Consider the following 72089-nt stretch of genomic DNA (forward strand, 5'->3'; position numbering starts at 1 on the left):
TGTTGTTGTTACATAGCGAATCTTACGTCTGGAGCAATAACGAAATGTGTTGTTATTACATAGCGAATCTTACGTCTGGATCAATATCGAAATGTGTTGTTATTACATAGTGAGTTTTACGTCTGGAGCAATATCGAAATGTGTTGTTATTACATAGCGAATCTTACGTCTGGAGCACTATCGAAATGTGTTGTTATAACAGAGCGAATCTTACGTCTGGAACAATATCGAAATGTGTTGTTATTACATAGTGAGTTTTACGTCTGGAGCAATATCGAAATGTGTTGTTATTACACAGCGAATCTTACGTCTGGAGCAATATCGAAATGTGTTGTTATTACATAGCGAGTCTTACGTCTGGAGCAATATCGAAATGTGTTGTTATTACATAGCGAATCTTACGTCTGGAGCAATATCGAAATGTGTTGTTATAACAGAGCGAATCTTACGTCTGGAACAATATCGAAATGTGTTGTTATTACATAGTGAGTTTTACGTCTGGAGCAATATCGAAATGTGTTGTTATTACACAGCGAATCTTACGTCTGGAGCAATATCGAAATGTGTTGTTATTACATAGTGAGTCTTACGTCTGGAGCAATATCGAAATGTGTTGTTATTACATAGCGAGTCTTACGTCTGGAGCAACATAGAAATGTGTTGTTATTACATAGCGAGTCTTACGTCTGGAGCAATATCGAAATGTGTTGTTATTACATAGCGAGTCTTACGTCTGGAGCAATATCGAAATGTGTTGTTATTACATAGCGAGTCTTATGAATGGAGCAATATCGAAATGTGTTGTTATTACATAGCGAGTCTTACGTCTGGAGCAATATCGAAATGTGTTGTTATTACATAGCGAATCTTACGTCTGGAGCAATATCGAAATGTGTTGTTATTACATAGTGAGTTTTACGTCTGGAGCAATATCGAAATGTGTTGTTATTACATAGCGAATCTTACGTCTGGAGCACTATCGAAATGTGTTGTTATAACAGAGCGAATCTTACGTCTGGAACAATATCGAAATGTGTTGTTATTACATAGTGAGTTTTACGTCTGGAGCAATATCGAAATGTGTTGTTATTACACAGCGAATCTTACGTCTGGAGCAATATCGAAATGTGTTGTTATTACATAGCGAGTCTTACGTCTGGAGCAATATCGAAATGTGTTGTTATTACATAGCGAATCTTACGTCTGGAGCAATATCGAAATGTGTTGTTATAACAGAGCGAATCTTACGTCTGGAACAATATCGAAATGTGTTGTTATTACATAGTGAGTTTTACGTCTGGAGCAATATCGAAATGTGTTGTTATTACACAGCGAATCTTACGTCTGGAGCAATATCGAAATGTGTTGTTATTACATAGTGAGTCTTACGTCTGGAGCAATATCGAAATGTGTTGTTATTACATAGCGAGTCTTACGTCTGGAGCAACATAGAAATGTGTTGTTATTACATAGCGAGTCTTACGTCTGGAGCAATATCGAAATGTGTTGTTATTACATAGCGAGTCTTACGTCTGGAGCAATATCGAAATGTGTTGTTATTACATAGCGAGTCTTATGAATGGAGCAATATCGAAATGTGTTGTTATTACATAGCGAGTCTTACGTCTGGAGCAATATCGAAATGTGTTGTTATTACATAGCGAATCTTACGTCTGGAGCAATATCGAAATGTGTTGTTATTACATAGCGAATCTTACGTCTGGAGCAATATCGAAATGTGTTGTTATTACTATTCCTGTCTTTGTTGTTTTTTTTAAATAAAACCTCCTTACGTAATTTTATAGGTGAATTTTAAAAAATAACAGTTTGTTTATACTAGTGTTCAACTAACCACAATGGTATCTTATTGCTGAGTGCTTTCAATGCCTGCTTTTAGTCTTGTTCTATGTGTATTTTCGTGTTCCTTAATCACACGTTTATGATATAGTAATTCCTTAACAACTTTACTAGCTAGGAGTTAAAATACAGTAAGCCAGATAGACGATTATTATCACAGAATCGCGTATCCCAAACTGTTTACGGTACAGAACGCTAAATCAAAAGTTCAATAAATAATGCTCTATTTTTCAGCTTTATGGTTTTTATGTGTATGTATATATCTGTTTGTTATAGGGAGACTAAAATATCTGACGCTACGTATTTCTGTATAATAAACAAAAACAAACTCTACTTCACGTATTAGCAACTGAGCCAAACCTTAATATTAAATTCATCGAATCAATAACAGTAAAAGTTTGGTTTTGAATTTCGCGCAAAGCTACACGAGGACTATCTGCGCTAGCCGTCCTTAATTTAGCAGGGTAAGTCAGCACTGCCTACTTCTAACTCTAGGGTTACTCTTTTACCAACGAATAAGGTGATTGACCGTCACATCATAACGTCCCCACGGCTGAAAGGGCGAGCATGTTTGGTGTGGCGGGGATTCGAATCCGCGACCCTCATATTACGAGTCGAGCGCCTTAACCCACCTGGCCAGAAACACGTAAAATAATCTGACAAACACTGCAGTATTCATTTATTTAGCTCTGTTCCTGGCTTCACAGAAATGTTTGCACATACACTTACTAAGACAGCGGTGAATATAAGACTTGCAAGCTAAAATCCGGGATTTCATTCCCCGCACTGGACACACCGCATAGTCTATATGACTTTACTAATACAAAAAAACAAGAATAACTAAGCAGGAACATGAATTATGAAATTGTTACCATGAAGAGATTGTTTTTTAAATGCCAGTTGGTCCTTCAGTGGCACAATCTCATGTCTTCGTACTTAAACATTAGAAACCGGGTTTCAGTACTCATGATAAGCAGAGCACAAACAGCTCATTATGTAGCTTTATGCTTAGCTTCGTATTGTAACATAGTCAAACACTGGTGGATATCCTCAAGTGTTGTAGCGTACGTTTAGCTGGATTTACACTTAAACAGGTTGAAATATATTTTCTCTGCTTTTGTATTATACAACAGTTTTTCAGAATAAAACAAATAATAACGGTAGATTGTCCACACAGTTGATGTTGATGAAGTATTGTTTTATTTTGTTGGTTTCATCGTTAATTTTATCAGACAAACATTATTGTGGCTGTGTTTATTTGGTTTCTTAATATGTTGAGTTTTTGTTTAGTCTCATGTGCTGAGTCCCAGGGAATGTATAGTCCAGTAGTCCAGTACGGGTGATTTACACTTTCATCACTATCACGTGTCCGGCAACAGTCAGTTGCAATCTCTCTTTGCTAACCTGAAGATGACCTAAGAAGTTTGAAACGTTGTTCTCTGCTTTGTCAGTAAAAGTGTCAATACCAATACCAGCCGTCCTGAGATACATTTTTATTTCTAGTGGGTTTCTCGTCATCACAAATAGCGGTAGATTTGTTGAACATGACTCCTGGATAATAACGGTAGATTTATTGAACATGACTCCCGGATAATAACGGTAGATTTGTTGAACATGACTCCCGGATAATAACGGTAGATTTGTTGCACGTGACTCCTGGATAATAACGGTAGATTTGTTGAACGTGACTCCCAGATAATAACGGTAGATTTGTTGAACATGATTCTCGGATAATAAGGATAGATTTGTTGAGCATGGCTCCAGTATAATAACGTTAGATTTGTTGAACATGGCTCCAGTATAATAACGTTAGATTTGTTGAACTTGACTCCAGTATAATAACGTTAGATTTGTTGAACATGACTCCAGTATAATAACGTTAGATTTGTTGAACATGACTCCAGTGTAATAACGTTAGATTTGTTGAACATGACTCCAGTATAATAACGTTAGATTTGTTGAACATGGCTCCAGTATAATAACGTTAGATTTGTTGAACTTGACTCCAGTATAATAACGTTAGATTTGTTGAACATGACTCCAGTATAATAACGTTAGATTTGTTGAACATGACCCAGTATAATAACGTTAGATTTGTTGAACTTGACTCCAGTATAATAACGTTAGATTTGTTGAACATGGCTCCAGTATAATAACGTTAGATTTGTTGAACATGGCTCCAGTATAATAACGTTAGATTTGTTGAACTTGACTCCAGTATAATAACGTTAGATTTGTTGAACATGGCTCCAGTATAATAACGTTAGATTTGTTGAACATGGCTCCAGTATAATAACGTTAGATTTGTTGAACTTGACTCCAGTATAATAACGTTAGATTTGTTGAACATGACTCCAGTATAATAACGTTAGATTTGTTGAACATGACTCCAGTATAATAACGTTAGATTTGTTGAACATGGCTCCAGTATAATAACGTTAGATTTGTTGAACTTGACTCCAGTATAATAACGTTAGATTTGTTGAACATGGCTCCAGTATAATAACGTTAGATTTGTTGAACATGGCTCCAGTATAATAACGTTAGATTTGTTGAACTTGACTCCAGTATAATAACGTTAGATTTGTTGAACTTGACTCCAGTATAATAACGTTAGATTTGTTGAACATGACTCCAGTATAATAACGTTAGATTTGTTGAACATGGCTCCTGGATAATAACGTTAGATTTGTTGAACATGGCTCCTGGATAATAACGGTAGATTTGTTGAACGTGACTCCCAGATAATAATGGTAGATTTGTTGAACATGATTCTCGGATAATAAGGGTAGATTTGTTGAGCATGGCTCCAGTATAATAACGTTAGATTTGTTGAACATGGCTCCAGTATAATAACGTTAGATTTGTTGAACTTGACTCCAGTATAATAACGTTAGATTTGTTGAACATGACTCCAGTATAATAACGTTAGATTTGTTGAACATGACTCCAGTGAAATAGCGTTAGATTTGTTGAACATGACTCCAGTATAATAACGTTAGATTTGTTGAACATGGCTCCAGTATAATAACGTTAGATTTGTTGAACATGGCTCCAGTATAATAACGTTAGATTTGTTGAACATGGCTCCAGTATAATAACGTTAGATTTGTTGAACTTGACTCCAGTATAATAACGTTAGATTTGTTGAACATGACCCAGTGTAATAACGTTAGATTTGTTGAACATGACCCAGTATAATAACGTTAGATTTGTTGAACATGACCCAGTATAATAACGTTAGATTTGTTGAACATGGCTCCTGGATAATAACGTTAGATTTGTTGAACATGGCTCCTGGATAATAACGTTAGATTTGTTGAACATGACTCCAGTATAATAACGTTAGATTTGTTGAACATGGCTCCAGTATAATAACGTTAGATTTGTTGAACATGGCTCCAGTATAATAACGTTAGATTTGTTGAACATGGCTCCAGTATAATAACGTTAGATTTGTTGAACTTGACTCCAGTATAATAACGTTAGATTTGTTGAACATGGCTCCAGTATAATAACGTTAGATTTGTTGAACATGGCTCCAGTATAATAACGTTAGATTTGTTGAACTTGACTCCAGTATAATAACGTTAGATTTGTTGAACATGACTCCAGTATAATAACGTTAGATTTGTTGAACATGACTCCAGTGTAATAACGTTAGATTTGTTGAACATGACTCCAGTGTAATAACGTTAGATTTGTTGAACATGACTCCAGTATAATAACGTTAGATTTGTTGAACATGACTCCAGGATAATAACGTTAGATTTGTTGAACATGACTCCAGTATAATAACGTTAGATTTGTTGAACATGGCTCCTGGATAATAACGTTAGATTTGTTGAACATGACTCCAGTATAATAACGTTAGATTTGTTGAACATGGCTCCAGTATAATAACGTTAGATTTGTTGAACATGACTCCTGGAGAATAACGGTAGATTTATTGAACGTGACTCCCGGATAATAACGGTAGATTTGTTGAACGGGTAGTTAGGGCGTTTGACTCATAATCTGAGTGTTGCAGGTTCGAATCTTCGTCACAGCAAACATGCTCGCCCTTTCAGCCATGGGGGCGTTATAATGTTACTGTCAATCCCACTATTTGTTGGTAAAAGAGTAGCCCAAGCGTTGGCGGTGGGTGGTGATGACTAGCTGCCTTACATCTAGTCTTACACTGCTAAATTAAGGACGGCTAGCGTAGGTAACTATCGTGTAGCTTTGCTCGAAATTAGAAAACAAAGAAAACACAAAAGCATATCCTCCAGTTTATCGTTTCAAAACTAGGAACGATTAGCGCAGATATTCTCTTGTAGCCTTGTGCTATTATCCGAATGGTATGGATAACTAAGAACGAGCTGTTAATACCTGAAGGTAATATCTAATAATCTATTATCATTAAACAATGTTTCTTTTCTCAGCAATTATTTTACTGCATTTTTAACAATAACATTTGTAATAATATGAATGCTTTTATAGTTGGTCAAAAATTGTTTTTTCTCGCGTTTTAAACATTATTTGTGACTTTTGTTCCTGTTTTGCTGTTTTTCACTGACGAGTGTTGATTTTTTTTATTCTTCTTTTGTGGGAAAACTTAAAGCACTATTTTAATAGATCAAACAATTATTCAACAATCATACGTTACACATAGTATACAAACGTGGATCAATTTAGAGTACCAGAACCACCAAAAGAAATATCTACAACAAGTCGTACAACTGCCATGGTAAGTACTGTATAATCTCGTAACAAATGAGAATCCTTGAACATAAAGATTAGTGGCGAAAGCCATGCACGTACCTAGGAATCCGTACATAAAATGATCGAGAAATATCGCAATCTGAAATAAAAGCGCCACAAATTGCGTGCACACACGCTGCTTCTACAACATATCCATTTAACCGTGACGTATCTCAAGCAGCTGGAGAATGAAATGGACTAAGCCAGATAAACCATGAAAAACATCAAGAAGGAGGAGTTGGACTCTACATATAACAGTGCTATGACAGAGCATCTGGCAATGTAATCAGCACTATAGTGCTGTTGTTAGGATACACTGTCGTCAGTAGAGTGCAACCGGACGATGCACTGTGGCAATGTGATGAGGCTCTAGATTCGTTTTAATATAATGAACTCAGACACTGTAAATAAGTCATCAGATGAAATTAGAAACACCTATAAAATATTCAAAGTAAATAAGTCATCCCGACGCTAGATTTGAAACGGCAATTCTACTAAATATATATTATTAACGAGACGAGATGTGAAAATTTTATGCAAGAGTAAGATTAAATACGTAATCAGTATTCAAAACGTTCATACAACAGTCATAATAAGTAATCAATTACGAAACGAGGTTTAAAATAGTTGTTTAACAGTCATGCTAAAGGGGTCATCACGAGACCGCTTAAAATGGTTATGGAACAACATTTGTTAAATGAGTCATCAAGAGACGATACTTAAAATGATTATGCAACAACATTTGTTAAATGAGTCATCAAGAGACGATACTTAAAATGATTATGCAACAACCTTTGTTAAATGAGTCATTAAGAGACGACACTTGAAACGGTTATGCAACAACATTTGTTAAATGAGTCATCAAGAGACGATGCTTAAAACGGTTATGCAACAACATTTGTTAAGTGAGTTATCAAGAGACGATGCTTAAAACGGTTATGCAACAACATTTGTTAAATGAGTCATCAAGAGACTATACTTAAAATGGTTATGCACCAATGTTGCTAATTGAGTCATCATGCGATGAGGTATTTAAAGCAGCTATACAAAAGTCTTACAAGATATGAAATCAAAAGATAATATTTTAGACAGCTACGCATTAATCAAGATAAATGAGTCACCAAGAGACAATATTAAAACATTTGCGCATTAATCAAGATAAATGAGTCAACAAGAGACAATGTTTAAAACATCTATGCACTGATCAGGATAAATCATTCAACTTGTTTAAAATTAAATACAAACCTACACAGTGGGCTTTCTGTGTTCTGCCCACCACAAGTACCGAAACCCGCTTTCTAGCGGTGGGAGTCCTCAGACATGCCGCTGTGCCACTGGGGGGTATAAAAGAATTATCAAGAGACTAAGTTTAAAACAGACTATAATGCCAAAACAAAAATAAAACCGCTGAATATAGCACTTAAATCATTTAAACGTTAACATACTGCTCAGTAAAACGTAACTATCTCGTCAGAAAACAAATCTGACCAAAAGATAACAATTTATTTGGACAGTTTTATATAATGTTTTTATGTTAACGCGTCACAAGTTTCTATATTATTTTATCGACGTAGTAGATATTTAGGAGTTGGGCTCATCCGGTCAGCTCGGAGATGAAAGAACTAGAAAACGAAACGTCACGCTAATGTTCATGCTTGACATGATCAGGCAGTCAGGGCGCTCGACTCATAACCTGAGGTTCGCGGGTTCGAATCTCCACACCAAACATGCTCGCTCTTTCATCCGTGGGAGAGTTATAAAGTTATGGTTAATCCCACTATTCGTTGGTAAAAGAGTAGCCCAAGAATTGGTGGTGGGTGATGATGACTAGTTGCCTTCCCTCTAGTCTTACACTGCTGAATTAGGGATGGCTAGCACAGATAGCCCTCGAGTAGCTTTGTGCGAAGTTGAAAAAGAAACAAACAATAACAGTCGTAACTTAAGAAAATTTGAAACGTGACTTTCATATGTAAATTTGTTTAACATAAAACAAAGAAACGTTAATTATTTACGTCTGTTCTAGCGCAAAGTTATATAACAGGCTATCTGCGTTTTATCTACCGCAGATTATTAAACCCCAGATTTTAGCGTTTGAAGTACGTCGACCCACTTGTGACCTATTCACTAAGGGACGATTATATAATAGTCTTAACGTCCTATTCCAACACGTTTTATATTTCAGGTCAATAATAAAACGCATTGTATAATCTCAAGAATTAATATTATAATTAATATTAAAATTAATATTAAATTAGTATTAAAATTAATATTAAATTAGTATTAAAATTAATATTAAAAATTAATATTAAATTAGTATTAAAATTAATATTAAAAATTAATATTAAATTAGTATTAAAATCCAGTCAGATAAAAAAAATTAAAAAAATTGCACATCTTGCGCTCGAGAAATAATTTAAAAAATAACGAATAATTTGTACTTAGGATTTTTTGTTTGTCTGTAGTTAAACGTAAAGCTACACAATAAGCTACCTGTGTTCTATCCACCACGGGTATCGAAACCCGGTTTCTTGTGCTATAATCCCGCAGATATACCGCTGTGCCACAAGGGGGTTGCACGTGGGATATAAATATGTTTCGCTAAAACATTCTTTTCACTATCACGTGACGTCATGCCTGTTCAAACTAACCAAACTTTGACGCCGTTTTAATAAACGTATTTACTAGAATAAAATATCCGCGCTCCTTTGCAGGGCTCAGGGTCCTCAATGTATCGATTATGCTTCTAATTATTCCTTCTTACTTCCATACCTAACCCTAGAAAAACATTTCGTCTTGAAATTCGTCTCTGGTGCTTAAACGCACGTGGCAGTGTGTGTTGAAGAAATATAAACAATTGTTTACAATTTCAATATCCCACAAACGTATGTTGATTTCGACTCAGACGCCTGAAGCCAAATTTATCGAACACGTTTTACGTTTCGGTTGAGATACAAACAACTTCTAGGCAGTTTTTAGATAAGAAGATACTGTGATTATTTGTTCTGTTAGCTCGTTTTGCTCCTAGTTGCACAGCTAAGAACGCTAGAATCCGTGTTTCGATACTCGTGGTAGGCAGAGCATCGTGTTGTTTTGTGCTTAGCTTGAAACAAACAAACTATTAGCTCGCTAGAAAGAAAAAACAACAGATCGTATTCCTGCTTAATGACTCGATAAAGTGAACTAGGTTCTATAGATGTATTTAGTCGTGGTAGATTAAAAAACAGGCAGCAAACTTATGAGCTACTCTGATCGAAGAGTGAAATTAACAATTAGAATACAACGCCCTCTACGGCTGAAAGGACGAGCACACTAACTACTAGATTTTCTCGCTGAGCCACAAGAAGCGAAATAATAAGTTTGCTAATAAACGAAAAGACTCGTGAGTTTAACCATCTTTGTGTTATTTGGGTAAACATAAATAGGGAGGGAGGCTTCGATGCTGTGTCACCAAATACTATTATCAGAGTATTAAGTTACGTAAAAATATACGAGATACGCAGAGGAAGGTGTGAAAATAAACCAGTCATAAAATATTAAAATTATTTTTAAGTCAGTTGTTCAGAAGAAGAGAACAAATGAATGACACACCAGTCATTTTCGACCACACTGAACTTAAATTCATGCACGAGGTTAAAAATTGTTACAAAATGTATCAGCGAAACAAATCTATATTTACATTTTATATCCGTCTCTATTTCAGACAAAAAATATTCCTCCAAAAGGCCATTTCTTGGCGGATTTATGTTTCACAGTTGAGATGTAATGCGGCTCACCTTTCACGCCGAATGATTTGGTAACTCGACTGATCTCCTCTCTGGTTCGTACCTCTGGGAAACGCGGAAGAGACAATGAAATTAAAGATTGATTTAATATACCATGTCGCTGTAGCTGGTAGTTCTCTTTAAGCGAAAGTTTCATTCACCAAGAGCCTAAATAAAACCTGCTATAGTGAGTAGCCTAACGTATCCGACAGAATTATTCCAACTTTCTGCAACGTATCAAATTTCACTTTCTTCTGATTTTTTTTATTTTGTTTGTTTTCAAAGAATTCCTAGTTTCACAAAATAATTGTAAAAAGAAAATTGTGATGATGTAAAAGCATAGCTATTATTATCACATATTTTACTGACAATTAGTACTTATGGTGTACTAGTCAAACATGTTACTTCTGAGATGATTTATGGACTTGTTAGGAAAATGTTTATGGAATGTAGGGCTGCTTATTTAACGTACATAATGGACTGTGGATTCCAGCATAAATAAAGAATGGAGAGTATATATTTTCTGGGTAATAAAGACTGGGAACGGTATGTTTTCTATACAATAACGACTTGGAATGGTATATTTTCTGTACGATTAAGACTGGGAAGGGTATTTTTTCTGTACAATAAAGACTAGAGAGAGTATATTTTTTGTATGACTAATACTGGGAAGGGTATATTTCCTGTACAATAAAGACTAGAGAGGGTATATTTTCTATATGATAAAGACTGGGAAGGGTATATTTTCTGTATGGTAAAGACTGGGAAGGGTATATTTTCTGTACAATAAAGACTAGAGAGGGTATATTTTCTGTGTGATAAAGACTGGGAACGGTATATTTTTTATATGATGAAGACTGGGAAGGGTACATTTTCTATATGATAAAGACTGGGAAGGGTACATTTTCTGTACAATAAAGACTAGAGAGGGTATATTTTCTGTACAATAAAGGCTAGAGAGAGTATTTTTTCTGTACAATAAAGACTAGAGAGAGTATATTTTTTGTATGACTAATACTGGGAAGGGTATATTTCCTGTACAATAAAGACTAGAGAGGGTATATTTTCTATATGATAAAGACTGGGAAGGGTATATTTTCTGTATGGTAAAGACTGGGAAGGGTATATTTTCTGTACAATAAAGACTAGAGAGGGTATATTTTCTGTGTGATAAAGACTGGGAACGGTATATTTTTTATATGATGAAGACTGGGAAGGGTACATTTTCTATATGATAAAGACTGGGAAGGGTATATTTTCTGTATGATAAAGACTGGGAAGGGTATATTTTCTGTATGATAAAGACTGGGAAGGGTATATTTTCTGTATGATAAAGACTGGGAAGAGTATATTTTCTGTATGATAAAGACTGGGAAAAGTATATTTTCTGTATGATAAAGACTGGGAAAAGTATATTTTCTGTATGATAAAGACTGGGAAAAGTATATTTTCTGTATGATAAAGACTGGGAAGAGTATATTTTCTGTATGATAAAGACTGGGAAGGGTTTATTTTCTGTATGATAAAGACTGGGAAGAGTATATTTTCTGTATGATAAAGACCAGAGAGATTATATACTCTTCAAAAAAAGAAACGCTAAGGGGATATTTTTGTTATTTTAAAGAGAAGTATATGTAATAACGTTACAAGCTCAGAGTATGTGATGTTACACGTGTTAAGGCACTGACTGTCAGACCAAAATGACAATAAAAGTTGTGCACTTTGAAAACGGAGGAAAACATCGGATTTTTCGCCAAAACGCATTCGTGTCCAATAAATTTGTTTGAGAGATCTGTATGTTCTGCAAGTGCAACATGTGCAAAATCTCTATAGAAGTGACGGGTTCTCGGTTTCCATAGCTCAGTGTTAAACCACCGACACGCAATACAGTTACGCCAAGACTGACTGAAGCACAACGCTACAACGCCATTAGGCGCTGGAAGTAGGCGAATCTCGATCAGATGTTGCCAGAGCTGTGAATGTCCACCAAAACACCATCACAAGGCTATGGAATCGTCACCAACAACATGGATCAACTTGTGACCGTCCACGATCTGGCAGACCTCGTGTAACCACGTCCGCAAAAGATCGCTACATCCGGTTACGTCACCTTTGGGATAGGACCACCACTGCGACGTCTACTGCCTCAACCATACCAAGACTGCGTAAGATTTTCGATCAGACCGTACCAACCGTCGACGAGATTCTTAGGCCCCATGTGCAACTCATCATGGTGAACGTCAACGACGTTTTTCAACATGACAACGCCCGTCCTCACACAGTCCGACTCACCACTGTCTTCTTGAGACACCACAACATCAACGTTCTTCCCTGGCTCTCCAGTTCACCAGATTAAAACCCCATCGATCATCTTTGGGATGAGTTGGACCGACGTCTGCGACGGCGACAACCTCAACCGCAGACTCTACCTCAGCTTGCAGCAGCTTTGCAGACTGAGTGGACAGCCATTCCACAGGAAGTAATTCGTCATCTCATCGCTTCCATGGGCAGGAGATGCCAAGCAGTTATTGATGCTCACGTGGGGCATACTCGTTATTGACGTTAAACGTCAACTGGTGAGCGTGGACTTCGCCTTTGGAGACATTCGATGTTCAGCAGTGAATGTGCAAAGTTTCACACATGTCATACAGAACTACCCGGAATAAACTTGTTAACAATATGTCTCAAATTTTGCCTTTTGAGTTTCTTTTTGTGAGGAATATATTTTCTGTAGAAGAAAGACAAGAGAGAGTATATTTTCTGTACAATAAAGACTAGAGAGGTTATATTTTCTGTACAATAAAGACTAGAGAGAGTATATTTTCTGTATGATTAAGACTGAGAGGGGTATATTTTCTGTACAATAAAAACTAGAGAGGGAATATTTTCTGTATGATAAAGACTAGAGAGAGTATATTTTCTGTACAATAAAGACTAGAGAGAGTATATTTTCTGTATGATTAAGACTGGGAAGGTTATATTTTCTGTAGAAGAAAAACTAGAGAGAGTATATTTTCTGTATGATAAAGACTAGAGAGAGTATATTTTCTGTAGAAGAAAGACTAGAGAGGTTATATTTTCTGCAGAAGAAAGACTAGAGAGGTTATATTTTCTGGAGAAGAAAGACTAGAGAGGTTATATTTTCTGAACAATAAAGACAAGAGAAAGTATATTTTCTGTATGATAAAGACTGGGAAGGGTATCTTTTCTGTAGAAGAAAGACCAGAGAGAGTATATTTTCTGTATGGTTAAGACTGGAAAGGTTATATTTTCTGCAGAAGAAAGACTAGAGAGGTTATATTTTCTGTACAATAAAGACTAGAGAAAGTATATTTTCTGTATGATAAAGACTGGGAAGGGTATATTTTCTGTAGAAGAAAGACAAGAGAGAGTATATTTTCTGTACAATAAAGACTAGAGAGAGTATATTTTCTGTACAATAAAGACTAGAGAGAGTATATTTTCTGTACAATAAAGACTAGAGAGAGTATATTTTCTGTACAATAAAGACTAGAGAGAGTATATTTTCTGTATGATTAAGACTGGGAAGGGTATATTTTCTGTATGATAAAGACTGGGGAGGGTATATTTTCTGTACAATAAAGACTAGAGAGAGTATATTTTCTGTATGATTAAGACTGGGAAGGTTATATTTCCTGCAGAAGAAAGACTAGAGAGGTTATATTTCATGCACAATAAAGACTAGAGAGAGTATATTTTCTGTATGATTAAGACTGGGAAGGTTATATTTTCTGCAGAAGAAAGACTAGAGAGGTTATATTTTCTGTACAATAAAGACTAGAGAAAGTATATTTTCTGTATGATAAAGACTGGGGAGGGTATATTTTCTGTAGAAGAAAGACAAGAGAGAGTATATTTTCTGTATGATTAAGACTGGGAAGGTTATATTTTCTGCAGAAGAAAGACTAGAGAGGTTATATTTTCTGTACAATAAAGACTAGAGAGAGTATATTTTCTGTACAATAAAGACTAGAGAGAGTATATTTTCTGTATGATTAAGACTGGGAAGGGTATATTTTCTGTAGAAGAAAGACTAGAGAGGTTATATTTTCTGTACAATAAAAACTAGAGAGGGTATATTTTCTGTATGATAAAGACTGGGGAGGGTATATTTTCTGTACAATAAAGACTAGAGAGAGTATATTTTCTGTATGATTAAGACTGGGAAGGTTATATTTCCTGCAGAAGAAAGACTAGAGAGGTTATATTTTATGTACAATAAAGACTAGAGAGAGTATATTTTCTGTATGATTAAGACTGGGAAGGTTATATTTTCTGCAGAAGAAAGACTAGAGAGGTTATATTTTCTGTACAATAAAGACTAGAGAAAGTATATTTTCTGTATGATAAAGACTGGGGAGGGTATATTTTCTGTAGAAGAAAGACAAGAGAGAGTATATTTTCTGTATGATTAAGACTGGGAAGGTTATATTTTCTGTAGAAGAAAGACAAGAGAGAGTATATTTTCTGTACAATAAAGACTAGAGAGAGTATATTTTCTGTACAATAAAGACTAGAGAGAGTATATTTTCTGTATGATTAAGACTGGGAAGGGTATATTTTCTGTAGAAGAAAGACTAGAGAGGTTATATTTTCTGTACAATAAAAACTAGAGAGGGTATATTTTCTGTATGATAAAGACTGGGGAGGGTATATTTTCTGTACAATAAAGACTAGAGAGAGTATATTTTCTGTATGATTAAGACTGGGAAGGTTATATTTTCTGCAGAAGAAAGACTAGAGAGGTTATATTTTATGTACAATAAAGACTAGAGAGAGTATATTTTCTGTATGATTAAGACTGGGAAGGTTATATTTTCTGCAGAAGAAAGACTAGAGAGGTTATATTTTCTGTACAATAAAGACTAGAGAGAGTATATTTTCTGTACAATAAAGACTAGAGAGAGTATATTTTCTGTATGATTAAGACTGGGAAGGGTATATTTTCTGTAGAAGAAAGACTAGAGAGGTTATATTTTCTGTACAATAAAAACTAGAGAGGGTATATTTTCTGTATGATAAAGACTGGGAAGGGTATATTTTCTGTACAATAAAGACTAGAGAGAGTATATTTTCTGTATGATTAAGACTGGGAAGGTTATATTTCCTGCAGAAGAAAGACTAGAGAGGTTATATTTTATGTACAATAAAGACTAGAGAGAGTATATTTTCTGTATGATTAAGACTGGGAAGGTTATATTTTCTGCAGAAGAAAGACTAGAGAGGTTATATTTTCTGTACAATAAAGACTAGAGAAAGTATATTTTCTGTATGATAAAGACTGGGGAGGGTATATTTTCTGTAGAAGAAAGACAAGAGAGAGTATATTTTCTGTATGATTAAGACTGGGAAGGTTATATGTTCTGTGCAATAAAAACTGGGTTGGGTATATTTTTTCTATGATTGTTATGTGTATAATAAAGTCTTGGGAGTGTATATTATATATATAATAAAGCCTGGGAAATGCATATTTTCTGTATGAGACTAGAGAGTGTTTTTTTACAACGTACATACATATAGAGGAATGATAATAGTAGAGTTGATTATAGAATATGTTAAGTTTGTTTGTGCTGTGTTTTTATTGTGTCGTTGCCTGTCACTATTTGTGAACAAAAAAAGAAGTTCCGAATTATCTCAAGATTGATAAACATTATATTTTAAGTGATAAAATAAACAAAACTACACTAACGTTTCTTCCATATTATGGTGCATTAATACAATCCTTCAACGCCAGTGCTAGGGTGTCACCATTAATCACAATTTAGTTCGCATAGGCTTAACTAGCGTATTTTTATCATTGAACAAATATAAGTTGATAAGTCGTGCGATCTAGTTTGCTTAAGAAATTACATTACAATCATTTAATTGTGTGAAAATAGTAAGAATACATAGAACGAAAGAAAATAAAATAATTTTCAAAAGGCAGAGACCTCCAAAAGTAAAAGATTATGTAACCCCCCCTCATTCATTGTCTAAATGTATTAAATACAATATTACAAAAACCAAAATACTTCCGCACAAAATATATCAATATATTTCTTTAAAGTTTTTTTCTACTCAGAAAGCGAAATATTACTGCGACGGTCACGTTCTTAAATCACGCATACTGTGCGTGTACTAGTCTCAGCAACCAATCAGCGTACGCGCAACACACGTGCGCTCGACTGAAAAGTGTTTTGATTCTGTGATTTTTTACGCCCATTTCTTACTGAGCAATGTTTTTTTATCGCTCATGTTAACAACACTTTTTTTTATTAATTAGTATGAAGTAATAAAACAAACAAAAGCCAAAATTCTGCTAAAGGAAAAAGAAACGTACCTGGGACTTGCGTAATTGCTGGCGTGCGACTCGTAATTCGAGGGTCGCGGGTTCGCGCCCGTGTCGCGCTAAACATGCTCGCCCTCCCAGCCGTGGGGGTGTATAATGTGACGGTCAATCCCACTATTCGTTGGTAAAAGAGTAGCCCAAGAGTTGGCGGTGGGTGGTGATGACTAGCTGCCTTCCCTCTAGTCTTACACTGCTAAATTAGGGACGGCTAGCACAGATAGCCCTCGAGTAGCTTTGTGCGAAATTCAAAACAAACAAACAAACAAAGCGTAATTGCCGAGTATGTGAATTCCAAGTACCACAACTGGAAACACCTTTCAAACATATAATATCAACTCACGTCGGTAGAGGTCGCTTGCTTTCTAAAATACAATGTTTAAAACATTTACGTTTAATGTCATAGAACGCAGTGCTTGGTTGGATTGAGTTTATCTCGGCCTAGACGAGAAGAAGTTCATTTGTTAACGGTTTTTTTTTTTTTTTTTAACGGGATCTAAGGTTTGATACAATATTTACGGCTTACGGTAAGTTAATAATTCTATCATCTGCGAGATTGGTTTGCTTTGTTTCGAATTTCGAGCAAACCTATCCTAGGGCTACCTGCGTTAGCCGTCCCTAATCTAATAGCAGAAGACTAAAGGGAAAGCAGCTAGTCATCACCACTCACCGCCAACTCTTGGGATACTCTTTTACCGACGAAAAACGTGATTAGCCGTAACATATAACGCTCCCATGGCTTAAAAGGCAAGGATATTTGATGTGACGAGGATTCGAACCCGCGACTAGCAGAATACGAGTCGAGCGCCTTAACCACGTAGCCATGCCGGGGCCTCCCCACGTTAATTACGAGTATAAAAGCATCTATGTTGTTACAGAGTAATGACTTGTGTGCGGTGCTTGTTACACCAGTGGAATTTACTTAACGTGCTGCATACGATTACTACGATAGGTTATATGTAGTGTTTTATTACATCTCGCACTAAGAACATAGGCTTAAAAACTTGGTAGTATTATGCGAACAAAATGTAACATATGTAAAGGACTCGTGTTTATGATGTAGAAATGATGTTTACATGCGGTAATAAAACATATTTGGTACATAAAGGAGAGAATATTTTCGTTATTTCTCAGCGCAATATTACACAGGGAATCGAACCTTGGACTTGAGGGAGTAAGTCCGTAAACTTCCTACTAACCCATTTGGGATCTATAAGAGAGAACTTAAGACACAGCTAATTGAGAAGAAACATCCATTTGAACGTCAGTTGTGCCATGAAGAAACGAAGATGAAATGGAAACTAGATTCAAATAACACAAAAAACACCTTCACACGTTTTTCAACACTGCAAATCAAATAAACACAACATAACAATAAAAAACACCCAGATACTAAGTAGGGAAACAAATATAAACAACCACAAAATCAAAGAAGCCCTACTTGTACAGCAACTAAAACCAAAATTAAACCAATATAGAGGAATACCTTTATACCTATACTAATTAATAACTTAACATCCACCTGCAGCGCCCCCTACAATCCGGTACCCGTTTATACTCTCGTTCCAAAGACGTGTCCATCAACGGTCATATTCAAACACCCTCTCTTTCTTAACCTGAAGATGACCTAGGAAAGTCGAAACGTTGTTCTCTGCTTATCAATAAAAGTGTTAATACCCATACCAACCGTTCTGAGATAGTTTTTTTTTTCAAGGGGGTTCTCGTCATCAAGAGATACATTAATAAGAGGATATTTCCAGATAACTTGAACTAATTACACTATTTAATGTCAGTTTTTTATTGTTAAATACGTACACTGCAACTCTTTTGAAGAGAAAATTTATGTTTTTTATTGTTTTTTTTTAAAGGGAAGGCAGCTAGTCATCATCACCCACCGCCAACTCTTGGGCTACTCTTTTACCAACGAATAGTGAGATTGACCGAAACATTATAACATCCCACGGATGAAAGAGCAAGCATGTTTGATGTGACGGGAATTCGAACCCGCGACTCTCAGATTACGAATCAGCAGCTCAACCAGCTGACCATGCCAGGCCGATAATGGATGTGGTTGTTAAGGCAGCATAAGACAATCCTCTGTAACCATCTCCGGTTTCCTTTGGCGTTTCTGAAAGAGAGTCAGGGTTATGACGTCACCTCCGGTTTCGATGAACATTTTAAAACGCGAGTCCGAGTTAAGATGTTATCCTCTGGTCTTGAAGAGTATTTTTATTTCTTACTTATTATGACTTACTCCGGCTTAGATTACCTTTCTCTGATGCGAATTCGAACTATGACTTCATCTCTAGCCCTAAGGAACATTTCTAATTTCTCCCTATTATGACTCTTTCCAGTATTTCGAGCATTTCCTGCTATAACATTACCTTAAACATTCCCACTATGTCTTGTTGATTTCGGTGGACATTAAACATTACCAGAATCTTTCGAAACGTGAAGGATGAAAGTGGTACGTCTGTGTGTATTCAATGATTGACTTTGTAACCATCTTGGCTCTTCGAACAAATAAGTTACTTTGAGGTAAATGTTTATGTAATAACGCGACAGTTAATGTAGTTTACAAAACTTGGCAATATTGATTTTATGAAGTTTCTGGTTTATGAACTTCGCTTTCAGTTCAAACAGTTGATTAAAACTTGTTTTGTTGTTCAATTATGTTGTTATGCACAGAATATATCCATTCTAGGTAAATCTATTGTATTATAATATTTGTTAACATAAACGTTGTCAACCAGAACACAGTATTTGCGACCAAAACAAGTTTCGTTTTATTTAAAACAAAGCCACACGAAGCTTATCTGGTGTGTTTAACTAAGGGAATCGAACCGCGAATTTTAGCATTTTAGGCCTACAAGCTTACCACTGTCTTCTCCGTGTACTAATAGAAAACCTGTCAAACATACTAAGTATAGTTTCAGATATGTAATGTTTACTTTTCAGTACAAACTGTTACTGATGAGAATTTCGATTGAAATTAGTTTTCAGTTTTATTTGGAACTTAAATGAAATCTTACTTATAAGAAGAACAGACAAAACGGCGTTGTTGTCGTTAAGTAAAAATACTGAAACATTTATTACAAACTTAAAAATGTAACCAGGTATGAAAACGGAAACCTACAGAAGTGTACAACGTTTTTAGGAACCACCAAGTACAATTTAATATGGATAGATAAGTGCATGGCGGGAAAATATACACAATTTATTTTAACGTGCCATTTCGAAAACAAGCACTCAACCTATTATTACGATATTGCACACATGTTAAAAAAAAACTACGTATCTATGCCCACAAGCAAACTTCTACAACTATGTTTGTACAAACCACACACACTATAATAATAATATTAACAACAACAGTAATTTCTTGTAATTAAATTTATCATTGGCAATCGACATATTTATAAAAAGGAAACATCACATATGGGTTTTCAAGTAGAAAATATAAAACACCTTTAAAATACCCAAACATTATTTAGAAAGAATACTTAAATATAGTATAACTCTCTTAACGTGTTTATACTGTACACACAGGGGTAACTCGTACAGAATTGAAATTACTAGATAGTAAGAAAATATACCCGCTACTCAAACTGACGTAACAGGTGATGATAATATGTTGAACATAAAATTCGAACGTGCATTCGGTCAGTACACGCAAGGAATTTGAATTACTACGTACACAGTATTGTACAGCTAAGCCTAGATTATAGGCTGAACTAGAGGTTTTGAAAATTGAACATCTACCTTCTAACCCATCGGTCTCTGTTCGATTATATTGTCTAATATTGTAACGTCGGTTCTTCACACTTGTACCACAATTCAACACTGTTGTTGTCTTACCCTTTGCATAATTATTATTGAAACAATTAAAAGTACAACATTAATATTTAAATTACTGTTAGGTAAAACCTGTCACGCTCGTTGTTTCAATCCGCCATCCGTGTCAGTGGCACTACTTTTCACTGCGTAAACATTACACTAAAACTGGGTGATTTACTTGTCCTACCAATCTCTGTAGAAAATTATAATATGCCCCGTAGACTCTCTTGTTTTAAACAACTTAGCACCAAAAAGAAACGAAAAAAGAAAAGTCAAACGATGATTGCATATTAGTCTTAATTTGTCGTCCAATCACCGTAGGTTATTTAATATTCACAATTTCCATGAGCTAGCAAAATAAAACGTTATATTTTGAATAATTTAACTTTTCCTTTACATAAATCTAAACTAAGAAACAATAACAACAAAAAAAACTATTCAGTTTATCACTATTTTTTTTTCTTACAGAAATTCTCATGCCAAAGCCATTCTGCGCTCTTCAAAATTACAAGTTTTTCTACTAAAATGTCTTTGCACTCGTACGGAGGCCACACTTGAAACCCTAAACGAAATCCGCAACCTTCAAACTAAGAATATATCAATGGTTCCATTATCACATCACATACTGATTCAAAGGACGCCAGAAACTGAAATTATTTTCACACTCGTCGTGTTTCTTGTCTACCGACAACTTACTAAGTTGTAAGTGTCAATTCGAAAGATGATTTCTTTAATTAGCCACCAACAAGTGCTGATACTGGTTGGCATAAGACATCCCACCCAGATTGAGGTTGGCAGGGTCCACCCGAATGTCGATGTAGTGGAATCCCCAGAAGGTAAGTTTAAATTCAAACCTACAGCCGAGTTGCCATTGTTACCAAAAGGCTTATCAAAGAAAGAAAACTTGTTAACTCCTGTCATGTTTGTTGGACTCGCTAATGATTGGCTGTTAATCTTAGTGGAGGCAGATGCGTTAATGTTCGATGACCCGAAAAGTTCATTTGTGTAACCATTCATGTTAACATCGAACACTCCAGAGTGGGCAAACGTGCCTGATGTGGGTGATGGAAATTGCGTCGTATTAGGAGTAAACCGTGACTGTTGAAGAGAGGCCATGAGGAGGAAGTTTGCATCAACTTGTGGATTCGGTGACAAAGATCTTGGCCTCTGGGGGGCGTTGATTCCAACATTTCCTCCTGCAGCAAGAATAGCTGCTGCCAAAGCCGTTTTCTGAGGATGAGTAGGAAATTGTTGTTGTGCCAACTGTTGAACCTGTTGCATCATAACTCGTTGCTTGATTGAACTCCCAAACTCTGTAGGGGACAGACGATGAGATTTTTTACTGTTACTTTTTAGCTTAGTTGAACCAAACTTGGTCTGAGCAAAAGTGGCTGTGGTAAACGTGAGAGGAGCTGCCGTCTTTTGGATGAAACCATTCACAGGGCTATTTGACTTGTAGACAGGAGAGGGTGTGCTGCCATAGGAGCTAACTGCTGCAGTTGAAGTACATTTCAAAGACAGACCCCCTAACTGGGATGCCACACTGTCGATTGGCTTAAAACACTGGGCTTCAGGGTTGAAAGTATGTTCACTGTTCTCTTCAGAGCTATCAGGTTCGCTGTAAAGTCCCTTAACAGTTCCTTTTTCTCCCAGACGATAGGACACCTCTCCAGGGTCGATCCAAATGCTGAGTTCCTTTGGTAAGTTTTCCTGTATGTCCCTTACGTCTACACCACTTTCTAAGGATGCTTCTTCAAACACTGGGTCCAGGGGAAGTGTTGTCTTCAAGCATCGATAAGCGGATCCTTTCATTGGTTTATCAGGGTACCAGTGTCCCTTGAACTTCTGACGAAGAGCTTTCTCCAGTTCTTCTCCAAACTGATTCACTCGTCTTCTTGGCAATTTGTTGTAGAGAAAAGAGATGAGAAAATTTAATGCAACTTGGACTTCGACGTGCATTTTCGGGCCGTTTAGTCGTTTCAATTCCAGTACGATTCCAAAGCTGTCAGTTCTATTACTTGCGTTGCTGTACCTTTATAAGGTTCACCACTCAAGCTTCATTCGATTTCGGAGACCCGTTCGAATTGACGTGTGTTTAAGTCGAGACAATTCTGCGAGAGACAAGATAGAAAGTGTTTAAATAAGGTTATTTTTTTTTATCACATATACAATGTTACTGTTTAAAAGAGCAAGATTAATTTAACGTCATGACATAATGTTATCATCAAACACGTAGGAATACAGTATGAAAAGAATTTGTTCACGAAAACTTCGGTGTGGGAATCTTATTGTGACAACTTTGCAACACACCAGAATACCATCATTTGTGGACAAAGTATATTTTTGTCTCATAAACAAAAGAATAACAACAATCAATAAAAACAAACTTGCTCTGTTATCCATTAAAATACTAGAAAAATACATCTCTGACAGCTATTAGGCGAATAAAAAGTCTATTTAAGATCATGTTTCTTTCTAACAAACTGATGGCTCCATCCGGAGTGACACAACGCTGAGGTTCGCATCCCCGTCGCGCCAAACATGCTCGCCCTTTTAGCCGTGGGGGGCGTTATAAAGTGACGGTCAATCTCACTATTCGTTGGTAAAGAGTAGCCCAAGAGTTGGCGGTGGGTGGTGATGACTAGCTGACTTCCCTCTAGTCTTACACTGCTAAATTAGGGATGGCTAGCGCAGATAGCCCTCGAGAAGCTTTGTGCGAAATTCAAAAACAAACAAACAGACACAACGCTGAGAACCGAATTTCGATATAACCGTTGTAAAGCACAGCACAATCAAACCAAACTGATGATCAAGGCATTAAAACCTACAACTATAATGCGGCGTTGCGTTATTCGGAGTAACTTGACAATTGTGATTTAATAAACCTTCGTTATAATAGCTAGGGGTGTTCGTAAGACCAACAAAAGCGATCATTATTATTACAGACTTTATTGAAAACGGGTGTGGTCCCCCCCACAAAAAACTTCTTGAGAATGTTAAAACACTTTAAAATAAGGTCGAAATTGTCTCAATAAATAAATACATTAAGAGCGAATTGATTTCTTAATATGCCATCCAATCAGCTTTTAATATAACAGCACCTTCACCAATCAGTGCAGCAGGCTTCAGAACTGTTTAATATATAACACACTCTAGTCTCCAAAGTATGGCACCATTTCAAGATTTCGCTGGGCGCGTCTTGTTTACACAAGTCAGGGCAGAATCGATGCCCTAATTATTTTGTGTGGCAGTGATCCAACAACGCGCAATGAGGGGCCGTCTTTTCAGTTAACGTACGAAAAATGATTATAAACCAAGATATCGCAGTTTTTTTTCTTCTTTAGCCGCAAGAAGTGCCTATGGATTTATGTTTACACAAAGTTACACGATGCTCTATCTGTTCTCTGCCCGTCATGGGTGTCGAAACCCGAATTCTAGCGTTGTATGTCCGCAGGCGTACCGTTGTGCCGCTGGGAGGGGCATGGATTTGTGATGGTAAAAATTGGGATTCGACATTCACTGATCACAGAACAGAACATTATTTAGCTTTGCGCGTGACTATAAAGAAACAATTATTTGTTTTTATTGTTGTTGTTTTTTTAAATTTCGCGCAAAGCTACACGAGGTTCTTTCTATCTGTGCTAGCCGTCCCTAATTTAGCAATGTAAGACTAGAGGAAAGGCAGGTAGTTATTACCACCTACCACCAACAGTTGGGCTACTACTTTACCAACGAATAATGGGATTGACCGTGTTTCGTGCGACGGGCATTCGAACCCGCAACCTTCAGATTACGAGTCGAACGCTTTAACTCACCTGGCCATGCCGGGCCACAAAGAACCGAAGAAACAGATTATTAAATGAGAGTTTTATGGTGCTTTAGTGTAAATAAAACAGTAATTAAATGCTTTCTTAATACATTGCTGGAACACTGCCCGTAAATCTGAAGATCAAATTGTGATGCAGGTACTCAAATATACAGTGTTTTAATGCTGCCACACATTGTTTTTACATTGTAACCACGTGATACAGTCAAGGTCAGAACTGCGTGAGATCTACTGAGTATGTGTGTGTTTTCTTATAGCAAAGTCACATCGAGCTGAGCCCACCGAGGGGAGTCGAACCCCTAATTTTGCGTTGTAAATCTACAGACATACTGCTGTACAAGCGGGGGGGGCGATCTACTGAGTAACTGCACCCCCGATAGTACAGCGGTAAGTCTATGAATTTACAACGCTAAAATCAGGGGTTCGATTCCCCTCGGTGGGCTAAGCCCGATGTGGCTTTGCAATTAGAAAACACACACTGAGTAACCGACCGCGAAATGTAGGACAAAAAATAAACACTTTTTGCTTTATCATAGGGAATTATTACGTTTCAGTTGATAAATATCATAATATACCGATTATTATTATTTTAAAAGTTTCCTTTGTCTTTTTATTACATTAAGTATTCTCTGATTTTTTTTTTTAATTACGGAGAAATAATTTTAAAAATCTGAAAAACAATAACATTGAGTCTATTTATTCAACTAAAATTGCCATAATTATTATAAACTAACTAAGAGGAAATTCACGCTGGGATATCTGCGGAGAATCGAGCCCCGGTCTTTAATGTTTTTAGTCCGTAGACTTACCGCTGTCTCATCGGGAAGCGTCTAATTTGTGTTGCTGTGGGTTAAGTAAGTTTAACCTACATGGAATAGAGGAAAGCTTTTTATGTTAAAATTTAACACCTGCGGTGGGCACAAAATGAAAACAAACAAACATTGGCTGAACAACCTATAGTTACAAAGCTACAATTATACAGAGTACTTATATTTCTAGGTTGTTAGGGAACTGGGCTCGTAATCTAAGGGTCGCGGGTTCGAATTTCCGTCACACCAAACATGTGACGGTCAATCCTACTATTCCTTGGTAAAAGAGTAGCTCAACAGTTGGCAGTGAGTTGTGATGACTAGCTACCTTCCCTCTAGTCTTACTCTGCTAAATTAAGAACGGTTGGCGCAGATAGCCCTCACGTAGCTTTGCGCGAAATTCACATCAAAGTTTCAAATACTCACACGGGTCTGTCTAGTTCTGATATGAACTTTTGATTTCTTTTTCCAGCGTGACACATGATTAAATCTTTTGTTTCAACGTTACCTCTGTTTTGTAGCGCAAAGCTATACATATACCTATCTGTGCTCTAACCATCGTGGGTTATCGAACCATGGATCTTAGGTTTCGTATTAATATCTCTTTTTACCAGTAGCGTCTTTTGCTTCAATACTGCTGTATAAATTAAACGACTTTGTCACACAACGTTGTGGCAACTTATTTTACTAAGAGCTCTTATTTTGCTTTACTTTCGTTGTACAGTTTCTTCAAGAAGCTGTATCTAGTTAGATTGAACGACAAATACACCTTTGCTCTTTGCGAAAAATCAGAAAATTGAAATAAGTGGATTATATATAAATACTTAAAGCAGTACAATAAACTAATAATTACAGACTAGCATGCTGCTTAAAGTACACAACTCGTGGCGATTACTTACAACATTGGCGCTTCAAGCTTCTCTTGAGTAATATACAGAAAAAAAGGACAACGAAAGCCACTCTCAAGTCATTCAATAAATTCATAGATTAATCAATGTGGCGTAAAACACATAAAATATTAAAATAGGGTTTTCCTTCTAAGGTAATAACATATTTTAATAAATAAAATATTCTGACGTATCTCTTTTACTGTATTAATAACTGTTCCAAATCTTCAGTGTTTATGTGCGAGTCAGAATCTTTTTTTTTTTTTTTAATAACACATTGGGTGCATTGCTGTTTACCGTAAGATATTACACACCAAAGGTAATCTCTTGACGAGCCTTGTTGACTAGTGATAAACGGTAACCATAGAATCACCCGTTAACCAAAACGTTTCTGGTAGGCAATGTTCAATGTCGATTTTCGGTGAAGTAGACTGAAAGGCTTCCACATACTATAGACGGTACACATTAGTTGGATGAGATAACACTAGGATGTTTCTAGTAGAGAAAGACATCAGAATTAGTCTCCTGTTATTAACTTTTTTCTGAAAAGTACTCAACGCTGTAGCAAATTGTTAAATTGTGCACCAACAGCTTCCTTCTGGTTCATCGCAGTTGTTAAATTCTGTACCAACAGCTCTTCCTTCTAGCTCATCGCTGTTGTTCAATTCTGTACTAACAGCTCTTCCTTCTAGTTCATCGCTGTTGTTTAATTCTGTACCAACAGCTCTTCCTTCTAGCTCATCGCTGTTGTTCAATTCTGTACTAACAGCTCTTCCTTCTAGTTCATCGCTGTTGTTAAATTCTGTACTAACAGCTCTTCCTTCTAGTTCATCGCTGTTGTTCAATTCTGTACCAACAGCTTCCTTCTGGTTCATTGCTGTTGTTCAATTCTGTACCAACAGCTTCCTTCTGTTTCATCGCAGTTGTTTAATTCTGTACCAACAGCTTCATTCTGGTTCATCGCTGTTTTTTAATTATATACTAACAGCTCTTCCTTCTGGTTCATCGCTGTTGTTCAATTCTGTACCAACAGCTTCCTTCTGGTTCATCGCTGTTGTTTAATTCTGTACTAACAGCTTCCTTCTGGTTCATCGCAGTTGTTTAACTGTGTACTGACAGCTCTTCCTTCTGGTTCATCGCTGTTGTTTAATTCTGTACCAACAGCTTCCTTCTGGTTCATCGCAGTTGTTTAATTCTGTACTAACAGCTCTTCCTTCTGGTTCATCGCTGTTGTTTAATTCTGTACTAACAGCTCTTCCTTCTGGTTCATCGCTGTTGTTTAATTCTGTACTAACAGCTCTTCCTTCTGGTTCATCGCTGTTGTTTAATTCTGTACTAACAGCTTCCTTCTGGTTCATCGCAGTTGTTTAATTCTGTACTAACAGCCCTTCCTTCTGGTTCATCGCTGTTGTTTAATTCTGTACCAACAGCTTCCTTCTGGTTCATCGCAGTTGTTTAATTCTGTACTGACAGCTCTTCCTTCTGGTACATCGTTATTGTTTAATTCTGTACCAGCAGCTTCCTTCTGGTACATCGCTGTTGTTTTGAATACACAGGTATTTTATTCTTACTTCATGTATTGAACTATGAAACGTTTAAGATATAATTTCTAATTTAAATCACACAAACTTTACCAAAACTACTTCCATAAATAAACAAAACGAAATCAAAATATTCATTTGCTAAACAAACGTCAATGTTGAGAAATCCAACTCGGTATCAGTATGAACTTTCATATTTATAAAACTGTTGTCTATGAACACTACAGAAAGACAAAAATGGAGCAATCTTAAGTAATGATGGTTTGATAGCAAACGATTGAATGTTTTATCTATTTTGTCGTTACCATGGTAATCAGATGCTATGGTTCACAATGAAAGCACCACAGAAATCATCTCTACCGTAATGCGGAAACTTAATGAGTACGTGTAATCGTAACCATCGTGACGACAACTCGTTTCTCGTCGTATTATGTGTAATTCTCTTTGGAGTCTAGAGTGAAATTACGTTTTTTAATAGTATATAAAACACGTTGAACAAAATGACATATTTTTACCTCCACGATTTACTTCCACATGATACCATAATCGAATCATCTGATTTGTTTGATCAAGCCAACGATAATCGAACCGCCCCGCGTAACCAGTCATAATGTGATTTTGTTTTGATTAAGACAGTTCAAGACGCAAAACAATAACAAATAAAAGCAAACAACTTTTTTGTTTTGAATTTCGCGCAAAACTACTCGAGGGCTATCTGCGCTAGCCGTCCCTAATTTAGTAGTGTACGACTAGAGGGAAAGCAGCTAGTCATCATCGCCCACCGCCAACTCGTAGGCTACTCTTTTGCCAACGAATAGTGAGATTGACCGTCACATAATAACGTCCACACGACTGAAAGGGCGAGCATGTTTGGTGCGACCGGGATTCGAACCCGTGACCCTTGGATTACGAGTCGAACGCCTTAACACGCCTGGCCATGCCGGGCCTACAAACAACTTAATTTTATTTGACGAAGTGTAGAAATAATCTAGTTCCAGACCTGGTTATTTTGAATGTCAATTCTGTTTAAACAACCAGAGTATGTCGGTACACGCCAGGTTTATCCGCTATAATTCAGGACCTTATTTATACATAATATTTATTCTTAAAGCTTTTAACTTCGCTTACATTCCGTAAAACCAAACTACCGTACTCTAAATGAACTTTATTAATTAAAAACAATGTTCCTGTCTTCAATCGCTTATCGTTGGCTTATTAGGATATAAATTTCAATTTCTCGTGAATCGCGTGCCATGTTGCTGTATGAAAACATGTAGTAATTTCTCTCCCGACGTTTCTTTTGTTTGTGATACTTTAATGGAAACTCCTAAACTTATTTTCACGTAGTCGTAAATAAGAACCTCTAGGTAAGTGAGCAGTTAACCTATTGTAAACCAATGTGCACCTATCGCAATAATTGTATATAACAAACTCAAAACTAAGGTATGTTTCAGAGGAATACTTTCCTAACAAATAATTTAAATTGTATAAAATACATCATCAGATTTAGGTTAAACAGTGAATACAAAAAGAGCACTGCCTTTCACTGGACGATTTAAAAACTTAAATACGATAAAACCAATAAAAAAAAAAACACTTCAGAACTATACAGAGGCTGTGGCCAGCAAGAGAAGTGTTAGCGTATTTTACGTTGTCAGGTGAATTAATTCATTGTAGAGGTATTGTATTTCACTCGGTTGTTGCTATGAAGAATGATCACGTGGTTTTTTTACCTGTGTATAATATATTAGTTTCCACTCGAGAGTCACGAGGCTTAGGAAGATACACTAGATGTAAGATAAAAGGTCAAACCCGCCTTTCTGAGCAGCCACGCACACGAATCCTTTCCGTGTAGTATGAAATAGGCATATGTACTCTGTACGTTCACTCCAACACATTTGTTTAACACAACACTTGTTTACTGCGTCCATTCACAGTACATGTCAATCCACATTTCATTTTTTTTCAGGTACAAAATCCAAGTCTGGGTTACTTACAACTACCTTATAATTGATCGATATTCATCAACTGTGAGGTTTTTAACTGTGTATGTTTGCACGTAACTCTGTTATCAGAATAATTGTGGTGTCTCAATATTCGCTCAAGTTTTATTAGACACTTATTTAAACGGTGATGAATTATTCATTTCCATTAAACAACTGACATATAATCTTATCAACAATTTAAAAAAAAATTGGGGGGTTGGTTTTTTTTAATTTCGTGCAAAGCTACACGAGGGCTATCTGTGCTAGTAGTCCCTAATTTATCAGTGTAAGACGAGAGGGAAGGTCATTACCACTCAAAGCCAATTCTTGGGCTACTGTTTTACCAATGAATAGTGGGATTGATCGTCACATTATAATCCATGGCTGATAGGGCAAGCATGTTTGGTGTGACGGGGATTCGAACCCACGACCCTTATGTTACGAGTCGATTTCCCTATCCACCTGGCCATGCTGGGCCTGGGGAGGGTATTTTCCAATCACCAAGTGACCAAATTCACCCTTCAGGGCTGAAATACACAAGACGTGTAGTGACGTCCAGTGGCAACTTTTGATACTATTAAGTGTTCGTTGAGTTTTACATAAAAATTGTATACTGAATTCACATGATCTCATTACATGTGTAATAAGTGTACTAAAAGTGTGGAGAGAAAGGGCGGCGGGGGTTTCGTAGGAACTCCGACTGATCGCCTATTTATCAGACAACAAAATTTCAGCAATAATACACGTTCATAAGCAGCTTCTACTGCGCAAGTCATGTTAAATTTAGAAAATTAAACTTTTTTTTATGGTTCTTTATAGTTATATACCTGTAGAAATGACTTTGAAGCTGGTAAAAGCAAACATAGATAACACGCAGCAAAGCGTTGGTTCTCGAGACATAATGTAAAATTAGTTGGCTCAATGCCTAATGCCTACTCAAAGGGTTTCTTGGCTAACTGCACAGTTTATAACTTTAAAAAAAAAAAATGATGGAATATTATTCAATCGACGTATTTTTGTTAGTTGTTCAAATAATAAAAAAAATCGGATTAGCTGAAGTGATTATATTGATAAACATTAAGTTACACTGCTGCTTCCAATATCCCGAAGTTTGGGGATTTTCAAACCTTTGTCTCTTTTGGTACAGACCATGAAAAAGACAGGGTGTTTGAAAGTATCCATCTCTATTCTTTTATACAGCGTTCCAGACAAAACGTACCCAAATCGTATTCTAGTTAACATATAAGTTACAGAAGAATTATCTCAGAACCATAAATAAAATCAAATTGTTTCTTCTTGTGAAAATATCGAATTATACATTTATAAACCAACAATAACGTGTTATATCAGATTAACAAATAATCTTGGATTTGTTTGTTTGTGAATTTAGCGAAAAGCTACACGAGGGCTATCTGCGTTAGCAGTCCCTAATTCAGCAGTTTAAGACTAAAGGTGAGGCAGCTAGTCATCACCACCCACCGTCAACTCTCGGGATATTCTTTTACCAGCGAATAATGGGGTTAACCGTCACGTTATAACGCCCTCATGACTGAAAGTGCAAGCATGTTTGTTGCGACAGGGATTCGAACCCGCGACCTGCAGATTGCGAGTCGAGCGCCCTAATCTAATCTGGGGCCATGATGGGCCCGAACAATCTTTAACTGTATTTATCCGTCACAAAGTTACAACCACATTTCAAACATTTATAAAGAAATAATAAAAAAGAAAGACGAACATATTTTACACGTTTCTTAAGCTGAATCTTTGAGCCATTGGCAGTGATGAGTGTTTTTATTCCAGTTTTGTTCTAGCCATTAGAGATAAATCCCAAAAGAATAACAATATTTGATTGGAGTCAAAATATTCTTTAGATCTTTTATATATATATATGCTCTTCTTCGTGGCCTTTAACGAGCTTATAACCATGGAAATAAATAAGACTTACTATGCAGATCAACAGCTGTATGTTTACAAAACTCTACTGGTCTGAAAAGTAAAGGTTTCATCCTACATATTAATTATTTCTAATATATACAAGTAACATGAAAACTGATTATAATGTATAGTCGTGTCTTGTTTTTCGTTAGAAAAACAAAGAAAATACACTTTAGGTAAACAAAACTGCCGAAGGCTACCTACGTGACAGACTTCACAATTTGCATCCGAGTAAATATTTTTTTTTTACAGGAAATCCGTTGTTGTTGGGTTCTTTTTTTCAACTGAAACATATTTATTACCAATTCACATATTACAGCATTTTTTGATGTTTCCATTAGCGAATCAAGCGTTTAAATGTGTTATACATTGAAGAATCAGTATTTCTGACGTTCTTCAAATAACCGAAACGTTTCTCTTAATTTTACTCGAATTTTGATATCGGTTTCGTAGGATATGAACACAATAAAAGCGAGAAATCACTTAAAGGTGTACTGCAATTAAAACATAAAACAACACATTGTTTTTTTCGAAAGATACGGGTATCTTTTATCCTTTATCAACACGTACTGAATCTACGTTGAACAATGGTTTGTGTCATTCAACAATACCTCATATACAATCAATAAGATAAATGTATTGTTTGCGCCTTGACATTTTCTAAGATTTATATCAAACAAACACTAGGACTATTTACTTAACCTTTGTAACTACAGCAGTAGAAAATTATATCAGCCACACCTGAACAGAGTATATATCACTGGATGGCCTACGTGTGTTTCTTTACAACTGTAACACAAGTGATTCATAACACTCACGCAAATGAACCTCAGAAAATAGCGACAGTTTCAACCAATAACAAATCGCCAAGTTTTTGTTTGTTTGTTTTTTTCTTTTTGAACGTCAAGAAAACTTTGCGTGCTTCAAATTCAAATTGGGACTTCAGAAAAAAAAAATCTACTCATGCGCGCGCGTTATTAAAATAATATAACAAGTAAATTTGGAATCACAATGACAAAATATTTAGTAAAATCAAATATCAATCAGAAGCCAAGAAACCTGACCGATATCCGTAACCTTAAGTTTGATTAATGACAAAATGTTCAGTAAGACCGAACACCAATCAGAAACTATGAAACCTCAAGTTTTGAATACATTTTTTTAAATATTCTGTTTTGAGGACATTTATTATTCACGACGTTTTATTTTCCTACCTTGGTTTCCGATATTACTCCATGGATAATAGATTGCGCAGAATTACTCTAATTCTCCACTGGATCGAATTCAAATCATGAGTTGTTTTATAAGTAAGTCAGGCTTATGACAGCTGGCGACACCTATCAAATATCCAAGCGATGCGAAAGAACCTTGAAAAAAGAATGCACCCACACCGACAGTGGCTTTAATTATGAAGACAGGCTACATTTGATACACATACAAAAACAATAAAATCTCAAGCATCTTTGATTGAGATACATTTTCCAGAGAAAGAACCACAAGTTCCCAAGCCTAAATCTATTATGCTACGTTACATTCCATACCACTACCTTCCCTCTAGTCTGTCACTTCTTAATTAAGGAGGGCTAGCGCAGATAGCCCTTTACGCGAAATTCAGCTAATAAACATTCAAACAATAAGTTATTATACCACGTTACCCTAGTCAGTTACATCGTTGAAATGGAACAAAAACGAAATGAACTACAGATGTCGCTTAAAAATGGACTGCCGCGGTTATCACAGTTACGAGTTAAGACTGCGCGGCAGTACCACGAAATATTGAATCCATAACATTTTATTAAAGCGATTATCTCGGGTAGTCAGGACACAATTTGTGTCACACTTTGCCCCGACCATTTAACGAACATCGAATGTATTTCCAAAAGAGGATAAAACTGTTTTAAGAATACAATTATTATTATTATTACTGGTGTCAAATTAAGTCCTTTACACGGTTTGCTTCCCTAACATTTGCTCTATTACAAAGATTTACACAACGAGTAAACCAGAATTTAAAATGTTGATAAAATACGGAATTATTACATAACTTCTATATTTTTAACTTTAGTTTGACCAGAACTTTTGATATACGTACAGGTCTATAGTCTTTAAGTTCAACTGAAAACAGTGACGTTCAATGACGAAGGGTTGTTAACCATCTCATTAAAAATTCACACTTATTACAACTACGATAACATGAACACATTTGAATTTCATGTTTTTATATATTTTGAAATATAAAATGTTTACAAAATCGCAAGTTTAACAAGCATTTCAGAAATGAACGTAATTCTGATGGGAGCAACTACAGTTTCATAAATTATTTTGATATACCAATTACTGTTCGATAATATATTTTTATTACCATTTAATAACATGTTTTTGTATAACCACTACCATTCGATTGGGATATCGTATCGATTATCATTCAAAAACACAGGAGTTTTACCAACGAAACTCAAAACAAACAAAATCAGCCTAACTAAATATGTGAAGCAAACTTAACACAGGAGTTTTACCAACGAAACTCAAAACAAACAAAATCAGCCTAACTAAATATGTGAAGCAAACTTAACACAGGACTTTTACCAACGAACCTCAAAACAAACAAAATCAGCCTAACTAAATATGCAAAGGTAATACTGATTGCTCGTCCCACGATATAAAAAAAACAAAACAAACTAGAAACATCTGACAAAACTGCAGTTTTATTAAAATCAGAAACCTTCGAGTTCAACAGTGAAATCAGTAATTTAAAATTATATTAGTTTGTTTGTTTTGGAATTTCGCACAAAGCTACTCGAGGGCTATCTGTGCTAGCCGTCCCTAATTTAGCAATGTAAGACTAGATGGAAGGCAGCTAGTCATCACCATCCACCGCCAATTCTTGGGCTACTCTTTTACTGACCGTCACATTATAACGCACCCACGGCTTAAAGGGCGAGCATGTTTGGTGCGACCGGGATACGAACTCGCGACCCTCAGATTACGAGTCGCACGCCTTAAAATTATATTAGAGAAATATTTAGTGTCACTAAAGCGATGGAACTTTTTTTTTTTTTTTCTTCTAGAAAGCCCCGTCTTTTATCAATTAATTTAAAACCTATAGAATTATATCCATTAATCACGTGACGATCTACTGTATCCTAGGCAAGTGTAGAACCGTACACAATAGATCAATTTTCTTTAAGCTGTGGATAACGACGCCTGGAAATTTGTGATACGATTTTAGTATGTTACGTCAAATGTCTCCGTTAATATAAAAGAAAATACCCTGTTTTTACTACAAAGCAATCTGAGACAGAAATGCAGCTCTGGTGAAATTAGTTTTTTTATATAGTTTTCGAAATGGTGCACTACAGACGATACTTAAAACTCCAACGGATTTTAATATTAACACTGAAGTGCAGTTACCCGTTTATTACCATGAACACAAGTTACTTCGTTTTTATTAATAATATCGAATCGACTTCTGTTTGTTTACGTAGCACTTTTAAGAGTATGTTGCATTATACGCACCGCAGATAGCCCTCGTGTAGCTTTACGCGAAATTCAAAACAAACCATACGTTATACGCATCCAAAGGCGTGATCCGGAGAAATAATTTTAGTACGTTTGTCTGTTTAGAATTTCGCGCAAAGCTACACGACGGCTACCTGCGCTAGACGTCCCTAATTTAGCATCACTCACCGCCAACTATTGAGCTACTCTTTTACCAACGAATAGTGGGACTAACAATCACTTATAACGGCTGAAAGGGCGAGCATGTTTGGTGGAACTGTGATTCGAACCCGATCCTCAAATAGCGAGTCGAGCGCCTTAACCACCTGGCCATGCCGGGGCCTATGAAATAGGGAGACATTCCGTTCTTGTTTTACACCATGCCTTTCTTATCACTTGGAAAAACTTTACTCGTCAAATATGTTTAAATTTTAGTTTGAAAGTTGTGATTTTCATCAAGGTGCATAATTACGAAATAGTTCAGATGACAACAGTTGGAAAGTAACTCCAGTCCATTTACTAAAGACACAAAAATAAACTGTTGAAAACACCTAATACAAAACCATTATTAAAATTAGACCGAAGAAAAACGTTTAGATTTTTTACACGAGTGTTTTACACGCGACCTCGTGATAATAATAACGTTCTTCAGTTTATTTTTGCTAACTTTGAGTCACGAGGAGATGAATACAAAAACACGACTTGCCTGCCATTCAGTGCTGCCAAGAAGTAGCACATGTCAGTTACGAGGGGAAGAGGGTATTAAGTTTGCTCGCGCGCGGAAATAGCACAGAGGTAAGCACTTGATACAAACAATTTCCTTTAACAATGCCGAGAAACAAGTGGCTCATGAACTACACACGGTTTTCACATTTGATGTGCTAGAAATCTTCCATATAATTTTCTCTAGACGATATGTAAGACAATAGGAAAAGTCACGGACATTTGACACCGGATATTGAAGCACGTGAGCAACAGGTGTTTAGTACGTCACACACACACACACAATTAGCAGGGTATCGAGAGTCTGGGCGTGCGGGTGTTTTCATATGGCAAAGCCACATCGGGCTACCTGCTGACTCCACCGGGGTGGATAGAACCCCTGATTTTAGCGTTGTAAATCCGTAGACTTACCGCTGTACTAGCGCGGGACAGTACGGTATCGAATTATAAATGTTTAGCAAGGAGATTTCCAAATACATTGATGGGAATGTATCGATTCTCTGATAAATGTGTATATTTGAATATATACAATCATTAATCAATCGCTAATTAGATCAAAAATTAGGTTTTTAAGATAGTTTTACATTAAGCTACCATTACGAACTAAAATAACAATAAAATGGCAACGACAATTGTACTGTTGACTGGATGTTAATATCCAATCAGCATGACTGTGGTAGATACGAACACCTCCCGGTGGCACAGCGGAATGTCTGCGAATTAAAACCGGGTTCTGATACCCGTGGAGGGCAAAGCATAGATAGCCCACTGCGAAGCTTTGTGCTTAACTCAAAACGAACGAACAAACTCTACGTACGTTCTGCCATTAGAAACTGAGCCAGTGTGGTTTTACTCTAAAAGAAACCATTAAGGTTAAGTCAGTTGGTGATATCTAACTCTCAGAAAGTTCACCCATGGTCGTGATTTTGTTAACGTGTGTGTGTGTGTGTCTGTAATGATACTTAATAAAAGAGCCATCATTAGTACAGTACCATAATATTGTCTCTGGAGTATACTAATACAAAAATACTGTACAGCCCAAAACACTTTGCTATGTTTATTTTGAACTATACGAGGTTCTTTTGTCGTACGTGTTCCGTACCGGAAGAGTTTAATTTCACTGGTAATCACCGTAAATTTCCTGTCATATTTTGAGTTATCCAACGTAACTGTCAAACTAGTAAGTGTTGTTTTATAGACTGTTTGTGGTAAAATTGTATTTTGAATGCTTTAGTGTTTCTAAAAATAAATGTATGCGAAAAGCTAATTATATGACAGAAAAAACAACAAAAAAAAAACACGTGTCAAAATACAATGGAAGTAACGAATCCAAACCTGCCGAGAACACAACGTAAAAAAATTGTGTGTACGTATTTCTCTCCAAATCTTTCTAATCCATAAAAATATCTCCTCGAAACTAAGACGCATCTAGCACCAAGAAAACACTAAAACTATGAAATACCTGGCACCAAGAAACACAAACTAGGAAGCATCTAGCACCAAGAAAACGCTAAAACTATGAAGCATCTAGCACCAATAAAACACAAACTATGAAATACCTGGCACCAATAAAACACAAACTATGAAATACCTGGCACCAATAAAACACTAAAACTAGGAAGCATCTAGCACCAATAAAACACTAAAACTAGAAAACATCTAGCACCAATAAAACACAAACTATGAAATACCTGGCACCAATAAAACACTAAAACTAGGAAGCATCTAGCACCAATAAAACACAAACTATGAAATACCTGGCACCAATAAAACACTAAAACTAGGAAGCATCTAGCACCAATAAAACACAAACTATGAAATACCTGGCACCAATAAAACACTAAAACTAGGAAGCATCTAGCACCAAGAAAACACAAACTATGAAATACCTGGCACCAATAAAACACAAACTAGGAAGCATCTAGCACCAATAAAACACTAAAACTAGGAGGCATCTAGCACCAAGAAAACACTAAAACTAGGAAGCATCTAGCACCAAGAAAACACCGAATATTTTGCACATAAACATCATATTTTGCGTAAAATAGATAAAATAAACTTTACTTACAATCACAAAAACTTAAAACTTAGAAGAAAAACTGGATTAAATGCACGAAAAACGAGCCTTATATCTAGTCATATGTTTACGAAATTAAAAAATGAATTTCATAAAATAATCTTCATTTTTGAATAAATAAATAAACATGTTTCATTCTCAGTATATAGAGTTCTTGCCAAGTAAACTAGGCAATAGTCTTTAATAAAAAGTAAACCGAACAGACCTCGCGCAGAAAAAAAACTCAACGTCAAGATGTCAGTAAAAATATACTGCGCCAATATAACGGTGCTTGTTACATTGTAACACTGGCGCTGGTATGTACCACTGCATAGGACGAAGTCCGCTGTACCACGCACAGTTTCAGCTATAGGTAAGCATTCTCGTACATAAAGGGCAAATCGCATTACAATCACTCTACGGTTTCCATGGGATGCAACTTCTCTTAATAAAGTATATATATAGATACACACACGAGTCATTATATAGATTTATGTGTATAGTTATTGTATCTTGAAGTAGGCCTACGAAACAACTTATAGATTTCGAACATTCTACAACATTTAAACAGATCACTTTATTCTATCACGATTCAACTCCCACCCACCCGAAAGAAAAACAAAACAACAAGAAAAAAAAAACATCACCACCCCACTCAGTACTTACGTAAAATGGTAACCCACTTCGTCTAACATATAGTTAGGTTTATTTAAAGATCCTAAGAATGTAGGCTGGGTAAACACGAACGCTAAGCGATGTCTCTTGCGACTTCCTAATGTTCACATATTACAAACTGCAAGCGTTGTACATTAAAAAAAAAACACTTCAAAAACAAGCTACAATAAAGGAAATCATGCCAGGTCATTGGTTTACAATAATACTACGCAATATAAAATATCTCCTCGGTCAGTTATTTCAATAAATAAATGTACGCAAAATGAACCGTACGTGTCATTACATCCGTATACACACATATATATTTTTCTAAAACCTAAATCCATAACTTTTTTTTCCTATAATTATCCAACTTCTATTAAAATGAAAAGGGAAGACCTCTATTAATTGTCAGTATAAACTGAAATACTGTAACACGATCTTCCTAAACTGGTGACTATATAAAGAAACAGCTTTATCTCCAAACAGTTGGAGCTGATTCGACACTCGTTACGCCTTGTCTTTCCTCCATATGGAAAACTTAAAATTATGACGTAGTTTTTGACCGTTCTTTACTAGAATAAATATCAATTGAAAAAATATGTTTTTCACTTACCTTTTACAATTCGTTTGCGGTAAAAGTATGCAACGCTTCAAACAACGATTCTGTTGTACTACAATGAGAAATGAAATGTATAAAAATAGAAAAATATAAAACAATCGCGTAAAGAATGTTCGTCCAAACGCTCTCGAATATTGCGTTCTTACTGCAACGTAAGCTTGCAGACGAAAATATTATATTTGGACCTCATCACTCAGTGTATCAGTACGCAAAGCCATTCATTCCACCTATCAGAAAGCTGTACCTACTGTTTTTGGTTTGGTCGTTCTCCGCAAATGAAGCAAAATCTGAATAATCAACTTTATTCTGATCAATAAATTAAAATAATAGCGATCTTAATTTTATAAGATATATTTATTTCGAAAAAATAGTTTCGAAATTACATTCCGAGTCGTCAGACACACGTATCGAAAACTCTCGTTCCACGTGTAGGTGTATGTTGCTCGAGCTATTTCTACGCATGTACCACGTGGTCTGCGTTCGAGCAGCCGGCATGCGGCACGAACGTCAGCTGGAGAGGAAGTTCGATTGTAGCTTTTCCACCTTCCTCGTGCGCCGTTTTAGGCCCTAAATAACTTCAACTACAAGAGAGTGTTTCGTTTTAGTATTAAAAATACTCTAGTTGTGAGAATTCTAACCAGTCTAATTGGGTAATACCAGTTCTGGTCCCACACTAAGAAAAATTTGTAGCTGGAAGTTTCTGTAAATATATAATTACACTGTTTATGGCGGATTGACTTCGAAATAAAGCGGTTTTTCAAACTCCAAGTTATTTAATCACTGAATAATTAATAGCTTCTAAGCGTGTGTGTTTCTCTTATAGCACAGCCACATCGGGCTATCTGCTCAGCCCACCGAGGGGAATCGAACCCCTGATTTTAGCGTTATAAATCCGGAGACATACCGCTGTACTAGCGGGGGGCAAAACAGCTTCTAAAGCAAGCTGTATAAAATCACTATAATTTGGGCTGATACGGCTCAAACCTTATTGATAAAAAAAAAATTTGTGTGAACTACGGTCCTTTTACATTTAAAGTGTAACAAATTTTATATTATTCCGAACCCCCTCGCTAGTACAGCGGTATGTCTCCGGATTTACAACGCTAAAATCAGGGGTTCGATTCCTCTGGGTGGGCTGAGCAGATAGCCCTATGTGGCTTTGCTATAAGAGAAACACAAACATCACTTCTGAATTTGCTATAAGAGAAATTACAAACAATTTAAACACTATATTACTTTAATTTCAAACTTTATGATTCGAACCACGGCTGTTTTTTATTACAAATAATTTATTGGTACTATATTGTTGGTTTTAAATTTATATTTTTTTCTCTTCATAATAATTTTAACCAATACATTCAACACCTAAAACACGGCTGTCTTCATTTTTTAATAAGAACCTATTTCTCAAGGTACTAATAACTCCAGAACTGGTCCCTCGCTTATACGCACGTACAAATTTAGGCTTTCTTTATATCTTCTTATTGTCTTTTCATATCAGATACTGGTTTCACGCGATGATTTAAACAAAGACAAAATAAAAAGGAAGAACACACTTGTTTTTTTTTTGGTGTGTGTGAGGGTCGCGTGTTCGAATCCCCGTCACACCAAACATACTCGCCCATTCAACTGCGGGGGCATTATAATGTTATAGTCAATCCCACCATTCGTTGGTAAAAGAGTAGTCCAAGAGTTGGCAGTGGGTAGTGATGACTAGCTGCTTTCCCTCTAGTCTTACACTGCTAAATCAGGGACGGCTAGCGCAGATAGTCTTCGTGTAACTTTGCGCGAAATTCTAACCAAACCAAATCTTTTTTTGTGAAACTGATTAAATAAAAATATTAAAGCGAAAACAGGATCAAAGATCTAAATTAAGTGTTTTTGTGCTCTTTTTTTTCCTTATAGCAAACCCACATCGGATTATTTCCTGTGTCCGCCGAGGTGAATCGAACCCCTCCTTTCAGCGTTGTAAATCCGAAGACTCTTCGCTGTCCCAGCGAGGGACTCTAAAATAAACTTTATAGGTTTTGCAACAGCTTTGTTTTATAAAATTAATACTGGTCTATAGTGGTCGGCTATGAAAGTCTTTATTTTTGTTGTTCTCATTATGGTATGCTTGCAAATTTACATTTGTGTTAAATTATTTTTTCCTGGCTATATCGAAAGCCAAACGAAGAAACAGAAAGCTTTGCGAGTAACTATAGTGACCATGGTAAAACTAATGCTTTGTGGATGATTATAGAACAGAAGCCTGGGTGACTTTAGTGACCATAATAAAGATGTAAAACCACAAGTTATTGATTGTTTGCTTGCAATTAAGCACAAAACCACTCAATGAACTAACTATCTGTGCTTTACCAACCACGGGTATTAAAACCCGGTTTCTAGGGTTAAAAGTCCGAAGACATACTGCTATGCTGCTTGGTATAATCAAATTATTGAACAGAGGTCTCTAGGTGATTGTATTGACCATAACAAAGATATGACGACTGAAATTATTTAAAATAAGAAAGCTATTTTGAAACTATTATAGTTGTCCTAATGTAAAACAAATGTGTTTTGGGTACAACATAGATGGACGCTTTTCATCACAATACATTAACTCTTCAAAAGCAATATGTCCATCATTTTCTGCAATACACGAAAAGTGTACACGTGTGTGTTTATTTTAAAGTAGTACTCGCCCCAAGGCTTCAGTTAACAAGAGAGGTTTGATGAATATTTAGTGTTACATTATTTCTCAGTGTGCAGTTTTAAGAATGTTCACATAGAACGTATTACATATAAATATCAGTTACATTCGATGTCTTTTGAATACTTTGAACATGCCATTACATGTCTTGATGTCACCAGGAGGAAAATTGGACAATTTTTCTTGTTAAAAGAACAGAGTAAGGTCAGGTTTTATTATTTCACATATATTACAAAGCAACGTTTAAAGATCTTACATATATTATAAAGTAAGGTTTGATGACCTTACATATATTATAAAAGTAACGTTTGATGACCTTACATATATTACAAAAACAACGTTTGATGACCTTACACATATTATAAAGTAACGTTTGATGACCTTACATATATTATAAAGTAATGTTTGATGACCTTACATATATTACAAAGCAACGTTTGATGACCTTACATATATTATAAAGTAACGCTTGATGACCTTACGTGTATTACGAAGCAACGTTTGATGACCTTACGTGTATTACTAAATCTAAACTTCCTACTAGTAATCATCATGTTAAACTAATCGACCTAACATTGTCACTCACTTAATAATACATTAGCAAAGATGTTCTTCTATAGCTTTGCAGGTATAACACTGTATATATATACTACTATAAAAACCTATCAAAAATTACTAGAAACTAAGCCTACCAAATCTGGACCTTCCAATATGCGCATATTTGCAACTTTATTTTCCGTAAACAGACTTAAAAAAAAGACCCTTCTAGCTTTTGGAAAGTTAAGCCTATCATGAGCAATATGTCTTTAACCTAAAGACTTTGAACATGTTACATATTGGTGCGTTTGTTTAAAAGATTAAAATATAAGATGACTAAGTGATTACATACAATCCTGTTGTTCTTCTGAGGAAAACCCATCCACTTTCCCTACAGATAATTGGTATTTTCAGTCTATTTTAACAAAGTTCTTATTTTTTTATATTAATCCTCAAGTATAAATTTGTGCAAATATTTAACGTATTTTTCACAGGAGTCTTCCGGCTTTCCTATTCAAAATCCACCTAGTTTTGAAGTGAAAAACAAGAGAAATGCGGATGGTTCTCTAGTAGATTTATCCAAGATTCAATAAACAAACAAACCCTAACATTCAAAAGGCCCAGTAAGGTTCTTAAACAAGACAACAAAAAATAGTCAATGTTTTGTTTATATATTTTTAAATTTGTGCAAAGCTAACCGAGGGTTATTTGTGCTAGCCGTCCCTAATTTAGCAGTGTAAAACTAGAAAGAAGGCAGATAGTTATCACCACCCACCGCCAACTCTTGGGCTACTTTGTTACCAACGAATAGTGGAATTAACCGTTACATTATAACGTCCCCACTGTTACAGTAATTGTTTAAGTGTTACATGTTTCGTTCAATATCACATTGAGCTTCTTGTTCCTGTGTCTTCACATTAATAAAACGAATGACGGAAAATGAATGCTGAAGCCTCTTCTAGCCCTAAATTCGAATCACATGCAAGTCATTGTCTTACTTCGAAACTAAACAGTTCAAATCAAATCATTTATTCTTTTCAATATCTTAGAAATGTGTTAAATTAACTAATACAACTTTGCTTCTTTGGTTGTTTAGAGTTTCACGCAAAATTACTCGAGGGCGATATGCGCTAGCCGTCCCTAATTTCCTGTAACAGACACTTATAATCACTTTATCATTCATCAGTTCTGTATCAGACATTTCAAATCACTATATCATTCTTTAGTTCCTGTAACAGACATTTCAAATCACTTTATCATTCTTTAGTTCCTGTAACAAACATTACTAATCATTTTATGATTCTTTAGTTACTGTAACAGACACTTCTAATCACTTTATCATCCTTTAGTTCCTGTAACAGACATTTCTAATCACTTCATCATTCTTTAGTTCCTGTAAGAGACATTTCTAATAACTTTATCATTCATTAGTTACTATAAAAGACATTTCTACTCACTTTATCATACTTTAGTTTCTGTAACAGACATTTCTAATCACTTTATCATTCTTTAGTTCCTAAACACATATTTCTAATCACTTTATCATTCTTTAGTTGTATATAACAGGCATTTCTATTCACTTAATCTTTTATAGATACTGTAACACATTTCTAATCATTTTATCATTTTTAGTTCCTGTAAGACACATTTCAAATCACTTCATCAATCTTTACTTCCTATAACAGACATTTCTAATCACTTTATCATTCTTTAGATACTGTTAAAGACATTTCTAATCACTTTATCATTCTTTATTTGTATATAACAGACATTTATATTCACTTAATCTTTTCTGAATACTGTAACACATTTCTAATCACTTTATCTTTCTTTAGATACTGAAACAGACATTTCTAATCACTTTATCATTTTTAGTTTCTGTAACAAACATTTCTAATCACTTTATCATTGTTTAGTTCTTGTAATATTATTTAGTTACTGTACACACATTTCCAATCACATTATCTTTTGTTAGTTTATGTAACAGACATTTCAAATCACTTTATCATTTTTTATTTCCTGTAACAGACATTTCTAATACTTTTATGATTCTTTAGTCACTGTAACAGACATTCCTAATCATTTTATCATTCTTTAGTTAATATCAGAGACATTTCTAATTACTTCATAACTTTTTAGTCCCTGAAACAGAGATTTCTAATTTCTTTATCTTTCTCTTGTTCCAGTAACAGACATTGAAAATCACTTTATCTTTCTCTTGTTCCAGTAACAGACATTTCTATTCACAATATCATCTTTCAGTTCCTGTAACAGACATTTCTAATCATTTTATCATTCTTTAAATACAGTAACAAACATTGCTAATCACTTTATCTTTCTTTAGTTTATGTAACAGATATTTCTGATCCTTTTATGATTCTTTAGTTATTGTAACAGATACTTTTAATCACTTTATCATTCTTTAGTTACTATAAGAGACATTTCTACTCACTTTATCATTCTTTAGTTCCTGTAACAGACATTTCTAATCATTTTATCATTCTTTAGTTCCTGTAACAGACATTTCTAATACTTTTATGATTCTTTAGTCACTGAAACAGTCATTGCTAATCACTTTATCATTCTTTACTTACTGTAAGAGACACTTCTAATTACTTTATCATTCTTTAGTTCTTGTAAGAGACATTTCTAATTACTTTATCTTTTTTAGATACTGCACAGACATTTCTAATTACTGTATCATTGTTTAGTTCCTGAAGACATATTTCTAATCACTACATCATTCTTTAGTTAGTGTAAGAGACATTTCTAATCACTTTATCATTCTTTAGTTCCTATAACAGGAATTTCTAATCACTTTAACATTCTTTAGTTACTGTAACATACATTTTAATCCATTTTATGATTTTTAAGTTACTGTACACACATTTCTAATCACTTCATCATTCTTCAGTTCTTGTAATGGACATTTCTAATAACTTTATCATTGTTTAGTTACTATACGAGACATTTTTAATCACTTTATCATTATGTAGTTCCTGCATCAATATTTCTAATAATTTTATCATTCTTTATTTCCTGTAAAAGACATTTCTAATTGCTTTATCATTGTTTAGTTCTTGTAATAGACATATCTAATCACTTTATCTTTTGTTAGTTTATGTAACAGACTGCGAAATCACATTATCATTTTTTAGTTTCTGTAACAGACATTTCTAATACTTTTATGATTCTTTATTCACTGAACAGTCATTCCTATTTACTTTATCATACTTTAGTTACTATAAAAGACACATTTTTTGTAACAGACATTTCTAATACTTTTATGATTCTTTATTCATGAACAGTCATTCCTATTTACTTTATCCTTTAGTTACTATACTTTTATTCATTAATCATCCTTTATCTAATCACTTTATCATGCTTTAGTTCCTGTAACAGACATTTCTAATCACTTTATCATTGTTTAGATCCTGTAACAGACATTTCTAATCACTTTATCATTCTGTAGTTTTTGTATGAGACATTTTTACTTATTTTATCATTCTGTAGTTCCTGTAGCAGACACTCCTATTGATTTTATCATTCTTTAGTTACAGTAACAGACATTTGTGATCACTTTGTCATTCTTTTGTTACTCTAAAAGACATTTCTAATTACTTTATCATTCTTTAGTTCTTGTAACAGGCATTTCTAATCACTTTATTATTCTTTAGTTCCTTTTAAGATATTTCTAATTACTTTATCATTCTTTAGTTTCTGTAACAGACATTTCTAATTACTTTATATTTCTTTGATAATCAACTTATCATGCTTTTGTTCCTGTAACAGACATTTCTAATCACTTTATCACTGTTTAGTTACTGTAACAGACATTTCTAATCACTTTGTCATTCTTTACTTCCTCGTAACAGACATTTAAATCACTTTATCATTCTTTAGTCACTGTGACAGACATTTCTAATCACTTTATCATTCTTTAGTTACAGTAACAGACATTTTAATCCATGATTTCATTATTTAGTTACTGTACAGACATTTCTAATCATTTTATCATTGTTTAGTACTCTACAGACATTTCTAATCACTTTATTTTTCTTTAGATATTTTAACATACATTGCTAATCACTTTGTCATTTTTATTTCCTGTAAGAGACATTTTTAATCATTTTATCTTTCTTTAGATACTGTAACAGACATTTCTAATAACTTTACAATTTTTAGTTGTTGTAACAGACGTTTATAATCACTTTATCAATTATAGTTTTTTTGTAACAGACGTTTCTAATCACTTTATCATTCTTTACATCCTCGTAACAGACATTTCTAATCGCTTTATCATTCTTTAAATACTGTAACAGACATTTCTAGTCACTCAATCATTCTTTTGTTCCTGAACTCACATTTCTAATCACTTTATTATTCTGTAGTACCTGTAACAGACATTTTTACATACATTATGATTCTGTAGTTCCTGTAACAGATATTTCTAATTCTTTTATGATTCTTTAGTCATTGTAAGAGACATTTCTAATAACTTTATTATTCTTTAGTTACTATAAGAGACACTTCTAATTACTTTATCATTCTTTAGTTCTTGTAACAGACATTTCTAATTACTTTATCATTTTCTTGTTTTAGTAACACACATTTATAATCATATTATCATTCTTTAGTTCCTGTAACTGATATTTTTAATCATTTTATGATTCTTTAGTCTCTGTAACAGACATTTCTAATCACTTTATCATTCTTTCGTTTCTGTAACAGACATTTCTAATCACTTTATCGTTCTTTAGTTTCTGTAACAGACATTTCTATTCACTTTATTATTCTTTAGTTTCCGTAAGAAACGTTTCTAATCCTCTTTTAATTCTTTAGTTACTGTAACAGACATTTGTAATCACTTTATCATTTTGTAGTTCCTGTAACAAACATTTTTACTTACATTATGATTTTGTAGTTCGTGGGTCAGACACTTCAAATCACTTTATCTTTTTTCTGTTTATGTAATAGACATTTCTAATCACTTTATCAATTTTTAGTTCTTGTAACAGACATTTCTAATCCTTTTATGATTCTTTAGTCACTGTAACAGACATTTATAATCACTTTATTGTTCTCCAGTTACTATAAGAGACATTTCTAATTACTTTATCACTCTTTAGTCACTGTAACAGACATTTATAATCCCTTTATTGTTCTCCAGTTATTATAAGAGACATTTCATATCACTTTGTCATTCTTTACTTTCTCGTAACAGTCATTTCTAATCGCTTTATCATTTTTTAGTTACTGTAACAGACATTTCTAGTCACTCAATCATTCTTTCGTTTCTGAACACACATTTTAATCACTTTATCATTCTGTAGTTCCTGTATCAGAAACTCCTAATCATTTTATCATTCGTTAGTTACTGTAACAGACATTTCTAATCACATTGTCATTCTTTAGTTCCTGTAACAGACATTTAAATCACTTTATCATTCTTTAGTTACTGTAAGAGACATTTAAATCACTTTATCATTCTTTAGTTACTGTACAGACATTTCTAATCACTTTATCATTCTTTAGTTACAGTTACAGTCATTTCTAATCACTTTATTGTTTTTAGTTTTTCTAACAGACGTTTATAATCACTTTTTCATTCTTTAGCACCTTTTAAAATATATCTTATTACTTTATCTTTTTTTTGTTCTTTTATCACAGTTTTATTATCATTTTATCATTCTTTCGTTTATATAGGAGATATTTCTAACTACTTTATCATTCTTTAGTTTTTGTAACAGACATTTCTAATCACTTTATTATTCTTTAGTTCCTTTTAAGATATTTCTAATTACTTTATCATTCTTTAGTTTCTGTAACAGACATTTCTAATTTTATTATGATTCCTTAGTCACTGTAAGAGACATTTCTAATTACTTTATCATTCCTTAGTTCCTAAAACAGACATTTCTAATCGCTTTATCTTTCTTTAGTTACTGTAACAGTTATTCATAATCACTTTATCATTCTTTAGTTTTTGGAACAGACATTTTTACTTACTTTATCATTCTGTAGTTCCTGTATCAGACACTTTTAATCATTTTATCATTCGTTAGTTACTGTAACAGACATTTCTATTCACATTGTCATTCTTTAGTTCCTTTAATAGACATTTCTAATCACTTTATCATTTTTAGTTCTTGTAAGAGACATTTCTAATCATTTTATCATTCTTTATTTCCTGTAACAAATATTTTTTATTACTTTATCTTTCTCTTGTTCCAGTAATAAACATTGATAATCACTTTATCATGCTTTAGTTACTCTAACAGACATTTCTATTCATTTTATAATTCTTTAGTTATTGTAACAGACATTTCTTATCACTTTGTCATTCTTTACTTCCTCGTAACAGACATGTCTAATCGCTTTATCATTTTTTAGTTACTGTAACAGACATTTCTAGTCACTCAATCATTCTTTTGTTCCTGAACACACATTTCTAATCACTTTATCATTCTGTAGATCCTGTAACAGATATTTCTAATCATTTTATCATTCTTTAGATTCTGGAACAGACACTTCTAATCACTTTATCTTTCTTTAGTTTCTGTAACAGACATTTCTATTCACTTTATCATTCCTTATTTTCCGTAACAGACGTTTCTAATCACTTTATTTTTCTTTAGTTAATGTAAGAGACATTTCTATTCACTTAATCATTTTTTTATTTCCTATGACAAACATATCTGATAATTTTATCATTCTTTAGTTTCAGTAACAGACATTTCTAATCAGTTTCCCATTCTTTAGTTCCTGTAACAGACATTTAAATCACTTTATCATTCTTCAGTTACTGTAACAGACATTTTAATACATGTTATCATTATTTAGTTACTGTACAGACATTTCTAATCACTTTATTAATTTTAGTTTTTGTAACAGACGTTTCTAATCACTTTATCTTTCTTTAGCACCTTTTAAAATATTTCTTATTATTTTATCTTTTTTAGTTTTTTTCATCAGAGTTTTATAATCATTTTATAATTTATTCGTTTGTATAAAAGAAATTTCTAATTACTTTATCATTCTTTAGTTTTTGTAACAGACATTTATAATCAATTATCATTTTTAGTTTATGTGAGAGAAATTACTAATCATTTAACCATTTTCCAGTTTATGTAACAGATATTTCTATTAATTTTTTGATTCTTTAAATACTATAACAGACATTTCTAACCACTTGAGAATTTTTTCTTCCTGTAACAGACATTTCTAATCCTATTATGATCCCTTAGTCACTGTAAGAGACATTTCTAATTACTTTATCATTCCTTAGTTCCTGTAACAGACATTTCTAATCGCTTTATCTTTCTTTAGTTACTGTAACAGTTATTCATAATCACTTTATCATTCTTTAGTTTTTGGAACAGACATTTTTACTTACTTTATCATTCTGTAGTTCCTGTATCAGACACTTTTAATCATTTTATCATTCGTTAGTTACTGTAACAGACATTTCTATTGACATTGTCATTCTTTAGTTCCTTTAATAGACATTTCTAATCACTTTATCATTTTTAGTTCCTGTAAGAGACATTTCTAATCATTTTATCATTCTTTATTTCCTGTAACAAATATTTTTTATTACTTTATCTTTCTCTTGTTCCAGTAATAAACATTGATAATCACTTTATCATGCTTTAGTTACTCTAACAGACATTTCTATTCATTTTGTAATTCTTTAGTTATTGTAACAGACATTTCTTATCACTTTGTCATTCTTTACTTCCTCGTAACAGACATGTCTAATCGCTTTATCATTTTTTAGTTACTGTAACAGACATTTCTAGTCACTCAATCATTCTTTTGTTCCTGAACACACATTTCTAATCACTTTATCATTCTGTAGATCCTGTAACAGATATTTCTAATCATTTTATCATTCTTTAGATTCTGGAACAGACACTTCTAATCACTTTATTTTTCTTTAGTTTATGTAATAGACATTTCTATATACCGTATAATTTTTTAGTTCTAGTAACAGACATTTCTAAACCTTTTATGAATTTTTATCACTGTAACAGAAATTTCTAATCACTTTATCTTTTTTAAGTTTATGTGAGAGACATTTCTAATCACTTAACCATTTTCCAGTTCTTGTAACAAATATTTCTCTTAATTTTATCATTCTTTAAATACTCTAATAGACATTGCTAATCACTTTATCTTTTGTTAATTTATGTAACAGACATTTCTAATCACTTTATAATTTTTTGTTCCTGTAACAGACATTTCTAATCCTTTTATGATTCTTTAGTCAGTGTAACAGACATTTCTAATATTTTTATTATTCTTTATTTACTATAAGAGACATTTCTAATTACTTTATCATTATTTAGTTTCTGTAACAGACATTTCTAAAGACTTTATCTTTTTTTTTGTTCCAGTAACACACAATGATAATCACTTTATTATTCTTTAATTCCTGTAACAGACATTTCTTATCTCTTTGTCATTCTCTACTTCCTCGTAACAGACATTTCTAATCGCTTTATGATTTTTTAGTTACTGTAACAGACATTTATAGTCACTCAATCACTCTTTTGTTCCTGAACACACATTTCTAATCTCTTTATCATTCTGTAGATCCTGTAACAGATGTTTCTAAATCCTTTATCATTCTGTCTTTCCTGTATCAGATATTTCTAATAATGTTATCATTCTTTAGATTCTGGAACAGACACTTCTAATCACTTTATCTTTCTTTAGTTTATGTAATAGACATTTCTATATACTTTATCATTTTTTAGTTCTAGTAACACACATTTCTAAACCTTTTATGAATTTCTAATCACTGTAACAGAAATTTCTAATCACTTTAAAATTCTTTAGTTCCTGTAACAGACATTTCTAATCACTTGATCATTTTTAGTTCCTGTGACAAACATATCTAATAATTTCGTCATTCTTTAGTTATAGTTACAATCATTTCTAATCACTTTCCCATTCTTTAGTTCCTGTAACAGACATTAAAATCTATTTATCATTCTTTAGTTACTGTACAGACATTTGTAATCACTTTGTCATTATTTAGTTACTCTACAGACATTGCTAATAACTTTATTATTTTTATTTCCTGTAACAGACATTTTTAATCATTTCATCTTTGTGTAGATGCTGTAACAGACATTTCTAATCACTTTCCCATTCTTTAGTTCCTGTAACAGAGATTTAAATCTATTTATCATTCTTTAGTTACTGTACAGATATTTCTAATCACTTTGTCATTATTTAGTTACTCTACAGACATTGCTAATAACTTTATCATTCTTTAGCACCTTTTAAAATACTTCTTATTTATTTATCTTTTTTTAGTTTTTTATCAGAGTTTTATAATCATTTTATAATTTATTCGTTTATATAAGAGAAATTTCAAATTACTTTATCATTCTTTCGTTCCTGTAACAGACATTTCTAATCAATTATTTTTTTTAGTTTATGTGACAGACATTTCTAATCACTTAACAATTTTTCAGTTCATTTAACAGATATTTCTAATAATTTTTTGATTCTTCAAATACTGTAACAGACATTTTTAATCACTTGATAATTATTTCTTCCTGTAACAGACATTTCTAATCCTTTTATGATCCCTTAGTCACTGTAAGAGACATTTCTAATTACTTTATCTTTCCTTAGTTCCTGTAACAGACATTTCTAATTACTTGATCTTTTTCTTGTTTTAGTAACACACATTGATAATCACTTTATCATTCTTTAGTTTTTGTAACAGACATTTCTAATCATTTTATCATTCTTTAGTTACTGTAACAGACATTTTTAATGACTTTATCATTGTTTAGTTTCTGTAACAGACATTTCTTATCACTTTATCATTCTTTAGTTTCCGTAACAGACGTTTATAATCACTTGATCATTTTTTAGTTCCTGTAACAGACATTTCTAATCACTTTATCATTTTTTAGTTCTTGTAACAGACATTTCTAATCACTTTATCATTCTTTATTTTCCGTAACAGACGTTTCTAATCACTTTATTTGTCTTTAGTTAATGTAAGAGACATTTCTATTCACTTAATCATTTTTTAGTTCCTATGACAAACATGTCTAATAATTTTCTCATTCTTTAGTTACTGTAACAGACATTTTAATCCATGTTATCATTATTTAGTTACTGTACAGACATTTCTCATCACTTTATCATTGTTTAGTACTCTACAGACATTTCTAATCACTTTATATTTCTTTAGATATTTTAAGATACATCGCTAATCACTTTATCATTTTTATTTCCTGTAACAGACATTCATATTCACTTTATCATTATTTAGTTACTGTAAGAGACATGTTTAATCACTTTATCATTGTTTAGTTTCTGTAACAGACATTTCTAATAACTTTATAATTTTTAGTTTTTGTAACAGACGTTTATAATCACTTTATAATTTTTTGTTCCTGTAACAGACTTTTGTAACACTTTTTTATTCTTTAGTTACTATAAGAGACATTTCTAATTACTTTATAATTCTTTAGTTCCTGTAACAGACATTTGTAATTTATCTTTTTCTTGTTTTAATAACACACATTGATCATCATATTATCATTTTTTAGTTTCTGTATTAGACATTTCTAATCACTTTATCATTCTTTAGTTTCTGTAACAGACATTTCAATTCACTTTATTATTCTTTAGTTTCCGTAAGAAACGTTTCCAATCCTTTTTTAATTCTTTAGTTACTGTAACAGACATTTGTAATCACTTTATCATTTTGTAGTTCCTGGAACAAAGATTTTTTACTTACATTATGATTATGTAGTTCGTGTATCAGACATTTCTAATCACTTTATTTTTTTTAGTTTCTGTAAGAGACATTTCTAATCACTTTATCATTCTTTAGTTCCTGTAACTGACATTTCTAATCACTTTATCATGCTTTAGTTACTCTAACAGACATTTCTATTCATTTTATAATTCTTTAGTTATTGTAACAGACATTTCTTATCACTTTGTCATTCTTTACTTCCTCGTAACAGACATTTCTAATCGCTTTATCATTTTTTAGTTACTGTAACAGACATTTCTAGTCACTCAATCATTCTTTTGTTCCTGAACACACATTTCTAATCACTTTATCATTCTGTAGTATCTGTAAGAGACGTTTCGAATCACTTTACTTTCTTTAGTTTATATAAGAGACATTTCTAATCACCTTATGATTCTTTAGCTTCTGTAACAGACATTTCTATTCTTTTTATTATTCTTTAGTTTCTGTAAAAGACGTTTCTAATCACATTATCTTTCTTTAGTTTACATGAGAGACATTTCTAAGCACTTTTTCATTCTTTAAATCTTGTAACAGACATTTCAAATTACTTTATCTTTCTCTTCTTCCAGACATTGATAATCACTTCATCATTCTTTAGTATCTGTAAGAGACGTTTCGAATCACTTTACTTTCTTTAGTTTATATAAGAGACATTTTTAATCACTTTATTTTTTTAGTTCCTGTAACAGTCGTTTTTCATTATTTTTTCATTCTTTAGTTAGTCTAACAGACATTGATAATCAGGTTATCATTCTTTATTTCGTGTGACAGACATTTCTAATAATTTTATTTTTTAGCAACTCTACAGATATTTCTAATTACTTTATCATTATTTAGTTCTTGTAATAGACATTTCTAATTACTTTATCATTATTTAATTACTCTACAGATATTTCTATTCACTTTATCATTTTTAGTTTCTGTAACAGACTTTTCTAATCACTTCGTTATTCTTTAGTTTCTTTTAAAAGAGTTCTTATTACTTTATCTTTTTTTAGTTCTTGTATAAGACTTTTCTAATCATTTCATAATTCTTTAGTTAGTAAAAGCGATATTTCTAATCACTTCATCATTTTTAGTTACTGTAACAGAAATTTCTAATCAATTTATCATTCTTTAGTTCGTGTAACGGACATTTCTAATCACTTCATCATTTTTAGTTACTGCAACAGACATTTTTAAACACTTTATCATTCTTTAATTTTTTGAGAGACATTTTTAATCACTTTATCATTTTTTATTTTCTCAAAGAGACATTTCTATTCACTTTATCTTTCTTTAGTTTATGTAACAGACTTTTCTAATCACTTTGTCATTGTTTAGTTTCTGTAACAGACATTTCTAATAACTTTATAATTTTTAGTTTTTGTAACAGACGTTTATAATCACTTTATAATTTTTTGTTCCTGTAACAGACATTTGTCATTCTTTTATGATTCTTTAGTCAGTGTGACAGACATTTTTAATCACTTTTTTATTCTTTAGTTACTATAAGAGACATTTCTAATTACTTTATCATTCTTTAGTTCCTGTAACAGACATTTGTAATTACTTTATCGTTTTCTTGTTTTAATAACACACATTGATAATCATATTATCATTCTTTAGTTTCTGTAACAGACATTTCAATTCACTTTATTATTCTTTAGTTTCCGTAAGAAACGTTTCTAATCCTTTTTTAATTCTTTAATTACTGTAACAGACATTTGTAATCACTTTATCATTTTGTAGTTCCTGGAACAAACATTTTTTACTTACATTATGATTCTGTAGTTCGTGTATCAGACATTTCTAATCACTTTATTTTTTTTAGTTCCTGTAAGAGACATTTCTAATCACTTTATCATTCTTTAGTTCCAGTAACAGACTTTTCTAATCACTTTATCATGCTTTAGTTACTCTAACAGACATTTCTATTCATTTTATAATTCTTTAGTTATTGTAACAGACATTTCTTATGACTTTGTCATTCTTTACTTCCTCGTAACAGACATTTCAAATCGCTTTATCATTTTTTATTTCCTGTAACAGACATTTCTAATCACTTTATTTTTTTAATACCTGTAACAGACATTTCTATTCATTTTATCTTTCTTTAGATACTCCAACTGGCATTTCTAATCACTTTATCATTTTTAGTTTCTGTAACAGACTTTTCTAATCACTTCGTTATTCTTTAGTTTCTTTTAAAAGAGTTCTTATTACTTTATCTTTTTTTAGTTCTTGTATAAGACTTTCCTAATCATTTCATAATTCTTTAGTTAGTAAAAGCGACATTTCTAATTACTTTATCATTTTAGTTCCTGTAACAGACATTTCTAATCACTTTATCATGCTTTAGTTACTCTAACAGACATTTCTATTCATTTTATAATTCTTTAGTTATTGTAACAGACATTTCTTATCACTTTGTCATTCTTTACTTCCTCGTAACAGACATTTCAAATCGCTTTATCATTTTTTATTTCCTGTAACAGACATTTCTAATCACTTTATTTTTTTAATACCTGTAACAGACATTTCTATTCATTTTATCTTTCTTTAGATACTCCAACTGGCATTTCTAATCACTTTATCATTTTTAGTTTCTGTAACAGACTTTTCTAATCACTTCGTTATTCTTTAGTTTCTTTTAAAAGAGTTCTTATTACTTTATCTTTTTTTAGTTCTTGTATAAGACTTTCCTAATCATTTCATAATTCTTTAGTTAGTAAAAGCGACATTTCTAATTACTTTATCATTTTTAGCTCCTGTAACAGTCATTTCTAATCACTTTATCATGCTTTAGTTACTCTAACAGACATTTCTATTCATTTTATAATTCTTTAGTTATTGTAACAGACATTTCTTATCACTTTGTCATTCTTTACTTCCTCGTAACAGACATTTCTAATCGCTTTATCATTTTTTAGTTACTGTAACAGACATTTCTAGTCACTCAATCATTCTTTTGTTCCTGCAACAGACATTTCGAATTAATTGATCTTTCTCTTCTTCCAGTAACAGACATTGATAATCACTTTATCATTCTTTAGTTTCTGTAAGAGACGTTTCTAATCACTTTATCTATCTTTAGTTCCTGTAACAGACATTTCTAATAATTTTATTTTTTAGCTACTCTACAGATATTTCTAATTACTTTATCATTATTTAGTTCTTGTAATAGACATTTCTAATTACTTTATCATTATTTAATTACTCTACAGATATTTCTAATTACTTTTTCATTTTTTATTTCTTGTAACAGACACTTCTATTCATTTTATCTTTCTTTAGATACTCCAACTGGCATTTCTAATCACTTTATCATTTTTAGTTTCTGTAACAGACTTTTCTAATCACTTCGTTATTCTTTAGCTTCTTTTAAAAGAGTTCTTATTACTTTATATTTTTTTAGTTCTTGTATAAGACTTTCCTAATCATTTCATAATTCTTTAGTTAGTAAAAGCGAAATTTCTAATCAATTTATCATTCTTTAGTTCGTGTAATAGACATTTCTAATCACTTCATCATTTTTAGTTACTGCAACAGACATTTCTAATCACTTTATCATTCTTTTGTTACTGTAACAGACATTTTTAAACACTTTATCATTCTTTTATTTTTTTGAGAGACATTTTTAATCACTTTATCATTTTTTATTTTCTCTAATAGACATTTCTATTCACCTTATCTTTCTTTAGTTTATGTAACAGACATTTCTAATCAATTTATCATTCTTTAGTTACTATAAGAGACATTTCTTATTACTTTATCATTCTTTAGTTCCTGTTACAGACATTTCTAATCACTTTATCATTCTTTAGTTCCAGTAACAGACTTTTCTAATCACTTTGTCATTGTTTAGTTTCTGTAACAGACATTTCTAATAACTTTATAATTTTTAGTTTTTGTAACAGACGTTTATAATCACTTTATAATTTTTTTTCCTGTAACAGACATTTGTAATTCCTTTATGATTCTTTAGTCAGTGTAACAGACATTTCTAATCACTTTTTTATTCTTTAGTTAGTAAAAGCGAAATTTCTAATCAATTTATCATTCTTTAGTTCGTGTAATAGACATTTCTAATCACTTCATCATTTTTAGTTACTGCAACAGACATTTCTAATCACTTTATCATTCTTTTGTTACTGTAACAGACATTTTTAAACACTTTATCATTCTTTTATTTTTTTGAGAGACATTTTTAATCACTTTATCATTTTTTATTTTCTCTAAGAGACATTTCTATTCACCTTATCTTTCTTTAGTTTATGTAACAGACATTTCTAATCAATTTATCATTCTTTAGTTACTATAAGAGACATTTCTTATTACTTTATCATTCTTTAGTTCCTGTTACAGACATTTCTAATCACTTTATCATTCTTTAGTTCCAGTAACAGACTTTTCTAATCACTTTGTCATTGTTTAGTTTCTGTAACAGACATTTCTAATAACTTTATAATTTTTAGTTTTTGTAACAGACGTTTATAATCACTTTATAATTTTTTTTCCTGTAACAGACATTTGTAATTCCTTTATGATTCTTTAGTCAGTGTAACAGACATTTCTAATCACTTTTTTATTCTTTAGTTACTATAAGAGACATTTCTAATTACTTTATCATTCTTTAGTTCCTGTAACAGACATTTGTAATTACTTTATCGTTTTCTTGTTTTAATAACACACATTGATAATCATATTATCATTCTTTAATTTCTGTAACAGACATTTCAATTCACTTTATTATTCTTTAGTTTCCGTAAGAAACGTTTCTAATCCTTTTTTAATTCTTTAGTTACTGTAACAGACATTTGTAATCACTTTATCATTTTGTAGTTCCTGGAACAAACATTTTTTATTTACATTATGATTCTGTAGTTCGTGTATCAGACATTTCTAATCACTTTATCATGCTTTAGTTACTCTAACAGACATTTCTATTGATTTTATAATTCTTTAGTTATTGTAACAGACATTTCTTATCACTTTGTCATTCTTTACTTCCTCGTAACAGACATTTCTAATCGCTTTATCATTTTTTAGTTACTGTAACAGACATTTCTAGTCACTCAATCATTCTTTTGTTCCTGAACACACATTTCTAATCACTTTATCATTCTGTAGTTCCTGTAACAGTCATTTCTAAATACTTTATCATTCTGTAGTTCCTGTATCAGTTATTTCTAATCATTTTATCATTCTTTAGATTCTGGAACAGACACTTCTAATCTCTTTATCTATCTTTAGTTCCTGTAACAGACATTTCTAATCGATTATCTTTTCTAGTTTATGTGATAGACATTTCTAATCACTTAACCATTTTCCAGTTCATGTAACAGATATTTCTAATAATTTGATGATTTTTAAATACTGTAACAGACATTGCTAATGACTTTATTTTTCTTTAGTTTATGTATCAGACATTTTAAGTCACCATATCATTTTTAGTTCATGTAATAGACATTTCTAATTACTTTATCATTCTTTATTTCCTGTAACAGACATTTCTAATCACTTTATGATTCTTTAGCTTCTGTAACAGACATTTCTAGTCACCATATCATTTTTAGAGTATGTAATAGACATTTCTAATTACTTTATCATTCTTTATTTCCTGTAACAGACATTTCTAATCACTTTATGATTCTTTAGTTTCTGTAAAAGACGTTTCTAATCACATTATCTTTCTTCAGTTTACATGAGAGACATTTCTAATCACTTTTTCATTCTTTAATTCTTGTAACAGACATTTTTAATTACTTTATCATTGTTTTGTTAGTATAAGAAAAATTTCTAATCATTTTATCATTCTTTAGTTCCTGCAACAGACATTTCGAATTAATTGATCTTTCTCTTCTTCCAGTAACAGACATTGATAATCACTTTATCATTCTTTAGTTTCTGTAAGAGACGTTTCGAATCACTTTACTTTCTTTAGTTTATATAAGAGACATTTTTAATCACTTTATTTTTTTTAGTTCCTGTAACAGTCATTTTTCATTATTTTTTCATTCTTTAGTTAGTGTAACAGACATTGATAATCGGGTTATCATTCTTTAGTTCGTGTAACAGACATTTCTAATAATTTTATTTATTAGCTATTCTACAGATATTTCTAATTACTTTATCATTATTTAGTTCTTGTAATAGACATTTCTAATTACTTTATCATTATTTAATTACTCTACAGATATTTCTATTCACTTTATCATTTTTAGTTTCTGTAATAGACTTTTCTAATCACTTCGTTATTCTTTAGTTTCTTTTAAAAGAGTTCTTATTACTTTATCATTATTTAGTTCTTGTAATAGACATTTCTAATTACTTTATCATTATTTAATTACTCTACAGATATTTCTGATCACTTTATCATTATTTAATTACTCTACAGATATTTCTAATCACTTTATCATTTTTTATTTCCTGTAACAGACATTTCTAATCACTTTATTTTTTTTAATACCTGTAACAGACATTTCTATTCATTTTATTTTTCTTTAGATACTCCAACTGGCATTTCTAATCACTTTATCATTTTTAGTTTCTGTAACACACTTTTCTAATCACTCTGTCTTACCTTAGTTCCTGTAACAAACATTTCTAATCAATTTATCATTCTTTAGTTCGTGTAACAGACATTTCTAATCACTTCATCATTTTTAGTTACTGCAACAGACATTTTTAAACACTTTATCATTCTTTAATTTTTTTGAGAGACATTTTTAATCACTTTATCATTTTTATTTTCTCTAAGAGACATTTCTATTCACTTTATCTTTCTTTAGTTTAGGTAACAGACATTTCTAATCAATTTATCATTCTTTAGTTCGTGTAACAGACATTTCTAATCACTTCATCATTTTTAGTTACTGCAACAGACATTTCTAATCACTTTATCATTCTTTTGTTACTGTAACAGACATTTTTAAACACTTTATCATTCTTTAATTTTTTTGAGAGACATTTTTAATCACTTTATCATTTTTTATTTTCTCTAAGAGACATTTCTATTCACTTTATCTTTCTTTAGTTTAGCTAACAGACATTTCTAATCAATTTATCATTCTTTAGTTACTATAAGAGACATTTCTTATTACTTTATCATTCTTTAGTTCCTGTTACAGACATTTCTAATCACTTTATCATTCTTTAGTTCCTGTAACATACACTTCTAATCACTTTATCATTCTTTAGTTCCAGTAACAGACTTTTCTAATCACTTTGTCATTCTTTATTAACAGTAACAGACATTTTTGATCACTTTAACATTCTTTAGTTCCACTAACAAAATTTCTAATCACTTTATCATTCTTTAGTTTTTGAACAGACATTTCTAATCTTTTTATTATTCATTCGTCCCTGTAATAGACACTTCTAATGACTTCATCATTCTTTTTTCCTGTAACAGACTTTTCTAATCACTTTATCATTCTTTAGTTTCTGTTACAGACATTTCTAATCACTTTATCATTCTTTAAATACTGTAACAAACATTTTTAATCACTTGATCATTCTTTAATTCCTTTAAGAGACATTTCCATCACTTTATCATTCCTTAGTTCCTCTTATAAAATTTCTAATCACTTTATCATTCCTTAGTTCCTCTCACAAAACTTCTAATAACAATATCATTCTTTAGTTCTTGTAACAGACATTGCTAATCACTTTATTTTTTTTTCGTTTATGTAACAGACATTGCTAATCACTTTATTTTTCTTTAGTTTATGTTACAGACATTTCTAATCACCATATATTTTTTTTTAATTCTGTAACAGACATTTCTAATTACTTAATTATTCTTTATTTCCTGTAACAGACATTTCTAATTACTTTATGATTCTTTAGTTTCTGTAACAGACATTTCTATTCATTTTATTATTCTTTAGTTTCTGTAAAAGACATTTATAATCATTTTATCTTTCTTTAGTTTACATGAGAGACATTTCTAATCACTTTTTCATTCTTTAGTTCTTGTAACAGACATTTCTAATTACTTTATCTTTGTCTTGTTCCAGTAACAGACATTTTTGATCACTTTATCATTCTTTAGTGCCTCTAAGAAAATTTCTAATCACTTTATCATTCTTTAGTTTTTGTAACAGACATTTCTAATCTTTTTATTATTCTTTAGTTCTTGTAACAGACACTTCTAATCGCTTTATCATTCTTTAGTCCAGTAACAGACTTTTCTAATCTCTTTGTCATTCTTTAGTTCCAGTAACAGACGTTTTTGATCACTTTATCATTCTTTAGTTCCTCTAACAAAATTTCTAATCACTTTATCATTCTTTAGTTTTTGTAACAGACATTTCTAATTTCTTTATCTTTGTCTTGTTCCAGTAACAGACATTTTTGATCACTTTATCATTATTTAGTTTCTTTAACCAAATTTCTAATCACTTTATCATTCTTTAGTTTTTGTAACAGACATTTCTAATCTTTTTATTATTCTTTAGTTCCGGTAACAGACACTTCTAATCACTTTATCATTCTTAGTTCCAGTAACAGACATTTTTGATCACTTTATCATTCTTTATTTCCTCTAAAAAAATTTCTAATCACTTTATCATTCTTTAGTTTTTGAACAGACATTTCTAATCTTTTTATCATTCTTTAGTCCCTGTAACAGACACTTCTAATCACTTTATCATTCTTTAGTTCCTGTAACAGACTTTTCTAATCACTTTGTCATTCTTTAGTTACTTTTAATATATTTCTAATTACTTTATCATTTTTTAGTTCCTGTAACAGACATTTCTAATCATTTTATGATTTTTTGATTACTCTAACAAATATTTCTAATCTTTTTATCATTGTTTAGTTACTATAAGAAAAATTTCTTATCATTTTATTATTCTTTAGTTCCTGCAACAGACATTTCGAATTACTTTATCTTTCTCTTCTTCCAGACATTGATAATCACTTCATCATTCTTTAGTATCTGTAAGAGACGTTTCGAATCACTTTACTTTCTTTAGTTTATATAAGAGACATTTTTAATCACTTTATTTTTTTTAGTTCCTGTAAGAGTCATTTTTCATTATTTTTTCACTCTTTAGTTAGTGTAACAGACATTGATAATCAAATTATCATTCTTTAGTTCGTGTAACAGACATTTCTAATAATTTTATTTTTTAGCTACTTTACAGATATTTCTTATTACTTTATCATTATTTAGTTCTTGTAATAGACATTTCTAATTACTTTATCATTATTTAATTACTCTACAGATATTTCTAATCACTTGATCATTTTTTATTTCCTGCAACAGACATTTCTAATAACTTTATTATTTTTAATACCTGTAACAGACAATTCTATTCATTTTATCTTTCTTTAGATACTCCAACTGACATTTCTAATCACTTTATCATTTTTAGTTTCTGTAACAGACGTTTCTAATCACTTCGTTATTCTTTAGTTTCTTTTAAAAGAGTTCTTATTACTTTATCTTTTTTTAGTTCTTGTATAAGACTTTCCTAATCATTTCATAATTCTTTAGTTACTAAAAGCGACATTTCTAATTACTTTATCATTTTTAGCTCCTGTAACAGACATTTCTAATCACTTTGTCTTTCCTTAGTTCCTGTAACAAACATTTCTAATCAATTTATCATTCTTTAGTTCGTGTAACAGACATTTCTAATCACTTTATCATTCTTTAATTTTTTTGAGAGACATTTTTAATCACTTTACCATTCTTTAGTTCCCCTCACAAGATTTGTAATCATTTTATCATTCTTTAGTTCCTTTAAGATATTTCTAATCACTTCATCTTTTTTTTATTTTCTGTAAGAGACATTTCTATTCACTTTATCATTCTTCATTTTCCGTAACAGACGTTTCTAATCACTTTTTCTTTCTTTAGCTTATGTAACAGACATTTCTACTCACTTGTTTTTTTTTAATTCGGGTAAGAGACAATTCTATTCACTTCATCATTTTTTAGTTCATGTAACAGTCATTTCTAATTACTTTATCATTTTTTAGTTACTATAAGAGACTTTTCTAATTACTTTATCATTCTTTTGATCCTTTAACAGACATTTCTAATCACTTTATCATTCTTTAGTTCTTGTAACAGTCATTCATAATCACTTTATCATTCTTTAGTTACTGTAACAGACATTTCTATTCACTTTATCATTCTTTAGTTTCCGTAAGTGACGTTTCTAATCCCTTTATCTTTTGTAAATTTATGTAAGATACATTTTTAATTACTTTATCATTTTCAGTTCCTGTAACAGACATTTCTATTTACTTTATCTTTCTCTTTTTCCAGTAACAGACATTGATAATCACTTTGTCATTCTTTACTTCTTCGTAAGAGACATTTCTAATCGCTTTATCATTCTTTAGTTACTGTAACAGACATTTCTAATCACTTTATCTTTCTTTAGTTTATGTTATAGACATTTCTATGTACTTTATCATTTTTTTTTGTTCCAGTAATAGACATTTCTAAACCAGTTATGATTCCTTAATCACTGTAACCGGCATTTTTAAACTTTTTTATTCTTCTTTAGTTACTATAAGAGAATTTTTAATTACTTTATCATTGTTTAGTACCTTTAACAGACATTTCTAATCACTTTATAATTTTGTTAGTTCCTGTGACAGACATTTCTAATCACTTTATCATTCTTTAGATACTGTAACAGACATTTCTATTCACTTTATCATTCTTCATTTTCCGTAACAGACGTTTCTAATCACTTTTTCTTTCTTTAGCTTATGTAACAGACATTTCTACTCACTTGTTTTTTTTTAATTCGGGTAAGAGACAATTCTATTCACTTCATCATTTTTTAGTTCATGTAACAGTCATTTCTAATTACTTTATCATTTTTAGTTACTATAAGAGACTTTTCTAATTACTTTATCATTCTTTAGATCCTTTAACAGACATTTCTAATCACTTTATCATTCTTTAGTTCTTGTAACAGTCATTCATAATCACTTTATCACTTTTAGTTACTGTAACAGACATTTCTAATCACTTTATCATTCTTTAATTTTTTTGAGAGACATTTTTAATCACTTTATCATTTTTTATTTTCTCTAAGAGACATTTCTATTCACTTTATTGTACTTTAGTTACTATAAGAGAAATTTCTAATTACTTTATCACTCTTTAGTTCCTGTAATAGACATTTCTAATTACTTTGCCTTTTTCTTTTTCCAGTAACACACATTGATAATCACTTTATCATTCTTTATTTCCTGTAACAGACAATTCTAATCACTTTATCATTCTTTAGTTCCTGTAACAGACATTTCTAATCACTTTATCTTTTTTAGTTCCTGTAACAAACATATCTAATAATTGTATTATTCTTTAGTTACAGTAAAAGACATTTCTAATCACTTTATCTTTCTTTAGTTTATGTAACAGACATTTCTAATCACTTTATCATTCTTTAGTTTCTGTAACAGAGATTTCTATTCACTTTTCCATTTTTTAGTTTCCGTAACAGACTTTTCTAATCACTTTATCTTTCTTTAGTTAATGTAAGAGACATTTCTATTCACTTGATCATTTTTTAGTTCCTGCATAAAACATATCTAATAATTTTATTATTCTTTAGTTATAGTAACAGACATTTATAATTACTTTATCGATCTTTAGTTTATGTAACAGAAATTTCTACTGACTTTATCAATAATTTTTAATTCCTGTAACAGACATTTCTAATCATGTTATGATTATTTAGTTACTGTACAGACATTTCTAATCACTTTATCATTGTTTAGTTTTTGTAATAGATATATCTAATCACTGTATCTTTTGTTAATCTATGTAACAGACATTTCCAATCACTTTACCATTTTTCAGTTCTAGTAACAGACATTTCTAATCACTTTATCATTTTTAGATTTTGTAACAGACGTTTGTAATCACTTTATCATTTTTAACACCTTTTAAAATATTTCTTATTACTTTATCTTTTTCTAGTTCTTTTATCAGAGTTTTATAATCATTTTATCAGTTATTCGTTTATATAAGAGAAATTTCTAATTACTTTATCATTCTTTAGTTCCTGTAACAGAGATTTCTAATGAATTATCTTTTTTAGTTTATGTGAGAGACATTTCTAATCACTTAACCATTTTCCAGTTCATGTAACAGATGTTTCTAATAATTTTTTGATTCTTTAAATACTGTAACAGACATTTGTAATCACTTGACAATTTTTTCTTCCTGTAACAAACATTTCTAATCCTTTTATGATCCCTTAGTCCCTGTAAGAGACATTTATAATACTTTATCATTCCTTAGTTCATGTAAGAGACATTTCTAATTACTCGATCTTTTTCTTGTTTTAGTAACACACATTGATAATCACTTTATGATTCTTCAGTTTTTGTAACAGACATTTCTAATCATTTTATCATTCTTTAGTTCCTGTAACAGACATTTATAATCACTTTATTATTCTTTAGGTTCTGTAACAAACATTTCTATTCACTTTATCATTCTTTAGTATCCGTAACAGACCTTTCTAATCACTTCATCTTTCTTTAGTTTATGTAAGAGACATTTCTAATCACTTTATCATTCTTTAATTTCTGTAACAGACATTTCTAATAACTTTATCTTTCTCTTGTTCCAGTAACAGACATTTCTAATCACTTTGTCATTCTTTAATTCCTCGTAACAGACATTTCTAATCGCTTTATCATTGCTTAGTTTCTGTAACAGACATTTCTTATCACTTTATCATTCTTTAGCTTCCGTAACAGACGCTTATAATCACTTGATCATTTTTTAGTTCCTGTAACAGACATTTCTAATTACTTTACCTTTTTCTTTTTCCAGTAACACACATTGAAAATCACTTTATCATTCTTTAGTTCCTGTAAGAGATATTTCTAAACACTTTATAATTCTTTAGTTTCTGTAACAGAGATTTCTATTCACTTTATCATTCTTTAATTTCCGTAGGAGACGTTTCTAATCACTTTATCATGTAAGAAACATTTCTATTCACTTTATTATTTTTTAATTCTTGTAACAGACATTTCTAATCATCTTATGATTCTTTAGTTGCTGGAACAGACATTTCTAATCACTTTATTATTTTTTAGTACATGTAACAGACATTTCTATTCATTTTATAATATTAGTACCTGTAAGAGACATTTCTATTCATTTAATAATTATTTAGTTACTCTACAGACATTTCTAATTACTTTATCATTTTTAGTTCTTGTAATAGACATATCTAATAACTTTATTTTTTGTTAGTTTATGTAACAGAGATTTGAAATCACTCTATCATTTTTTAGTTCCTGTGACAGATATTTCTAATACTTTTATGATTCTTTAGTCACTGTAACAGTCATTCCTAATTACTTTATCATTCTTCAGTTACTATAAGAGAAATTTCTAATTACTTTATCATTCTTTAGTTTCTGTAACAGACATTTCTATTCACTTTATCATTCTTTAGTTTCTGTAACAGACATTTCTAATGACTTTATCTTTCCTTAGTTAATGTAAAAGAAATTTCTAATCACTTTATCCTTCTTTAGTTCCTGTAACAATCATTTCTAATTACTTTATCATGGTTTAGTTCCTCTAACAAAATTTCTAATCACTTAATCATTCTTTAGTTACACTAAAAGACATTTCTAATCACTTTCCCATTCTTTAGTTCCTGTAGCAGACACTTAAATCACTTTATCATTCTTTAGTTACTGTAACAGACATTTTAATCCATGTTATCATTATTTAGTTACTGTACAGACATTTTTAATCACTTTATCATTGTTAAGTTACTCTACAGACATTGCTAATCACTTTATCATATTTATTTACTATAACAGAGATTTTTAATCATTTCATCTTTCTTTAGATACTGTAACAGACATTTCTAATCACTTTATCATTTTTAGTTTTTGTAACAGACGTTTCTAATCACTTTATCATTCTTTAGCACCTTTTAAAATATTTCTTATTAATTTATATTTTTAGATTTTTTATCAGAGTTTTATAATCATTTTATAATTTATTCGTTTTTATAAGATAAATGTCTAATTATTTTATAATTCTTTAGTTCCTGTAACAGACATTTCTAATCAATTATTTTTTTTAGTTTATGTGACAGACATTTCTAATCACTTAACAATTTTTCAGTTCATTTAACAGATATTTCTAATAATTTTTTGATTCTTCAAATACTGTAACAGACATTTGTAATCACTTGACAATTTTTTCTTCCTGTAACAAACATTTCTAATCCTTTTATGATCCCTTAGTCCCTGTAAGAGACATTTATAATACTTTATCATTCCTTAGTTCATGTAAGAGACATTTCTAATTACTCGATCTTTTTCTTGTTTTAGTAACACACATTGATAATCACTTTATGATTCTTCAGTTTTTGTAACAGACATTTCTAATCATTTTATCATTCTTTAGTTCCTGTAACAGACATTTATAATCACTTTATTATTCTTTAGGTTCTGTAACAAACATTTCTATTCACTTTATCATTCTTTAGTATCCGTAACAGACCTTTCTAATCACTTCATCTTTCTTTAGTTTATGTAAGAGACATTTCTAATCACTTTATCATTCTTTAATTTCTGTAACAGACATTTCTAATAACTTTATCTTTCTCTTGTTCCAGTAACAGACATTTCTAATCACTTTGTCATTCTTTAATTCCTCGTAACAGACATTTCTAATCGCTTTATCATTGCTTAGTTTCTGTAACAGACATTTCTTATCACTTTATCATTCTTTAGCTTCCGTAACAGACGCTTATAATCACTTGATCATTTTTAGTTCCTGTAACAGACATTTCTAATTACTTTACCTTTTTCTTTTTCCAGTAACACACATTGAAAATCACTTTATCATTCTTTAGTTCCTGTAAGAGATATTTCTAAACACTTTATAATTCTTTAGTTTCTGTAACAGAGATTTCTATTCACTTTATCATTCTTTAATTTCCATAGGAGACGTTTCTAATCACTTTATCATGTAAGAAACATTTCTATTCACTTTATTATTTTTTAATTCTTGTAACAGACATTTCTAATCATCTTATGATTCTTTAGTTGCTGGAACAGACATTTCTAATCACTTTATTATTTTTAGTACATGTAACAGACATTTCTATTCATTTTATAATATTAGTACCTGTAAGAGACATTTCTATTCATTTAATAATTATTTAGTTACTCTACAGACATTTCTAATTACTTTATCATTTTTTAGTTCTTGTAATAGACATATCTAATAACTTTATTTTTTGTTAGTTTATGTAACAGAGATTTGAAATCACTCTATCATTTTTTAGTTCCTGTGACAGATATTTCTAATACTTTTATGATTCTTTAGTCACTGTAACAGTCATTCCTAATTACTTTATCATTCTTCAGTTACTATAAGAGAAATTTCTAATTACTTTATCATTCTTTAGTTTCTGTAACAGACATTTCTATTCACTTTATCATTCTTTAGTTTCTGTAACAGACATTTCTAATGACTTTATCTTTCCTTAGTTAATGTAAAAGAAATTTCTAATCACTTTATCCTTCTTTAGTTCCTGTAACAATCATTTCTAATTACTTTATCATGGTTTAGTTCCTCTAACAAAATTTCTAATCACTTAATCATTCTTTAGTTACACTAAAAGACATTTCTAATCACTTTCCCATTCTTTAGTTCCTGTAGCAGACACTTAAATCACTTTATCATTCTTTAGTTACTGTAACAGACATTTTAATCCATGTTATCATTATTTAGTTACTGTACAGACATTTTTAATCACTTTATCATTGTTAAGTTACTCTACAGACATTGCTAATCACTTTATCATATTTATTTACTATAACAGAGATTTTTAATCATTTCATCTTTCTTTAGATACTGTAACAGACATTTCTAATCACTTTATCATTTTTAGTTTTTGTAACAGACGTTTCTAATCACTTTATCATTCTTTAGCACCTTTTAAAATATTTCTTATTAATTTATATTTTTAGATTTTTTATCAGAGTTTTATAATCATTTTATAATTTATTCGTTTTTATAAGATAAATGTCTAATTATTTTATAATTCTTTAGTTCCTGTAACAGACATTTCTAATCAATTATCTTTTTTAGTTTATGTGACAGACATTTCTAATCACTTAACCATTTTCCAGTTCATGTAACAGATATTTCTAAAAATTTTTTGATTCTTTAAATACTGTAACAGACATTTCTACTCACTTGATAATTTTTTCTTCCTATGACAGACATTTCTAATCCTTTTATGATCCCTTAGTCACTATAAGAGACATTTCTAATTACTTTATCATTCTTTAGTTCCTGTAACAGACATTTCTATTCATTTTATAATATTAGTACCTGTAAGAGACATTTCTATTCATTTAATAATTATTTAGTTACTATACAGACATTTCTAATTACTTTATCATTTTTTAGTTCTTGTAATAGACATATCTAATAACTTTATTTTTTGTTAGTTTATGTAACAGAGATTTGAAATCACTCTATCATTTTTTAGTTCCTGTGACAGACATTTCTAATACTTTTATGATTCTTTAGTCACTGTAACAGTCATTCCTAATTACTTTATCATTCTTCAGTTACTATAAGAGAAATTTCTAATTACTTTATCATTCTTTAGTTTCTGTAACAGACATTTCTATTCACTTTATCATTCTTTAGTTTCTGTAACAGACATTTCTAATGACTTTATCTTTCCTTAGTTAATGTAAAAGAAATTTCTAATCACTTTATTCTTCTTTAGTTCCTGTAACAATCATTTGTAATTACTTTATCATGGTTTAGTTTCTCTAACAAAATTTCTAATCACTTTATCATTCTTTAGTTTCTTAAGAGACATTTTTAATCACTTTATCATTCTTTAGTTCCTCTCACAAAATTTCAAATCACTTTATCATTCTTTAGTTCCTGTAACAGACATTTCTATTCACTTTATCATTCTTTAAATATTGTAACAATCATTTTTAATCACTTTCTCATTCTTTAGATTCTCTTATAAAATTTCTAATCACTTTATCATTCCTTAGTTCCTCTCACAAAACTTCTAATAACAATATCCTTCTTTTGTTCGTGTAACAGACATTTCTAATCATTTTATCATTCTTTCAATACTGTAACATACGTTGCTAATCACTTTATTTTTTTTTTAGTTTATGTAACAGACATTTCTAGTCACCATATCATTCATTTTTAGTTCATGTAATAGTTTCTAATTTTATCTTTCAAATTACTTTATCATTCTTTATTTCCTGTAACAGACATTTCTAATCACTTTATCATTCTTTAGCTTCTGTAACAGACATTTTATTCATTTTATTATTCTTTAGTTTCTGTAAAAGACGTTTCTAATCACTTTATCTTTCTTTAGTTTACATGAGAGACATTTGTAATCAATTTATCATTTTTTAGTTCTTGTAACAGACATTTCTAATTGTTTTATGATTCTTTACTTACTGTAACGGACATTTCTAATCACTTTTTTATTCTTTAGCTCTTGTAACGGACATTTCTAATATCTTTATCTTTGTCTTGTTCCAGTAACAGACATTTTTGATCACTTTATGATTCTTTAGTTACTATAAGAGAAATTTCTAATTACTTATCATTATTTAGTTTCTGTAACAGTCATTTGTATTCTCTTTATCATTCTTTAGTTTCTGTAAAAGACATTTCTAATCACTATATCTTTCTTTAGTTTATGTGAGAGAAATATCTTATCACTTTTTCATTCTTTAGTTCCTGTAACAGACATTTCTAATTACTTAATCATTCTTTAGTTCCTCTAACAAAATTTCTAATCACTTTATCATTCTTTAGTTTTTGAACAGACATTTCTAATCTTTTTATCATTCTTTAGTCCCTGTAACAGACACTTCTAATCACTTTATCATTATTTAGTTCCTGTAACAGACTTTTCTAATCACTTTGTCATTCTTTAGTTCCTTTTAAGATATTTCTAATTACTTTATCATTTTTTAGTTCCTGTAACAAACTTTTTTAATCATTTTATGATTCTTTGGTTACTGTAACAGATATATCTAATCATTTTATCACTGTTTTGTTAGTATAAGAAAAATTTCTACTCACTTTATCATTCCTTAGTTCCTGCAAGAAACATTTGGAATTACTTTATCTCTTTCTTCTTCCAGTAACAGATATTGATAATCACTTTATCATTCTTTAGTTTCTGTAACAGACGTTTCTTATTACTTTGTCTTTCCTTAGTTCCTCTAAGAAACATTTCTAATCACTTTATCATTCTTTAGCTTCTGTAACAGACATTTTATTCATTTTATTATTCTTTAGTTTCTGTAAAAGACGTTTCTAATCACTTTATCTTTCTTTAGTTTACATGAGAGACATTTGTAATCAATTTATCATTTTTTAGTTCTTGTAACAGACATTTCTAATTGTTTTATGATTCTTTACTTACTGTAACGGACATTTCTAATCACTTTTTTATTCTTTAGCTCTTGTAACGGACATTTCTAATATCTTTATCTTTGTCTTGTTCCAGTAACAGACATTTTTGATCACTTTATGATTCTTTAGTTACTATAAGAGAAATTTCTAATTACTTATCATTATTTAGTTTCTGTAACAGTCATTTGTATTCTCTTTATCATTCTTTAGTTTCTGTAAAAGACATTTCTAATCACTATATCTTTCTTTAGTTTATGTGAGAGAAATATCTTATCACTTTTTCATTCTTTAGTTCCTGTAACAGACATTTCTAATTACTTAATCATTCTTTAGTTCCTCTAACAAAATTTCTAATCACTTTATCATTCTTTAGTTTTTGAACAGACATTTCTAATCTTTTTATCATTCTTTAGTCCCTGTAACAGACACTTCTAATCACTTTATCATTATTTAGTTCCTGTAACAGACTTTTCTAATCACTTTGTCATTCTTTAGTTCCTTTTAAGATATTTCTAATTACTTTATCATTTTTTAGTTCCTGTA

General features: G+C 31.9%; 1 protein-coding gene across 2 annotated transcripts; it reads right to left on the reverse strand.

The window, feature by feature from the left end:
- Positions 1 to 19768: 19768 nt before the first annotated feature.
- On the reverse strand, positions 19769 to 39659 carry LOC143224779 (uncharacterized). 2 transcript variants are annotated; one of them, XM_076453073.1, is made up of 3 exons: positions 39075 to 39245; positions 32742 to 32894; positions 19769 to 22655 (listed from the first exon to the last, which is right to left on the reverse strand). In XM_076453073.1, the coding sequence occupies exon 3, from the start codon at positions 22501 to 22503 to the stop codon at positions 21226 to 21228; it is 1278 nt and encodes a 425-aa protein (XP_076309188.1). In that variant the 5' UTR covers positions 22504 to 22655; positions 32742 to 32894; positions 39075 to 39245; the 3' UTR covers positions 19769 to 21225. The 2 variants fall into 2 exon arrangements, with proteins under 2 accessions (XP_076309188.1, XP_076309187.1); XM_076453072.1 differs by lacking the exon at positions 32742 to 32894 and having other exon boundaries at positions 39075 to 39659.
- Between the last annotated feature and the right edge of the window lie 32430 nt (positions 39660 to 72089).

Source organism: Tachypleus tridentatus, chromosome 9 (assembly GCF_004210375.1).
Source record: "Tachypleus tridentatus isolate NWPU-2018 chromosome 9, ASM421037v1, whole genome shotgun sequence".
Lineage (NCBI taxonomy): Eukaryota > Metazoa > Arthropoda > Merostomata > Xiphosura > Limulidae > Tachypleus > Tachypleus tridentatus.

Bases quoted from the DNA above. Each gene is read 5' to 3' on its own strand.
- LOC143224779 (XM_076453072.1), bottom strand. From the start codon at position 22,503: ATGCACGTCGAAGTCCAAGTTGCATTAAATTTTCTCATCTCTTTTCTC.